The sequence below is a fragment of the Cupressus sempervirens genome, chromosome 4, assembly GCF_028749045.1.
Source record: "Cupressus sempervirens isolate cs-2001-9-10 chromosome 4, ASM2874904v1, whole genome shotgun sequence".
Classification (NCBI taxonomy): Eukaryota; Viridiplantae; Streptophyta; class Pinopsida; order Cupressales; family Cupressaceae; genus Cupressus; species Cupressus sempervirens.
This window is the reverse complement of record NC_143121.1, coordinates 399,393,480-399,465,568: the sequence shown is the minus strand read 5'-3', so window position 1 is coordinate 399,465,568 and position 72,089 is coordinate 399,393,480. Positions and strand designations below refer to the sequence as shown.

The 72,089-nt window shown below is 32.5% G+C and overlaps 2 pseudogenes; both read right to left on the bottom strand.

The window, feature by feature from the left end:
* Nucleotides 1–28,129: 28,129 nt before the first annotated feature.
* On the bottom strand, nucleotides 28,130–29,818 carry LOC149561734 (cytochrome P450 720B2 pseudogene; annotated as a pseudogene).
* Nucleotides 29,819–37,839: 8,021 nt separating this feature from the next.
* LOC149561733 (glutamate--tRNA ligase, cytoplasmic-like) lies at nucleotides 37,840–66,076 on the bottom strand (annotated as a pseudogene).
* Nucleotides 66,077–72,089: the final 6,013 nt, after the last annotated feature.

The following is a 72,089-nucleotide window of genomic DNA, read 5'->3' as shown; positions in this document are numbered from 1 at the left end:
ACACCTATCATTTTTCTCTTAGCTTGTAGCTTGTTGCATCTCACATTATATAAGTGAGATTCTAGGGCTAGGTAATGGTTTGGTTTTCTAATGCTTAAGTGATATACTTAGTTTTTTTTTTGGTCCAATATTTGAGCAAGTTTATGATGTATTTTCTCTATTAGTTCCTGAGAATACATGAATAGAATGATCTCTGCATTTTTCTTAAGGTCATTCTGAGTTTACTACAAATGTATACAATTTTCAAAGAAAATGAATACAAGTTATGAGTTGTCCCCATATTAGTTCTTTTTGAATTTTGTCTCCTTTTAGCTACTTAGTTATCTTGATATTGTATGTGTAAAGGCTTGTGCAATTGAATGCAATCCATTTAGGTTGTATATCTATTCACCACTACTATTAGTTCAATGGACTAAGTAAAAGCTTTGGTGAATTTGATAAGGTTTCTACAGTAGTAGCAATGATTTTTTGAATGATGAATTCTAATAAGAATTGTTGATAATATTTGTTGTAAGGCAACAAATTAGATCTATGGATTTGTAGTAGACTATAAACCCTAATAGATTAGGCACTAGTCAAATTGATTTAGCTAGAAGAGAAATATGTCATAAATGGTTTTCAAATGTAGAATTATAATCAATTTTACTTTTATTTCCTAAAGATCTTCAAATTTGGTCGGTACTTGTTTGCATGGAAAGTTTTAGCTTCAGTTAGCCACTATTGCTAAGAACATGTGCAGATCTATAGAAGATTTTTTCTCAGATCTATTATATGGGATGTGTTTATCAAATTGTCAAGAATTATGCATGTATTTGAGGATTTGAGATGAGAATTAGAATGAAATTAAAATAATTCTCATACAATATTTTCCAATTTTGAGCCATCCCTGGGTATAACCACCCTAGTTTTATAGAGCCTAAAGAGTAGAAAATCACCCTTGGTTTCGTTGAAGTTGGGTCCAAATGGTTTGCACATATAATTGTTAATAGGAATTAGCTAATGCTTAGATTGTGTGAGTGATATGATTTTGGTATTGAGCATTTTTTTGATTCAATAGTTTTAAAACACCAACGTAGAGTAAGTTTTAGGATTGAAGTAAGGCTTTTAGATCGAAGCAAGGATTTCAAATTATGCATTAGTAGGGTTCAATTAGGATGTACATATTAAGGTCATTGATACTATGACTCTAGTTAAGATTGAGTTAAGTTTAGCATTCAAATTAGGATATAGCTATATAGTTCAATTTCTCTTATGGTTGAAGCATAATTTTTACTAGACTTAAGGATAGAATAGGGTTATTGTTCAAGTAGAGAGAAATATGAATTATTTATAGTTTAGGTCAAAAAGTGAATTATAGTTATGGTTCAAGATTATGGTTAGAATTTAATTATTAAATTTAAGGTCTAATACATATCTAAGATTTGGTTTATAGTTGAATTAGGGATACAAATGGGATAATAAGTTAATTTATTAGAGTTAGAAAAATATTTCATAAACATGTATTTAAGTGTAAAGTGTAGGTTTAAGTATAGGATTTATAAAAATCCTAAACATAAAGTTTGGTTAATATTAAATATGTACAACAAAATAATTTACAATTACTATTTAGTTGAAATAAATCTAAAACATCAATATATTAAATACATGCAACTTAAACAATCTAAACATCTAATGCATCTAGATTCATCCATCACTTCAATTTCAATTATCTATTATATAAATTAAATACATCCAAACATCTAAAATGCTAATTTTTAAATGAACATCTACAAAAAATAATTTAAATGAACATCAAACTATCAAACAAAGGAAGAGAGAAAAAATAATCTAAAGATATTAAATATGAATAATAATCCACACAAAACAATAATTTACAATAAAAATATAAAATTTTACATATATAAAATTATTAATTGTGAATAAATAAAGAAATAAGTTGACAAAATTGTAAAGAAAAAATAGTAAAAATAATGAAATAAAATGATGTAAAAGAAATTAAAATACCTGGAAGAGTGAAAAATCAGATGGGGTTAGTAGAGAGCCGAAAATGGGCTCTCATTTCCAAGGAAAAATTGGTTTCATGTCTCCAAATAGTTATTAGTAGTGTAAATGACAAAAAAAATCCACAAAAAAGGGTTCTATACTTTTAAAAATCATGCACCCAATTTTACACAAATCAAGAACCTAATTTTAATAAAACTGGGTGCTTGGTTTCTTTAAAATTGGGTACCTAATGTTTGAATATAGATCAGGCACCTGAACCATAATGGGTACCCAATTCCTAAAAATCAGGTGGCCATTTCAAAAGAAGTCTCATTTTACAAAATGGATTTCCATAGAATTGAGACTTAACTTCTTGCACTTACCAAATATATTGTTCATGGGAGATGTGGCATTTCATTAGCTACTGGAATTATTGTAATTTTTTTTCTAATCCTAAGGAGAGCCACTTGATGATTGTGAAAAAGATATTCAGATATCTTAAAGGAACAAAATTCTATGATTTATGGAAAAAAAGGAATGACAAGTTTGAGTTGAAAGTTTACACAGATGCTAACTAGGATGGAAACATTGATGATAGAAAGAGTCCAAGTGGAGGATCTTGGACTCCTAGGAAAGAAATTAATTTCATAGACAAGGAAGAAGCAAAATTGTATTTCAAAATCCACAACAAAAGATGAATATGTTGTAGCAATGGTTAATTGCTCAAACATAGCTTGTGGATGAAGAAATTATTGAAAGGTATGAAGGAAGAGGCTAGTGAACTTGTAGTGATATAATGTGATAACATAAGTTTTATAAAATTATTCAAGAATCTTGTGATGCACATAAAGACAAATTACATTGCAATCAAGTATCATTACTTAAAGGAGCTAGTGCAAGATGGATAAGTAGGACTAGAATATGTGAATACAAAGGAGAAGATAACTGATATATTCACCAAGGAATTATGAAAGGATTCATTTGTGTATCTAACTAGTAAGTTAGGGGTCATTGCCATTTTTGAAAAAAACTAAGAAGGCATGCAATAATGCAGCAATTTTTATGATCAGAATATCTTACAAATTGATGCAGGAGGTCATGCTTTAGGAGTTGCCTAAAGATGTAGAAAGAAGGACAATAGCATGAGTTGATAAAGTTATAAGTAGGTACATGGTGATATAGTCAAGGACAAAGATAAAAAAGTAGGTGATGAAAGAGGGAGAGATAATTCAGAGATTAGTCGTATAGATGATAAAGAATTTTACATGATTTCTTTGGCATTGTTGTCAAATACAAAGATGTGTACCAAGTTACCATTCCATATCTAAAGAGGATTAGAAGCTACAAGTGAAATGAGAGATATGTCAAAGTGGGAGCCAATATAATTGGTATTAGAATTGGAATTAGAATGAAACTAGGGATATTGAATGGATGAGAATCAAAATGAAGTTAAGGATATTAATGAAGATTTTATATAGACCATAGAGGGAATTGATAGTGAAAATATAGAGTACACACTTTCACTATTACATGGTAACTAAAGGTGTTGCCATCAATGCCAAAGAGGGAGGTTATTGCAACTACAATTGGAAAAATTGCTATATTGTCATTGATGTCAAACCTTACTTGCAAGACATTACCTAATAGTGTAGAGTGCCATATAATTTGATTGGTGAGGAGGATTTCAAAAGAGAGATAACAAGATTAACTAATAAAGTGGTTGAGTAAAGAGGAGTAAGTATGATTGAACTAGAAAGGGAACTTGATATGTTAGTATTTGATAAGATAATATGTTGTTTGATCATTTTATTAAGTGAGGGAAAAATATGAGTTGAAGTGTAGAAGAGATGATTGATAGAAGTCAAGAAGTTAAGTAAAATACTAGTTTTACTATGTATGTGTAGGATCATGGTTTGCTAAAAAGTGGCAATATCAAAAATATGCAGTTCTAAAATACCTCAAGTATTTCAAAATATATTCCACCTTTTCTCCCACCCATCTTGATACCAAACCAAAACCTTAATACCTTTGTAAGGCCTAGTATATAATTGGATACCAACTGTACATGGTCAACTTTAAAAATGTGCCAAAAAATGTGGTTTTGGCATGTTCTTGTTTGTGTTTTACTTCAAACATGTATTTGGTCCAACTTTTTTTCCAACCAAATTTAATGAAATGAAAAGGGCTTCATAAGAATTTTCATATCTTTCCATAAATGTAATGTATGTCAAATTATGAGTTTAAAAAGTTATTATTACTTATTTCTTAATGGAGTTATGTATAAAGTGTTGATTGACACATTGATTGAAAATAAACTATAACTTTCAAATAACACAACATTTTTCAAATTGAAAAGATGCATCACATTCTATACTTCTAGTATAAGGAAAAAAAGAATAAATAAATTTTACAGAGTTTTGAATTAGTTAAGATGCTCAGACATGAGAGTTTTTTAATTCTAAAAATACTATAGTAAAAAATTCATAATTAATTATTTATTTTGAATAAAATATCCAAAAATATGCATCACCTTCGGGAATGAGTCTACTTCTTATATCTAGAATATTATTTAAAAATGTTATCATTAAGTTTTGGTTAAGGTGGTTAGACATATGTCTACTTCTTATTTTTATCATAAATGTTATGTACTACTGCATTAAAATTAAAAAAATTTGACAAATCAATTTTAATTTTTTTAAGATAAGACCTAGTAGTTTAGAAAATAAATTGAATTTCCCATAGTATTGTATGGTTCATAAATCACCCTCAAAGAGCAATGTGATAAAGCATAAGAATTATCCTAATTATTTCTATTCAGTTTATTAAAAAGTGCTTCGTATCAATGGAAACTCAGAAAATTGATTCTTCTAATAAATATAAATAAGAACTCCATTGTAGAGGGCATACCTGAGCAACCATTTAAAAGCTATGGGAATGATGGAACCTATGACTACATAAGATCATATAGAAATCTTGATCATTCATAGGAGAGGATGGCAAAATAAACCAATAAAGAATAAATTTCATTGGAGTCCAAAAGTCTTTTGTCTAAAATTATTGATAGAAAGTTCATGACAAGTTAAAAATTGCACGTCAAGTTGACATAACCCTAATTTTCTAATTTTTCATTTCCACTAAAGTGTATAGTCTCATTGACCATGATCTTGCACACATCCTACTGAGAAATAGGTAATTGGGTCAATCAACAAGTTAAATATTATTGATTATAAGATCAAGAAACTTAAGTATTAGTTGAGTAATGGTAATGACCAAGAAAGATGAAGGAACACTAAAGTACTAACAAAGAACATTGATGGCTGAGGAAGCTAGTTTATGCTCAGTGAGACAAATTTGTAGTACCCAATTTACCTAGTGATAATGAAGATGAAGAACATAATGATTATTGGAAATCAACACATTAACAGTTTGTGAAATAATCAAGATTTGAGGCCATCAAAATTGAATTTATGGAATATCCAAAACATGCTAAAGATGAGGATTGATGAGTTGGCATATTAAATATATTTAAATTAAGTTTGATAAAAAATCTAAGGTGAATATTGAATGTGAAGTTTCTAGAAGTTTCAAGGAAAGAAGAAGAAAGAAATAATGATGAATAAATTCAATGAATCTCATCAAACCCTAAGATTTATGGGTATGTTTAAGTGGAAACATATTAAAACTTTCTTTTTAAGGAGGCATATGAGATGATTAACAAGTTGGGATGCAAATTTTTGAAGAACAAGTGGAAGAGCAAGAGTTACTGAGGAAAAGTGAGAAGTTGGTGAAAGTGAGTTTACTTGAGGTGTTGAAAAGAAGATCAGAGCTAGAGAATCTAATGAAGACCAATCAATAAACAAGGATTAAGCTAAATGAAGATTTGGACATGAAAAGTGAGTTGTAATTTATCAAATCAACCTAGCTATTATGTTCTAACCATTATGACAATAAAAGTTCTTTAATCAAGGTTTACCTAAAAATCATGGTGTAAACCCTTCAATCAAGGTGATATTCTGATGGGATATTTTTCAAGACCTCTAACAAGGTCACTCCTAACTAGGTGATTAAATCATTTAATAGGGTCACACCTAATAGTTCATTTTGTAACCTTTAATAAGGTTGGCTCTTGATTGAGTTCACTTAAGAAGAGTGATAAAGTGGCAGCATATTACTTGGTGGTTTTTCCCAAATCTGATTTCCATGTTAAATCCTAGTGTTATACTAGTGTGAATGTTGTTTTCACATTTTTTTTTTGTTTACTATTATATATTGTTTCAATTTAGTTAACACTAAAATAAAGATCTAGGTGTTGATATGAATAAACTAAATTACAAATGATTTGATATATTGACCAAGTGAATTTATGAGTTTGATTAAGCTATTTGAAGTTGTTAAAAGTTGAATTGGTACATCCAAAATTAAAGATAATTGATTCACCCCCCTCCCTCATAATTATTCTAATTAGTCTAACACTTTACAAGCTTCATCAACATTTTTAGGCCCAACTTGAGAAATAAAATAAAATTCCTCACTAACCTTGTTTCTTTTCATAGCTCCTTTCTTCACACTTATAATGATCTATTCAGTAGGGTGAATCTTTTCTAGATTTATGAGGCATCACTTGTTCAATCTAGATTTATGCTCTAGGTTAATATCTTGGCTCTTCTTCACCCCTTTGTAGTTTAGTCTGCAAATTATTGTTAGATTAATCAAACAATTCAGTTCCAACATTCTTATGGTTAGTCCATTGATTAGATTCTCCATCAGAATCATAGCAAAGTATTCTTTCTTGTATTCTAAACTTTATATTAACTTTCAAATTAACACTTTCAATAATAGTCCTCAATCTTTCATTAAAATATATGTTTTCTTTACTTTTCAATGCATATCTAAGAAACATTCATTCATCACTTCTATAATAAAACTTTCCAATATCACATCATCTATCTTAATGTAGTATTTACTTTTAAATAATCAAAATTATATCACAATTGGGGTATGTACAAACCAAAGTTTATAATGTGTCTTATCAGTGCCTTGCCTAATCTACACTTTGTTTGTATAGTGTATATTATTGTGTTCACTACTTCTCTCCAAATGACATGTGATACATTATTCTCAATCATAATTACTCTAGTAGATTCTATTACTAATTCTTTCCTTATTTCTATTATTCCATTTTTTTGTAGAATTTTAAAGGTTGAAAATTACCTCTTTATAACATTATCCTCACAAAAATTATTAAATTCATATGAAATAAATTATCCTCCTATATCAGATACAAAGCATTTAATCTTTGAACCAAATTCATTCTCAACTCTATTCTTAAATATATTGAAATTCTCAAAATCTTCATATTTATCTCAAAGAAATGCAACCCACATAATTACACTAAAATCATCAATAAGAAGCATGAAATACATTTCACCATATAAATCTCTTGTTATTGTAAGATAACTCAAATCTGTACATAAAATCTCCAAATTTGCTAAAGTAGTAAATTTCTTGCTTGAAAATGAACTCTCTTTTTTTAAAATTATAATTCTTTGCAAATTATGTTAGTAGGTTTCACAATATTAGGAAAATCTCTAATGGAAAATGTAGTACTAACCTTCACAATGTTATCAAATTTGATATGTCAACATCTCTTATGCCATAACCAATTATCATCCACTTTATCAACTTAGCATGTCAATTTAGTAGGGGTCAACTAAAATACATTACCTCTTTTCCATATACTAGTACCTACCAATGTACCATTTTTATACTTAATAATACAAGTATTTTATATAAATTGCACCTAATATCCCTTGTCAACAAGTTTTCCAACACTCGAAAATTATGTTTCAAACCATCCACAAAGTAAAAATTCTTAGTGTTAGTCTTTCCATAATGATTAATATATCATTTTCCTTTAACATGACATGTTGCATTATTTCCAACTATAACTAATCCTCCATCATAACTATTGAATTGAATAGTTTTTTTGATATCTCTAATCATATAATGACAACAACTAGTATTTATAATTCAATCAAACTTTTTATTCTCAATTTGTGATACTAATACTTTTTCTTCTTTTATTTCTTCTTTCTTAGGGATTTATTCCTTAATAGAAAAAAATTAAATTTCACCATTCTCATTATCACTATCATCTAATAAATTTACTAACTTAAAATTGACTTCACCATCCTCATTAACATAGGAGAAACTCTTAGGTATTCTTTACTTGTAGTGCTTACTAGGTTCAAGCTTAGTTTTTCTTTTAGAATAATTAGAATATTAATCACCAAGTTCTTTAAATGTTTAATAAACAAGAATTTTCTTACCTTTAGGTTCTCTCTTTACAAGTAGGGAAATTACTTCTACAATATTTTTATCTTCTACTTATTTTTCTTAGTTTCTGCTAGCATAATCTCCACTTGTACTTGCACTTCTTATGATACAGGTCTATCCTTCTATATGCTAAAATATATTTTCACTCTATGTATCTCTTTTCATTCATTTTCATCCACAATGCAAATGACTACAATATTTCAATAATTCTTTATACATTTAGGTATTTAGTGAATAACATGGTCAATCTTGTGTGCCTTCTTATGAAAATATGGTGTCAAAGTATTGATATTTCTCCATATAATCTCTTCTTCTATCTTAGATCCACCACAACTTCATATTCAAACAACAGTCTCTAATATTCAACAAAAATATCCTCTTCTAGTTTAATCTTCATGCATCTCAACTTCTTGAAACATACATATCCAAGCTTGTAATATATCCTATTAGATAGCTAAGAGTGGGAGGGGCAAGGGGGGTTGAATTAGTTATGTCCAATTATCCTACAAGCCTTTGAAATAGTTTAGTACCAATTCAATTTCATCAACTTCAATAGAATTAACTAGGTGATCTCATTCAACTTCACAACTCAATCTTATAATCAATCTACTTCAAACTATTATCACACTATTTTTGTTATTACTAACTATTAGAAATATAACTTAGCTTTTATTTTACTGTTACCTATCATTTAGCTAGTTGCAATATTAAGTCAATACCATAAAAATCAACTTGCAACACAAAAGCATTCACTAATTTGACACCATGATTTAATGTGGAAAATGTATAAAGGGAAAACCTACATGGGACCTACAACCCAAATAATTTCACTCTTCTAAAGTGAGATATCCTAGGAGAAAACCTTCTTAAAGGTTTACATGCACATTTTTAGTGCGACTTGGTTAGAAGGTTGTAACATAAAGATCATCTTGACCTTGTCACTCTTTGATCTTGTATAAAGAGTAGCCTACTCCAAAAGACATACAAACATCATTAATTGATGTTTCCATGTAGGATTTCATAAACTTTTTAGGCCACATTATTAAGATATTTTTTTATATACAATTGTAAGAAAGATACAGTCAAATAATCTATAAGATTTAGCACTACCATACTTGTCCGAATCTTTGTTTTGCTCTATCTTCTTCTTACTCTTCTCTTTGTTTGTCTAATTCACTTCTTCACACTTTCACTTTTCTCCAAATATGCCTGATCTTCCTTCTTTTTAGCATGATTTGCCTTACTCCTTTTCTTTCTCTTGCTTCACACAAATATACAATTTAACAATATCAATCAACACCAACTAGGAGCTAACAACTTGCTTCAAAATTTTCTTATAAAATAATAAACTCTCTCCTTCTAGATTCCTCCAACTTTTGCTACTTAATTACATCTATTGATCTTATGTTCATGCCAAATACATTGAGTCTAGTCAATTAAAAAATAGAACTTGCATTAAGCTTTGTGCTCATCCTTACCTCTCTTGAATATCTATCATAAGATATTCATTGTATTTTTCTTGTCATGCATCTTGTAAATAAATTTGAATTTAGCCTTTGAACTTCTCGTAAATTCATTCTTTTCACCATTAGTTGATGTTAGATTCCACCTTTATAAACTTGTTCTTCCATCTCATACTTGGTGAACATTGCATTTTTCTCACTCAATACAACACTTGGTTAAAACTGAACTTCAACTTTTCTTTTCCAAATGATGGATTAATACTATACTTCTTATTCACCTTGTCACTCAATGTAGCTTGTATAGCTCAGTGAATACATAAAATTTGTCATTACATTATACAATTACATGATTGTAAAATAATCAAACCAATATTACATTATCACTATCAAACTTATTCAAGGGCCCTTTGAAAACCATAGTTATCAACTCTATCATCATCATACTTTATTCAAATCCTCTACATCAATTGAATGTTCTTCCTTAATCAAATGATATGGCACTCTACTAAATTAGCATAATGTTTATCCAACTAAGAATTTGACATCAATAACAACATAAAAAATGATATGACTCTTTCACAAATATTCATAGCATTCTTAGTTACATCATCATTTGTGGTTAACAATCTTTCCCTTTGGCATTGATGGAAACACATAAGTAATTTTACATTAAATAAGATAATCAAATGTATGCATTGACAACAATACAATTTTGAAATTTTTGAATTCATTCAAGTTCTCTAAAATAAATCTTAGGCTTAGGTTTACTCGGTTTATATCTTCATTGTCAACAATCTTCAACATTTGTCCCCCATAGAATATGTCTCTTTATGTTCACTCTTCAACAATATCATCATTGCTCAATTCAGATTCTCTTCACCTTTCCTTAATCTTCATCTTTTCCTTTTTTCTAGCTATCTTTCATCTCCTAATTTAACATCAATTCCAAAGGTAACTATAAGTTCTAATGTGAAACTTATAAAACATTGTAGTTATTGTTAGAGTAGGGTTAGCATTGCACCAAAAGACCGATCACCAATGTTGGTATAACAACTCAAATTAGAGTACACATGAGGCAGTTAATTGCTTATCACAAATCTTAAGGGGAGTGCTTAATAAATTTCCAATGATCTCCCCCTCAGCATTACACAAAGGTCTGAGGATTCAAACCTGTGACCAAGCTCTGATACTACTTGTTAGAGTGGGGTTGTCATTGAACAAAAAGATCTCGATATATCAATGCCCACTACAACCAGTCAAATTATATTACATAGAAGGAAGTTAAGTTGTTGTTACAAATCCCAAGGGGAGTGCATGTTCTACTTACATCTATTTCACTCCAATCATTATCACAACTTCAAAATTGATCCTAAAGTGTGAACTCTTGCATCAACTAATCGATAAAAATATTTTTGTTCATCCATGTATTGATACAATATGCATCTTGACTTAGTAAATTTTGGATAGGAGAAGGACCCCAGTTTACCTCTTAGATACCCAAAAGCATTTTTAGACAATGGATCACTATATGTTACTTCAATTTTCTCCCTTGACTTTACCTATTCAAGCCTAACTTGTTTATCTTGTTCTTTCTCCCCCAAGTAGTGATACTTGATTGATATATGTTTTTTCTTTGCATGCATCACAAAATTAATTGATATTGATATTTCAATAAAATCCAATTTTAATCAAATAAGAATGTAACCTTTCATACCATTCTCCTAGTTCTTTCTTCAATTCGTACAATGTCTTGTTCAACTTGCAAACTAGGTTCTTCTAATAATTTTCAACAAATCCTTCTAGTTGTTCTATGTAGACTTCTTCTTCATGTATTCCATCAAAGAATTTGATTTTGACATCCATTTCATAAAATTTGAATTTATGGTCAGTAGTAAAGGACAACAATGTTCTTACTCCTTACAATTTTGCTACTGCTGTGAAATTCTCACCATGTTTTATTCCTTCTTTACTTCTCACCACTTTTCCATTTTTAGTCAACTTATTCCTAAAAAATGTACTTTATTCGTATCACACTCTTGTCTACAAGTCTTGATACTAGTGTTTGTTTGAAATATAAGAGGAGTAACTGAGAGGAGAGGGGTGAATTGATTACCACTAAAATAAATCCTAGATCCCTAGATGTCAATAAAAATCAAAATATAAACTTAGACTAAACTGTATTATGGTGTTACTCAAAAAACACATATGCACTCAGTTTACACTAGCAAATTTTGTAACTTAGCAAACACTAAAATAGCAATAGTAACTCAGTAGATGCAAATCATAAGATAGTTTTTGTGATTAGCCTTATTTAACTTAGTTGCATACACATAAAATAAATAACATGAACACAATTGATACCAAGATTTAATGTGTAAACCTAATATGGGAAAAACCACAAATTGCAACTAGTTACTATTTTTCACTCTTCTAAAGTGAGCCATGTTAGGAGCCAACCATGTTAAAGCTAAAAAAACACATTGTTAGGTGTGAACCTATTAGAAGATTTAATCACCCTATTAGGAGTGGTCTTTTTACAGGTCTTTAGACACTTTAATCTAGAAATGTCACCTTGTTAGAGGATTTACAAATAGTTGTTAAGCTAACTCTATTAAGAGATTTAGATCACTGCTACAATGGTTTAGAGAGTAACAAAGAGATCACCTAATTTTTGATGCAACTAAATGGCTGATTATAGATCTCAAATCTAGATTGTATACTTGATCCTTCCTAATCAAGTGTATATTTGTAGCTTAACAGGGATATTATACTTATCCTTCTAATTTTCTTCCTCTAAGCATCTTTAAATCTTCTATTATGTTCCACACATTAAATCCTCAACTTGAGCTTATATTTATATCTTACACATCATCAAATTGGCTTGAACACAACTTAGAATACTTAATATTTGTCTCCTTAGTTTGCTAGAACCAAGAAACTAATCAATTAAAGTCAATATGCCAAAACAAAAAAATTCTTTGTTAGCCGACCCTACTCAGTAGATACTAACTCAGCAACATGTTTTCTATGTTAACCAAGTGAACTTGGTTAATACTACATCTTCACAAAGTTCCTTTGCTAAGTGATTGAGCTTAGTTAACATTGGTTTCATCAAACATTTTCTTCATTTCCTTCATTTATTGAGTGATCCTTGTTAACACTCATCTTCTATAAACTTTCCTTTAACGACCAAGCGAACTTGATAGACACTATCTTTTAAAGTTGGAAAACTATAGAATGCTAAGTAGAAACAAAAAAATGTCTTCATTGCCCAAGTAAGCTTGGCATATACTAACTGGCAATGATATGAAATTTTGTGTAACATCAATGAAAATACACAATTAATCAATTGTTTTCAATAGTCTCCCTCATTAGCATTCATGGCAACACAACATGTCATAATACAATGAAATCCATAAGAACTCCCTGTATTAGTGTGAACTCCTTCTACCTGTAGTTTCTCACTCTGACTACAAAACTCTTCCTTCAACATCTTTTTTTGATAGAAAACTTTCCTTCTTTGATATTAGATCATGTTCTCCCTCTTTGACATTTTTGGAAGTAATAAAATTTCTATAAAATATATACTCTCCCTCTTTATAAAATTTCTATGAGATATGACAACAACCTTCTCCCTCTTTGAAATTTCATGTCAAAGACAATAGTTAGATAATATTAATGAACCTTATGTACTAATTCATATGCAACATTTCCTTTTCAATACTGTATCAATTGACTAATCTTCAACATGCTCTTGTTGATGCATCGGTAAACTTCATTTAGTGAGGTTTAGATAGGGGAATGACCCCTAACTTACTCCTTAGATAGAAAAATGAATCCTTAGGTAATGTGTTAATGAATATGTCTACAATTTGTTCTTTAATATTCATTTATTCCAATCTTACCTCTTTATCTTTTACCAATTCTCTCAAAAAACTATATTTTATAGAAATGTGCTTGGTTTTGGTATGCATCACATGATTCTTTGATATATAAATTGCAATGGTGTTATCATCGAATATAACCATTGGATCCTTAATTTCTATCTTCACACCTACCAATAGTTTCTTGAACCAAATAATATTGGAACAATTAACTATTGCTACCACATATTCTGCCTCTGCTATGTACTAAGAAATAGAATTCCACTTCTTGATTTTCCAAGACACTAGTCTTTTACGAAGAAAGAATGCTCCACCACTGGTCCTCTTTTTGTCATCAACAATTCCTTCCAAATTAGCATCTATGAATGCTTTCAAATCCTAATTGCCTCCCTTTGTGTACCATATGCTTATAAATACCTCATAATTGTCTTGATTTCCATCATGTGATTTTCTTTAGGATTTGTTGAGAATCTTGCCACCATACCAACTGCTAATACAATATCAAGCCTTGTGTGCACTACATATTGCAATTTTTGAATCATTGATTTGTATGTGGTCTGATCTACCTCTTTCAAATCATCATTTTTGGAAATATTATGTCTAGTAGACATAAGTGTTCCAACTGGTCTTGAATCTTTCGTTCCAAACTTCTTTATTATCTCCTTGAAATATTTGGATTGAGTAATGTAGATACCATCTTTCTTCTATTGGATTTGCAATCCAATAAATTTTTTTATCTCTCCAAACATGGACATCTTAAATTCTTTACTCATCTCTTCTGAAAATGCCTTGTATAAGTCATCATTTCCTTTAAAAAAAGTGCCATCCACAAAGATTTCAGCCAACACAATTTTCTTGTCTAGTCCTTCTTTGATGTATAGTCCGTTGTTATTATTTGTTCTTTGAAGACTAATCTTTAGCAAATAGTTATGAAGTATTTCATACCAAGCTTTAGGATCTTTCTTGAGACCATACAATGCATTGTGTAATTTATAGACCATATCCTTTTTGCTACGATCCACAAAACCTTCATGTTGTTCAATGTAAACTTCCTCTTCAAGAATTTCATTCAAGAATGAAGATTTTATATATATTTGGTAAAATTTAAATCCTTTAAAAATGCAACATAAGTAGGAAAAGTGATAACACCTTATAATCTTGCAACAAGAGTAAAATTTTCACCATAGCCAATACCTTCTATTTGAGAATAACCTTTACAAACTAACCTTGCTTTGTTTTTGAAAACTTATCCATCTTCATTCAACTTATTTCTGAAAACCCATTTTGTGCCAAATACATTTTATCCTTGGGTCTAGAAACAAGAGTCCAAGTCATATTCCTCTCTATTTCTTCTATTTCTTCTTTCATAGCTTCAATCCAACTTTTATTATCCAAATCATCTTTCACTGATCTAGGTTCAAATTCAATAAGAAAGCATGTACCTTTTAATTTGTTTCATGTCATTGTTCCATCTTATTTATTTCCAATGATTTGAATAGGTGCATGGTGCCTTCTGAAGTATCTTGCTAACAAGGATACTTTGGATTTAGAATTTGTTTCACTAACCCCACCATGATCTTTTTTATCAAGCTCAGGTCCCATTGTATGTGACTCAGGTCCATTGAACTCAATTTTTTTCTAGCAACAAATTGATAGCTTTTGAATGTGACCTAAGTCCTTCAGACTATGACCCAAGTTACACTAGTTCCAACTTGGTAGCTTTTGGAGATTTTGGAGACTCAAGAGGTGAATTCTTCTAACTTCTAATTTTATTTGGCAAGGTATTGGGTTCATAGTAGAAAAACCTTCTGTAAGGTAGTTTCTTTGTTACTTTCTTCTTCACTCTTTTCTGCAAACTCAACAATTCTCAAATGTGTACTTTCTATGATCTTATGAGTTGATAAATTCAAACATTTGTATGCTTAACTTCTGCAGGAGTATCCTAGCAATATGCATTCATCATCTTTGACATCAAATTTTTCTTTCCAAGATTCCTTCAAGATATAACATTTTCTACCAAATACTTTCAAGTAACTTAAATTAGGTTTGTAGCCATACCATAGTTCATAAAGAGTTTGGTTTGATTCTTTTTTCAATTGTACTCTATTCAAGGTATGCACTATACTACTGATTTATTCCTTCAAGTATTTGAGTGCAAAACTCATTTCTATCATTAAATTTCTTGCATAATCCATGATGGATATGTTCCTTCTTTCAGCTGTAACATTCTACTATGGTATACCAAGGGTTGATACTTGTCATTTAATTCCTCTTTCAATGCACAATTCATTGAAATCATTAGAAATGAATTCACCACCTCTGTCTGAGCTCAAACACTTCAGCTTCTTTCTAGTTTCTTTCTCTACTCTTGCTAGATACCATTTAAATTTTTGAAATGCTTCAGACTTTTCTTTCAGATATATTACAGTCATCACTCTAGCATAATCATCAACAAAAAGAGTAAAGTAGTTATCTCCACTATAACTCTTGATTCCAATAGGTCCAAATAAGTCTGTATGAACTAGCTCCAAGACTTCTTTGGAATTATATTCCTTTCTTTTGAAACTTATCTTTCCCATCTTACCAATTTGACAATTTTTACATAGGCCCATATCAGGTTTCCTTAGGCTAGGAATACCTCTTACTCTTTTCTTCTTTCTTAGCTTGATTAGGTTATCAAAGTTCACATGCCATAACCTTTTAATGCCTTAATGAGCTTTATTCTACTTGAGCAATAAACCATTAACTTTCACTAAGATCTAGCTAGAATAGGTTACCATTTGGTTTTTTGCCCAACCCAAGAAGATTTCCTTTTCCATCCAGTAGTTTGGCCCTCCCATTCATGAATTCTACCTTGAATCCAATGTTATTCAATTGTGCCACACTTAATAGATTATGCTTTAGTCCTTCAACCCAATAAGAATTATAACATCTAAGTTCATTACTTAGTATGATACAACATTTTCCCTTTATGCAACATGGTTCATTGTTTCCAAATCTCACACTACCACCATCATACTATTTCATATGTTCAAACTTTGTATAGTCACTAGTCATATGATTTGAGAAAACACTATCAATAATCCATGTATCATTTTTGGTAACATGAGAGATAAGTGCCATTTTATCTCCTTCATCATCAAATTCATCTTTTATAGCAATGTATACCATTTCATCATCTTCACTACTATCTAAATCTTTTGCTCCATAAAACAAGATTTCTTACCTTTGTCCTTGTAGTCTTTGTAGTTTTTGAAATCCTTCTTGCCTTTTTATTTGTTGTGCTTATTTTCACCTTTGTCTTCTCTGTTTGGACATCTGACAACAATATGGCCAACTTCTTCACAAGAGAAACATATTAAAGGAATCTTTCCTTTGAACTTTCCTTTTCCTTTTGTATATCTTATTGCAAGCAATCCCTTAATAGTTTTAAGATCACTGTCAGAACTATCTTCCTCTTCACTTTTAAAGATTGTTTGGCTTTTGACCTTTTGGCTTTCTTCTTGAGTGAAAACTTGGCTTCAAATGAAAACTCAAGATAACTAGAACTAGGAACATAGTTATCATAGTTATCTAGCTCAAATGTTGTCAATCTGCCAACTATTGCATCCAATGTTATATCATTCTTTGGATTGTATCTCATTTCTTGTATTGTTGATACTCTAATTGCATATATAGGAAGAAGTGTTCTAAGAAATTTACTTACCACTTTTTCATATTCAATATTTCCTCCTAAAGCTTTGATATCATAAATACTAGGTTTAATTATTTCACTATATTTTGCAATCTTCTCATCTTTTCACATCTTTATTTGATCAAATTTTCCTCTGAGAATTTCAGCTTTAGATCTTCTTACATTATCATCTCTTCCATATATTTATTTTAGCTTGATCAAAATTTCATAAGTATTTTGTAGTCTTTGACCTCATCAAATTTGGCATAGTTGGGAAATGAAGCAATATCAATCATCATGATGTTATGACTCTTCTTCTCTACAATTTCTTTAGTAGTCATAATTCTAGCAGATGTCATGTATTTGGTGTCTAGATACTTTAGCCCTAAATCTCCAATGGGTTCATGTAGCCTCATGAGTTCTTTCCATGCCTTGAATATATCTCTATTCATATTTGGGATGTCCCTTTTGTAAGACATCCTGATCTTTAGCTTAGGTCTTGGAAACCTTTTTTGTAAGAACCAAGAAGCTCTAATACCAATTTTTGGAGATATAAGAGGAGTAACTAAGAGAGGAGGGGTGAATGAGTTAAAAAAAAAAGATCCCATATCCCTTATATGTCAACATAAATCAAAACATAAACTCTGACTAAATTGTATTCTGGTGTTACTCAACAAACACACATGTACTCTTTTTACACTAGCAAATTTTGTAGCTTCGAATACTCTAAAATAGCATTAGTAACTTGAAAAATGAAAATCATAAGATAGTTTATGTAATTATCCTTATTTAACTTAGTTTCAAACACATAAAATAAATAACATGAACACAAGTGACACCAAGATTTAACATAGAAACCCAATTTGGGAAAACCACCAATTGCAACTAGTTACTATTTTACACTCTTTTGAAGTGAGCCCTATTAAGAGCTAACCCTATCAAAGGTTAAAAGAAAAACTATTAGGTGTGACCCTATTAGAGGATTTGATCATCCTATTAGGAGTGGCCTCGTTAGATTTATTTAGACACTTAAATCTAGAAATGACACCTTGTTAGAGGATTTACAAATAGCTATTAAGCCAACTCTATTAAGAGATCTATATCACTACTACAATGGTTCAAAGATTAACAATGAGATGACCTAATTTTTCATGCAACTAAATTAGTGATTACAATTCTTAATTCTAGCTTGTATACTTGATCCTTCTTGATCAACTGTATCTTTGTAACTCAACAAGGATATTCTACATATCCTTATAATTCACTTCCTCTAAGCATCATTAAATCTTCTATTATGTTCCATGCATTCAATCCTCAATTTGACCTCTGATTTATATGTTACACATGGTCAAGTTGTTTTGAATACAACTTAGAATACGTAATATTCATCTCCTCAAATAGCTAGAACTAACAAACAAATCAATTGAACTCAATATGCTAAAAACAAGAAAATCCTTCATTAGTCAACTCTTCTTGGTAGATGCTAACTCATAAATGATTTTCTTGTGTTAACCATGTGAACTTGGTTAACACTGCATCTTCACAAAGTTCCTTTGGCAATCAAGTGATCTCGACTAACGCTAGTTCCATCCAACATTTCCTTTATTAACTAAGTGAGCTTGGTTAACTCTCATCTTTTGTAAACTTTCCTTTGACAACTGGGTAAACTCAGTAGACACTATCTTCTAAACTTGAAACTTTGAAATTCTTGGCAAACACAAAATACTGTCTCCACTGCCTAAGTGAGTTCAACATATACTAACTAGCAATGATATGAAATTTTGTGTAACATCAATGACAATACACAATGAATCAATTTATTTCAATAGTTTCCATGTGTTTCTCTTCTCTATCTGATCAATCTCTTCATTCATAGAATTTATCCAATATTCATTGTCATGTGCAACCTTCACTATTGTAGCCTCAAAATCACCTATTAAAAATGTATCATCTCTTAATTTACTTCTTGTCATCACTCTAGAACTTATTTCTCCATTAACTTTTTAGGTGAATAAATCTTTCAGTTATATTTTTCCAATAAAGGTTCAGGTCTTTGATTCTCAACTTTATTCACAATTCGTTGGGTTTCATCTTCCTACTTGGCTTGTACAATATTCTTCTCTAGTAATGAATACTTTTTCTTGATATATCTCTTCTATAACTCATGTAGATTTTTAGATACATCTTCATAAAAAATACAGATATGTTGTAATCTTAATATTTCTTCTTGCTTTCCACATTGTTCTTATCTATGAACTCATCAATCCTTACATTTATACTTTCAATCATTATGCTAGTAACTTTGTTCAAACATTTATATTCTCTTCTCCAAGATGAATATCCAAGAAAAATACCTGCATCTCCTTTTGAATCAAATTTACCATTCCTTGCATCATTATGAATATAACATTTACTCCTAAATATCTTGAAATAACTCACATTAGGTGTATGATCATACCCAAGTTCATAAGGTGTCTTGTTTGTTCCTTTTTTCAACCAAGCTCAATTGAGAGTATGTATTGTAATGCTCATGGTCTATACCTTGAATGTATATGTAAAATATTTTTCAATCAACAATGTCCTTGCATAATCCATAATAGATCTATTTCATATCTCAACAATCCCATTTTTTGTGGTTTCATCAATGTATACAAGTATATTTTGATACCATTATCACTAGAAAATTTAATGAATTTAGTAGACATAAATTCACCAACTCTATAAGATCTTAGATATTTCAATTGTCTATTAGTTTCTTACTCAACTCTAGCCTTATACTATTTGAACATATCAAAAGCATATGATCTTTCCTTCATGAACATGAACATCATCATCCTAGTATAATCATCAAAAAACAATATGAAGTATATATTATCATAATAAATATAAAATCTCATAGGTCCACACAAATCAATATGACCTAATTCAAAAATATTAGTAGAAGTGTGTGAATTTCTTGAAAATCTTGTCTTTTTCATCTCACTGAGTTGGCATTCTTGGGTTTATGTAGACTAGGCAAGCCTCTAAGGATTACAAAAGGATTACCAATCACTTTGAGTTGAATAAAGTTCCAAAGAATTATAGGGTAAGGATTACAAAAGGAAATTTGAGAGGATCTACTCTCTCTTGGTCGAATTATGTTTTAGGTGAAAGGATATCAAAACAAACCCCTAATTTCTTCATGGGAAATCATGAAGACAAAAGTCAAGGAACAATTTCTACCTACAGATCATGAGCTAAAAGTGTTTAAGAAGCTACAAATCTTGAAAAAATGAGAAATAGACATGAATACATATACAAAGGAGTTCTATAGGTGAACTCTTAGGGAAAAGAAACAAGAGGAGGAACCAGAAAGAGTGGCTAGGAACTTTAATTACCTATGGATGAAAATACACTAGGAAATTAGCCTTCTTACCCTAGATAGAGTTAGAAAGTATCTTCAACATGCTCTTAAAGTTGAAGACAAGTTGAAAAGAAACGGTGATCAACAACAAGGAGGGAGAAGTGGAAGGAATGATCAAGGTAGGGGAAACTTCAACAATAGAGGAAAAGCCCAGAGGTCCCAAGGTGAGTCTAACCCTAGGGAACAAATGGGTGACTCAAGTAACAAAGGAGGCTATGGTGGAAGGGGATCTAATGGAGGAAGTTCTAGTGGATCAAGCAAAGGATCTAAGTTCTCGAGAATGAAGTGCTACAATTTTTCCCAATTGAGACACCCAAAGTATAAGTTTCCATAGAAGGTATCCACTTCTCAGAATGGTGAAAGGAGGATCACTTATGTGTAAGAAGATAATGTGAGTATGAACTCACTAGAAGTTTAGTTGATGATAAAAGTTGAAGGAGAAATTATCATGATAAGGAGGACACTTACTTAAGGAACTGGTAAAAGAAGATACCACTCCAAGGAGGGCTCTTTTTTGAGTTCAATGCAAGGTGATAATTGATTTTGGTTCCACAGATAATATAATCTCACTTGAGGCTATAAAAAAATTGAACTTGGAGAGACTTCCACATTCCTCTCCACACAAGGTAAGTTGGTTGAATAAAGAGTGGCAGAAAGTTGTGAATGAGCAAGGTAGAGTTTAGTTTAAGGGGATATAAGGATAAAATATTGTGTGATATATTTCTCATGGACACTTTTCACCTTTTTTTGGGAAGACCTTGGAAATTCAATAGTAAGGTGTGCCATGATGGTGTGAAGAATTCTTATAGCTTCTAATAGGATGGAGTAACATACAAATTGGATTCTGAAGGAGAAGAGAAAGGGGCTGGTCAAGTTCAACCAAGTGTGTTGATGGTGAGTGAGAAAGAGTTCATTAATACTCTTGAAGAAGAAGATGAAATAGGCTTTGTATTGGTGTTAAAGCCTAAGGAACATAGGAAGGACCATAGAACAACAAGCTTGAGAGAAGTTGTAGAGATGTTGAACTAGCATAAGGGCATCATTATTGAGGTAATACCTGAGTCTCTACCACTGATAAGAGACATAAGTCACAAGATTTATCTTATTCCTAGAGTAGTGTTTCCCAACAAGATAGCATATTAGATGACACCACAACATAATGAAGATATTTCTAGGCAAATACATGAGTTTCTTGACAAGGGGTTGGTAAGGAAATGTCTTAGCCCATGTGCCATACCCTCAATTCTTTCTCCAAAGAAGGATGGTATGTGGTAATTGTGTAATAATTCTAGGGCCATTAATAGGATAATTATAAGATATGGATTTCTTATTCCTAGAATAGAAGATTTGTTGGATAGTTTAGAGGGAGCTTCATATTTTTCTAAAATAGATCTCAAAAGAGAGTATCATCAAATAAGGATATGAGAGGGGGATGAATGGAAGAAAAAACTAATGAGGGATTGTATGAATGGTTGGTTATGCCATTTGGTTTATCTAGTGCTCCTAGTACATTTATGTGACTAATGAATGAAGTTTTGTAGGACTTCATTGAGAAGTTTATTGTTGTCTACCTTGATGACATTTTGGTGTATAATAGGAATAAGGAAGAACATTTGCATTATTTGAAGATGGTTTTAAAAAGGCTACAAGAATAGAAGTTGAAGATAAACTTGGAGAAGTGTGACTTTTTGAAACAATAGATGGTGTATCTTTGATTTATGATATCTAAGGGGGATTTGAAAATGGATCCATCTAAAGTGGAGGCCATCATTAATTGGCCAACACCAAGGAGTGTTGGAGAGGTTGAAAGTTTCCATAGATTAGCCATATTATACAAGAAGTTCATAAGAAACTTCAGTGATATTTGTACACTCATTGTGGACACCCTCAAAACAGGAGGTAAGATGAAGTTTGAATGGAATAGTGCAAAAAATACAAGTTTTGAGGAAATCAAGCAAAAGGTAGCCAAGCATCCTATTCTAGTTTTACTAGATTTTAATAATGTTTCTACAATAGAATGTGATAATAGCGGCTTTGCAATAGGGGTTGTTCTTATTCAAGAAGGAAAAACTGATGAATTTTTAAGCAGGAAGCTAAATGAAGCAAAGAAGAAATATTCTTCTTATGATCTAAAATTGTATGCCATGGTTTAGGTATTGAGAGAACAGAGACACTATTTTCTACCTAAGGAGTTTATTGTGTGTATTGATAACCATGCTCTTAGTTTCTTGAATGGACATTAGAAACTCAAGCATAGGAAAATGAAATGGGTTGAGAGTTTGCAAACTTATACCTATACGATCAAGCATAAGAAAGGACAAGCCAACAAGGTGGTTGATGCACTTAGTAGGAGAGTTCTAACAGTGCAAGAAGTACAACTCCAAAGCATGGGTGTAGATGTACTGAAGGGAATGCATGCAAAAAATGGAGATTTTGGCAAAACATATGGGGTTTGCACTAAGTTGGAAGATAGTTTTCATTCTAATTTTCATGAATTCATTGTGCAAGATGGACTACTATTTAAGGGAAGCCAACTATGTATTCCTAAATGCTCTCTGTGGGACAATGTCATTAAAGAGAATACTTGTGGAGGTGTCCTTGGTCATTTTGGACTCAACAAGACATTGGAATTAGTAAAAGGGTTCTATTATTGGCCAAAGATGAAAATAGACATCATGAAGTTTGTGAAAGGTTGTCTTCAAAGGGCCAAGGGAGTCTCAAAAAATGCTCGACTTTATGAGCCCTTACCCATATCAAATAGACCTTGGGAGTGTTTGAGTATGGATTTTGTGATTGGTTGCCAAGGACAAAGATAGGTTATGAAAATGTATTTGTGGTTGTTGATAGATTCAAAAAAATGACTCACTTTATTCCATGTAAAACCACTAATGATGCTAGTTATATTGCAAGGTTGGTCTTTAAAGAAATAGTTCATATTCATGATTTTCCATTGAGAATTGTTTCTAATCAGGACAACAAGTTTGTGAGTCACTTTTGGAGGACCCCATGGAAGAAGTTGGGCACAAATTTATCTTTTAGTTTAGCCTATCATCCTCAAATAGATGGAAAAACTAAGGTGTTTGAAAGATCCTTCAAAAATCTTTTGAGATGTTTGACATGAGAAAATGAAGGTAGTTGGGATGCCATCATATGTCAAGAAGAGTTTGCATACATTGATACGATGAATCATAGAACATGCATGAGTCCTTTTGAAGTTGTTTATGGTAGACATCCAAGGGGAGTTTTTGAACTTAGAAATATGGATGGTTTGGAGGAAAAGTAGTGGACATGTAGAAGAGTTTTCTGAAGCAATGATGGAAGTGCATGAGCATGTGAGGGAAACACTGTAGAAAAATAGTCTTTAGGTGAAGGCTAAAGAAGATTTGAAAAGAAGAAACTTACAATTCCAAATTGAGAACTTGGTAATGGTACACTTGAACAAAAATGACTACCTCAGAGCTATCATACAAAGTTGATGAAGAAGAAGATTGGACCATGTAACATTATGGAAAGGTATAGACAAAATGCATAGAAGGTAGCATTACTTAGAGATGTAGCTATTTTACCTATATTTAACGTCTCAGATCTCACATTGTATAAGGGTTCAAATGAAGAAGTTGGTGTAGAAGCAACAACACTTGAATCTAATGAGTGGATTCAAAAATTTCCTTCTAAGGAGACACAAGAGATGGAAAGTATCATCAATAGTAGGGAAGCAATGAGGGAAGACATAAAGTGCACATGGAGCATTTGGTTAAGTGGAAGGGCCTTCTTGATTCTAAAGTGACTTGGTTATCAGAATAAAAAATTGTAAGGGAAGGTGAGGACCTACAATAGTTGGTCTCCAGGAGGACTTGAGATAAAGTTTACCCCTAGGAGTATGTTGCAAGAGAAGCTAGATATGTTTGGCATTGGGAAGACTTCCAATTTTCTATAGGGAATTTTTAAAACTTTTTGACAAGAATAATGTTTACGTATTGTTTTTTTTTTTTTTTTTTTTTTTTAGGGTGGGGGGGTGTATATCAATGTTTTGATATTGTTAGGTATAATAAGGGCATATTTTAGGCCCACAAATTTTTTTTAGTATAATTTAATCTCATGTTAGTAAAGGATTAAAAAAAAGCCTTTACGGGTCTAGTTGTTTCCAAAGATAGTTTTTAACTGTTTGACATTGTTTAAGTATGATTTTTTTCTTTTCTGTGGGAAGAAGGCCAAGAATATTTAGTGATATTGTGAATTTATTTGTACTCTGCCTTGAATAGATGAAATAAATAACACTGTGGTGGTTTCCTATTACTTTAGTTTATTTTCTATTCAGTTGCAACATGCCTCAATATTTTAACACTGCAAATTGTTTAGAGATGCATATGACATTTATTGGTTTCTTTTGAATAAAATATAAGTGAAATTTATTTTGTGTGTATAAGTCATTACTATAGGAAGCAAGACTCACACAATAACCTTCGGGAGTCAATTTGGGTAGAAATGCCTCTTGCTCTCATGAACACCTTGTGAAGTTGCCTAAGCATGGTGGAGAGTGCATAGGAGGAATGAACAGTATTTTCTCCATGGCCATTTGTAGGAATGGGTTATAAGTTGAATAAACACATGTTTTGTAAGTTAGCATCTCTATGTGTACGTCATGAATGGATGGATTCAAACTATAGGGTGTTTTTACCATTTGAAAATTTTGTCATTCATCTCATGACATTATTGTAGATTTCTCTAGTTTATTCCTCTTTCCATCTCATAGTGAGGCTATTACAGACCTTCTTCTAGTTACTTCTCATCACTGTGCCACAATTCATAGCAACGACACTAATTGCTTCATTTTGTTCATGCACAGATTCAGAGTCCAGAGTGGATGCTTGTCAGTTCATGGGTACATTTTAATTGAGCCAAACAAAATTACAAGTTTTTTAGTTTGAAAGGGAAATTCATATTCTAATATTCTCTTAACTATAAGTCAACTTCATACAACAGTATTAGGTTCAATAGGACAACAAAAAGAAAAATGCAGAGTATAAGTAGTGTGGCATAGAGAAAGCAATCACAAAGAAAAACACATTGCAAAACCCAGAGTTATAAGAATCTTGAATTTATGCATAAAGCTTACATTCACAAACCCGACCCCACCATCAACCAATTTTTTTTATATCTAACACAAAATTAAATTCAATAAAATCCATTGAAACTATGTAATGGAAAACCAAAGGGTATGATTGGTTAATTGAAACAATTTTAATCTCTAGTTAATAAAATGTCTTGGTATTTTGATTCACTACCATAGCATGATAGGAACTAATTATATATGTGTGTGTGTGTGTGTGTGTGTGTGTGTGTGTGTGTGTGTGTGTGTGTGTGTGTGTGTGTGTGTGTGTGTGTGTGTGTGTGTGTGTGTGTGTGTGTGTGTGTGTGTGTGTGTGTGTGTGTGTGTGTGTGTGTGTGTTTGTGTGTGTGTCTGTATGAACCTTTTTATTTAACACAAAGTGGTAGTGCCACATGATGTGTTATATTAATATTTTCATTTTTACATTTTTTTGGTTCTAAAATAAGGGGCTCCTAGTGAAAATTCATTCTTGAGCCCATCTTGTAATGAAAACCCAAAAAGAGATAGATCACTGTGAGGAAGACTCCATCAACAGTGCATCCATGTTACAACAAGGAATAGATATAGAGAGCTAGATGTAGACATTACATGTTTTACATATCCATAGTACTACACCGCATAATTACAAAGATACCACATTTTATAATATAAAATAGTATTCATATCACATATGTGATAATAATAAACTTCTTATTTGATATTCATATAAGCGCTAAATACCTTAATATTTTATATGTTTAAACAAAACTGAAATCAAAATTTTATAATTTAGGGATACAATTTCCTAATGTCATTTGTGAGAAAGTAGGTGTATTGGGAAAACCTTTACAAGAGTAGGGATAGGAAAGAAACATATCTGGCCATCTTCAATTGGTTCCCACTTGTATGCACATACCATCAATCATTAAAATTAGCCATATCTTACCTTCTTATTAAAATATTATTATTTCATTCCCTAATGATATTGTGATGCCTACACATTCAAAGAGGAGAGATAAACTCACCTAAATTTAGTAATAAAGTTGTACAGGAGGAGAGCAATTTGAAATCTTGCCAAATGGTTTCCTGAACATAGTCTAGCACCTCTCCCAAATGGCATAAACCATGGATTTTTAGATAAAGCCTACAAGTTAAATGAATAAATTGAATCAAATTATCATTGTGTTCTACATAATACCATTTTAAGTTTATATTTAAACAAATGAAGTTACATGCAAGGGAAGACTCATTTTTCCAATACCATGGGTTGAAAGTGAAGGGATCAGCATAGTATTTTTCATCTAAATGCATGAAAATTATGATTATGTACACTATCCATCCTTTGGGAATAACAAAATCTGCATTTGTGCTTAGTTAGTTTAAAATGGTGTAACATTAGACATGTTCATTTCCTTACACAATATTAAATTAAAGATTTCACAAAGTAGAACCTTCAAATTTAATACTTTGTGTTGCATCTCTATAAAGCCCTTGGCCTGCACTACCCTATTCAAGAGCTTCTTTTATCACCTAGTTAAAATCAAACAAAAAAAGGTAGTGTGAATTTGTATTTAATGATAATGGACCAAGTTGTGATTTAAAAAAGATATATTAATACTTATCTAATATTGGGAAAAGATATAGACCTTTATAATTATATTGTGTGCTCACACAATAACTAAATTTCATAACTTGACAGTTGTCCCATGTTAGCTTTCTATTTCCATTATAGATCTTTAAAATAAAAATTTGAACTCACACAATGAGTGAATTTCATATCTTGATAGTTTTCCCATGTTAGCTTTCTATTTCCATTCTCCTTCAATAGAGAATCATGCTCACCTTGCTTAATCAAAATGTAAGTTAGGTATCTTAAAAAAATGTCCACAATAAATTTATTATATAAACCCATAACATTCAAGAGAACCTAAAAGGAAGAGATATTAAATGTCAAACATATTCTAATAATTATACTATAATATCTATTATAGTACATAAATATTATGGCACATTTATTAGAGAACTTCAATATTAACAATTTTTTTGATTTCTTGAGACTTATTCCTTCCACATACTTAAAATTTTTATATAGATATTATAGCTATAATTAATCTCACTTTTTTTTCTTTAAATATTTTTGGTTCTCTATTACTATTAAATAAAAAGAAAAGTGAAAGGAAATATTTCAATAAGTTGGGGAGTTAAATTGAAATACACTTTGACTTAGATAATTATAAACTACCATGTGCAAATCAAAATATAGATATTTATATATTCTAATTTATTTTTCTAATTTTTTTAAAAAATTAAGTAGAGACATGAAACATAAACCTTATGACATTCCTTCAAAAGAAGAATGACTCCCTTATTTCCCCATTTCTCCATTGCTGAGGTGAAGACATTTTGTAAATCATCCATGAACCCTAACATAAGATTCTTAGTCCTAAGCCAATTGGAAGAAGTTCAAGATTTCCATGGACATTGAGTATACCATATTTCCCAACAAGATGTTTAAAATACTATGGGTAATTGGCTCAAAAAAGCCTATGCCCATTTTACAAAACATATTTACTAATCTTTGGATCTACTATACAATCATGTGTTTTCTTCCAAACAAATTTTTGTAGAAAATTGGTCCATATCTGTGTTATAAATCATCTCAATTCTTTTATTGCCAACTAACATAGGAATTTAGAGAATCCATTTTAATAATGTAATTCTCAAGTAATATCCATTGATGTATGTTTTGTTAATAGTGGTTTAGAAGAACTTGATTTTTATGAGAATGAGAATGAACAATATACATAACACCTATTGTAACTAGGTCATGTTCCTATAGGTGAAACATTGAGGATTAGGCCCTTAAACATCAAATTTTAAGGGAGAAATTAATCTTGGAAAAAGTAAGTGAAATTTTATAGTTTAAGATTTTTAGCCTAGCAAGCCTTGATGTGTGATGTTTAAGCCATCAAAACATTAAACCTTCTCTCAACATCCCTACTTTAGTACTACTTCAACTCAAATAAAATTAACCATAGAATTTCTCTACAATTAATCCCATTTAGCTTATTTCACAAAAAAATCTTTCAAAGACTAGGGGCAATTGACTTGGACCAACTTGCCTTCATTTGACAAAACATATTTATTGAACTCTAGATCGACTGCTATAACCATATGTGTTCTTCCAAACAAAATTGTTTGAAAAAGTGATCCATACCTGCATCATAAATCATCTTCATTTTCATATCCCCAACTAACATAGAGGTCTATAGAATCCATTTTAAATGGTAACAAGAAAACATAATGGTAAGAAGAAGATCTCACATTTCAGTAATATAGTTTTCGAGTAAAATTTATTTATTTATGTTTTGTGAATAGTGGTCGCACTAACACATTTCATAGAAGAAGGAAAATGAAACTAAGAATGAGAATGAATGATACACATGGTATTAGGTCACATTTCTTAGAAGAATGGAAATGAAATTAAGAATGAGAATGAATGATACACATGGTATTAGGTGATGTTTATAGAGATAAAGAATTGAGCCTTAGACAACATGGCCATCTTAATGCAAGATGGCCATCTAAATGCTACTCCAGTTCCATCACACCTAATAGTACTTCTATCATAAGATTAATCCCACTTAAGGAAAATGAAATTAAATTTATAACCAACATTCCTAACAGAGTAAGAAAAGAGTTTTACTGCCCACAGTTATGGAAATCAACACTGAGATAGAATTAAAATAGCAAGAGGGATATAATAAAAGGAATCATATATAATTAACTATTTTGATGATCTTGAATGAATTGGCTTGGTTGAAGAGATCTGATACCATGATAGAAACTAATGGATTCTCCATTGAGTGGCCATCCAGTGGATCCATGTGGCAGTGATATTTCTTGGCCATTATTGTCTCTTGATAATAATTTCCATACAAACAATGTCATCCAAAATGCTAATCCCCATACAATCCAATACAACATTTCTTGAATTCTTTAAATCTTTCAAGAATAGACTGAAAATCTAATGAAGTGCAAATTCAACTCTGCCCCCACAGATCTCTTTGAATATATTGTTGAAATATTAAATATAGATAGTCATTTTCCCTTAGAGCCAAATGCCCACCTACCACCCTAACCGCATGAGAAATATTAATGCTCGGGGTGAGTTTCAAATTTGAAAAAGAGGGGGAAAACATTTTTGAAGAAAGACAAAAGGAATGAATCTAATTCATTCAGTTAGTTGAAAAGTTATAGAGAAGTGAAGTGCAAGAATATAGAGCAAAGAAGGAAATTGATTAGTAGATCTAGTCATTCAGAAGATAGAAGGAAGTTTGTTCTCATGTCTATAGTTGAATGTGTTTCCTCTTGTCATTCTATAGTTTTGTTGTTTATTTGATTTTTCCTACAAAATAATGATTGCTCCAGGTATTTTTGTATGCAGCCATTAGAGCTACAAGTTTAAAGTTTGAGGTTTTACTAGTTTGAAGTCTTTAGGGTTTTTTTGGTTGACGCCAAATGATCCAAGATTGAGTAATAGTTTATCATGTTTGAATAGAAAGCAAGAAAGAAGGCATACATATCTTTTTTTTTCTTCTCTTATTCATTATTGCGTGTTTTACATTTGATAAGTTCTTTGTTGAAAGTGTCACACTTTGGCTCTCTATGTTTTAATGGTAGTCTATCATATTGTCACTCAGTTTGGTCTTTGATTGGGTTATAGCTTTGTAGTTATTATCAAGCTCAGTTGACATTCTCTTCTATTGAACACCACTTTGCAGTGGCTACCGAGCTCATTCAACATTCCTTGCTGCCAAGCTCACTCAACATAATCTTGTGCTGAGTTGCAGTTTCTTTGTCGAGTCACTTGGCTTCCTCTTGTGCTAAGCTTACTTAGCACCCTCTTGTCAGTTGGCATCCATTGGTGCCAAGAAAAATTGGCACTTGGCACATTCATATGCCAAGAAAATTTTTATGTGTTGTGAGTACATTTCTCACGTGGTATCAGATCTTTGAGGTCCGACATCCACAGTGAGTTAGTGCATTTGTTTTTTTGGGATATTTGACATGGTAGGAGATGCAAGAAAGATATGGTAGTAGCCACCATCCTTTAATGGAAAAAATTATGATACATGGACAAAGAAGATAAAACCCATAATGGTTGAAAATGATTTATGGAAGTTTGTGATAAATGGGTTTAATGATGTGACAGACCTAGCTTAGTATGCTACTCTCACAAATGCACGAAAGATTTAGTTGAAAGAGTCAAGGAGAAAGGATGCTAAGGCATTAAGTCTAATTGAGGCAGCAATGACAAAGATAGGTTTTCCCAAGATTGCAGTAGCAAATTATGCAAAGTAAGTATGGGATATCCTTGAGACTAACTTCAAGGGGACTAATAAGGTCAGAGTATTAAAGCTATAAATGATAAAAAGAGAGTTTGAGAACCTTCAAATGAGGTATAATGAACCAATTGCAGAGTTTAGCTCATGAATCTCCACTTTGATAAACCAACTCAAGTCAAATGGAGAAGACTATGATGAGCAGAGAATTGTAGAGAAGATACTTAGAATTTTACCATAGAAATATGACAATCTTGTCATGACCATAGAGGAAGCAAAGGACCTCACCACATTGACCATGGATGAGTTTATGGGAACTCTTCAAACCCATGAGCACCAGATAAACAGGTCAGCTACTACTTCCCAAGAGCATTCTTTCAAGGTTGAAGAGAATACAAGAGCTAGGGGGAGAGGAAGAAATGGCTCTAGTAGAGGCACAAGAAGCAGAGGTTATGGAAGGAATTGTCAAAGGAATGCTGGTGCAAAAAGCTTAGGATGAGCAAGAAACCAAAAAGGAGCAAGTAGCTCTCAAAATAACTCTAGAGGAGGTAAGAAGAATTACAACTCCAATAAGAGTAATGTTGAATGCTACTACTGTCATAAGTATGGGCATCATGCAAGTGAATATTGGAAGAAATAGGGTGATCAATCAAAGAAAAATGCTAATGTGGTTGATGTGAACATGGGAAATGCAAACAATCTCATAGCCTTCATCATGTGTAACATCGATGAAGAAGGAAGCCCTAAGGTATGGTACCTAGACAATAGTTGTAGTAACCACATGAGTGGTATTGATAGTTTATTTTATTTCATTGATAAGACTTTTAAGTATAAAATTACGATGGGAAATAATGGAACTATTCCCATAGTAGGAAAAGGATCTATTATGGTCGACATCAAGCAAGGTGAGAAGAAGGAAATACAAAATGGGTATTTTCCCCCTGATATGAAGTACAACTTAATGAGTGTTGGAAAACTCATTCAAAATGGATATAAAGTGTTGATGGAAAATGAAAAGTGTGTCATTCATGAGAAGGATGTGAGTAATAGATTACTTGCATCAGTCCAAATGATAAAGAACTGGATGTTTCCATTGAGGACAGAGGCATGTTTCTCTTCCCAAGTCAATGTTGCATCTCTAAAGCATGCATGTATCATAGTACATCAGAAATTAGCTCTTAAGAGCATGATTGAAGATCCCTCCAAGCTTTGGAATCTCAGGTATGGACATCTTGGCTTTGTTGATTTAAATTTGTTGTCCAAGGAAAGAATGGTAGATGGTTTGCCAAGCATTGTAGATTCATATCAAAAGTGTGAGGCTTGCATATTGTGTAAGTACCATAGGCTTCCCTTTAATTCTAAAAATTCTAGAAGGGCTAGGGCACCATTAGAATTGGTGCATTCTAATTTGGTAGGCCCTATGCAAACTACTTCTATTTGGGGGAGTACTCATTTATGACATTCATAGATGATTTTAGTTGTAGGACATGGGTGTATTTTTTGAAGAACAAATCTGAAGCATTTGAAAAATACATAGAATTCAAAGCCCTAGCTAAAAAGGAATGTGGAAACTATGTAAAAGTCCTTAGATCAGATAGAGCAGGGGAGTATACCTCCAATATGTTTGTAATTTTTTGTAGGTAGAATGGCATCAAGAAAGAGCTGACAACCAACTATACTCCATAGCAAAATGGAGTGGCTGAGAGAAGGAACAAGATCATTGTTGAAATGGCTAGAAGCATGATGAAAGAAAAAGGGATCTCAACTAAATATTGGGGAGAAGTTGTAGCAACAACATTATATTTGATCAACAAGTGTCCTATTAAATCAGTTTGTGACAAGATACCTCTTGAGGCTTGGTCAAGAAATAGATGGACAATTGAGCACTTGAGAGTGTTCAAATGTGTAGCATATGCACATGTGCCTAAGGAACAAAGGTAAAAGCTAGATGAAAAAGGTGTGAAGTGCATCTTCATAGGGTACAACTCAGAATCAAAGGCCTATATATTGTATTATCCAATTAATAAGAAGATCATCATTTCAAGAGATGTGGAGTTTCTTGAAAATCAATCATGGGAAGGCTTGATAGATAAATCCTTGCGCACTTCAAGTAAAGTGCCTACTATTGAAGAGAACGAAGATGACATTAGTGATCAACAAGAAGATCGAGTAAAGAACATAGATTGCAGACAAAGGAAAAAAGGTAAGCAACCCTTAACATGCTAAGCAATAGCTCCAAGCTCTTCAAGATAGCCCCAAGCTAGTATGCAAAATAGTAGGAGCAACAATACTAAAAATTTAGACCCCACTCTCACCTCCCTATTGCAAAGAAATACTAAAATTCTAAGGGAGATATACAAAGAAGAAATGTATGATGAAAATTATGATGAGAGTGTAATTTTTGCATTATTTTCTCATAGTGATTCAATTTATTTTGAGGAAGCTATGAATGAAGAGAAATGGGGTAATGCCATGGATAAGGAAATAGGTGCTATTGAAAGAAATGAGACATAGGAGTTAACTACATTGTCTCCCAAGAAATAAGTAATTGGAGTGAAATGGGTATACAAGACAAAGTGCAATGCTGAACGAACAATAGATAGGCATAAGGCACATTTAGTGGTCAAGGGGTACAAGCAGCAGTGTGACAACGATTATGATGAAATATATGCCCCAGTTGCAAGAATAGAAACCATGTGTGCTATCATAGAAATTGCATCCCAGCACAAATGGAAGGTATATCGAATAAATGTGAAGTCCTCCTTCATGAATGGTGTATTGAAAGAAGTATATGTGGAGCAGCCACCTGGTTATGAAATTGTAGTTGAAGAACACAAATTTTATAGATTGAAGAGAGATCTTTATGGGCTCAAGCAAGCTCTAAGGGTGTGGTACAATAGGATTGACTCATATTTGATGAGAAATAGCTTTAGCAAAAGTGATGGTGAGCCCACATTTTACATCAAGGCAGCAAATGGTAATGTGTTGATTATTGTCTTGTATGTAGATGATTTAATCTTCACTAGAAATGATAATTTCCTAATTGGTGAGTTCAAAGATGCCATGAAAAATAAATTTGAAATGACAGACCTAGGTCTCTTGAAGTACTTTCTAGGCATAGAAGTAAAACAAATGCATGATGGCATCTTCATCACTCAAGAAAAATATGCAAGGAAGATCTTGGAGAGATTCAAAATGCAAAATATTAAGGAATCCCCAACACCAATAGCAGTAGGTCTAAAGTTGAGCAAGGAAGATTGTAGCAAAAGTGTAAATTCAACACTATACAAGAGTATGGTTGAAAGTTTAATGTATTTGACTACAACTCGGCTAGACATAATGCATGCAGTATGTTTGATTTCTAGATTTATGGAAACACCAAAGGATTCCCATTGGCAAGCAGGAAAGAGGATCCTAAGGTATGTGAATGGTACCAAGGGATTTGGAATTTTGTATCCTACAAATAATGATTTCAAGTTGGTGGGTTATATAGATAGTGATTGGGCTAGAAGTTTAGATGATAGGAAGAGCACTTTTGGATACATTTTCCATATGGGATTGGGTGCTATTTTGTAGGCATAAAAGAAGAAACCTATTGTTACTCAATCTATAGAAGAGCCTGAATATATAGCAACACATGTAGCAGCATGTCAAGCTATCTGGTTAAGGAGGATCTTAACAGATTTGAATGAAAGGAAAGAGGATAGAACTATACTTTATTGTGACAAAATCTCCTGAATTGCATTGTCCAAGAATCTACTCTTCCATGGGAGAAGCAAGCATATAGAGATTAGATATCACTTCATCTGAGAGTTGGTGGAGAATGGAGATATCAAAATGGAATTTTGTAAGTTTGAGCAGCTAGCAGATATTTTCACAAAGCCATTGGGCATTGGAACTTTTTTGCACCTAAGAGAGAGCCTTGGTGTAGTTAATTTGGATTAGAAGTTATCCTTGTTTTTTTGGCTCAAGATAAAGGGGGAGTGTTAGAATATTAAATATAGATAGTCATTTGCTCCTAGAGCCAAACAACCACCTACCACCCTGACCGCATTAGAAATATTAATGCTTAGTAGGTGAGTTTAAAATTTGGAAAAGAGGGGGAAAAAATTTTTGATGAAAGACAAAAGGAATGAATATGATTCATTTAGTTAGTTGAAGAGTTGCAGAGAAGAAAGCACAAAAATATAGAGCAAAGAAGGAAATCGATCAGTAGATACAATCATTCAGAAGATAGAAGGAAGTTTGTTCTTGTGTCTATAGTTGCACATGTTTCCTATTGTCATTCTATAAGTTCATTGTTTATTGGATATGTCATATGAAGTAGTGATTACTCTAAGCATTGTTGTATGTAGCAATTAGAGCTATAGATTTAAAGTTTGAAGTTTTTAGGGTTTTTCTAGTTGAAGCTAAATGCTCCCAAATTTTGTAATAGTTTATCATATTTGAATAGCAAGCAAGCAAACATACATATCTTTGTTGTTCTTCTCTTATTCATTATTGCATGTTTTGCATTTGCGAAGTTCTTTGTTGAAAGCTTTAGTCTTCAGCTCTCTATGTTTTAATGGTAGTCTGTCATATTATCACTCAGTTTGGTTTTTGACTAGGTTGTAACTTTGTTGTTATTATGGAGCTCACTCAACATTCTCTTCTACTGAAGACAACTTTTTAGTGGCTACCAATCTCACTCAACATTCCTTGCTACCGAGCCCACTCAACATACTCTTGTGTCGAGTTGCCCTTTGTTTGTCGAGTCACTTGGCTTCCTCTTATGCCGAGATTACTTGGAAGCCTCCTATCACTTGGCATCCATTGGTGCTAAGAAAAACTAGCACTTGACACCTTCATGTGCTGAGTGAAATTTTATGTGTTGTGAGCACATTTCTCACATATACATCCCAACTCTCAATGAATTAATTCACTCACTAGTACATTTGACCCCATTTTTAGACCAAAATTTTTGACCATCCATTAAAATGGGGTCAAATTGGTCAAAATATGCAAGAAAAAATGTGTTTTCTTAAAAATTCATGCCCATGTTGGTCAAAATTTTGACCAACACTAAGAGTTGGTTGAAATTTTGACCAACATGGGCTTCATATTGTTTTGAAAATGTAAAAGACTACACACTATTTCATTATTATGCACACTCTCCATCGTTATGCTAAACACGAGCTTCATATCTAGTTTGTCGAATGCTTAATCTCAAGGCAATAGTTGGAAAGTTGGGCATGTCAGAGATCAGAGGATTGATCCGACTTGAACAATATTGATAACGCTTTTATGAGTATCTAACTAGGCCTGGCCTTTTAATATTTTTCTTCAATCATAACCATGTTTGAATGTCTTTGGCAACCTGAGTGGAACCCATCTAGACAACAAGATGCCACTTCAAATAGAGAGACTTATTTAGATTTTGGTCATGACTTAATAAAAGAGCTATGGTAGAACAGTGATAAAAAATATGTTTTGCGGATACCTTCCCATCTTACAATATATAAAATGTAACATATATATTTTTTTGAATCATTTTGTATTTGCATTTTTAGCATTGAATTTTTGTATCATATTTTAAGATTCAATAGAAGTTTCAAATCATACTCATGATTCATCTTCAAATTTAATGAGAATGAGAACTTATAATGAAGTATTGATTCCAACCGTCGATGTTTTAATTATGTCTTGATGTTTTTAATTGATCAGAATAGGGTTTTGTTTAGGGTTTTTTTTTTATGAATAAACACTTGAATTGATCTCCTATGCAGGGAAGTCTTCAAACAAAGTAGGTATAGTTTTGGGTATTCTTGGGAGCTTCTTGTTGATGTTATTGCTATGCTTATTTGGATTCAGAAGAAGATTGAAGATTGTAGCATTAAGGAAAGGTACTTCTGAGGTGATTGTTTTTCGGTAAATCGTTCTTTCAAATGTCAATGAAATTTTTGGCTAGTTGATTATATAAGAGCTACTCACTTGAAAAGGAAATAAGGAGGAAAAAATTCCATTTATTTTTTCTTGTAAAATAAAATCTTCTCTATACAAAATGTGTAATATTTTTCCCATGCATCAATCAGCAGAGAATCCTGATACAAAGGTGTACTTTGCTATTGGGAAGGAGCATGGAATTTTGCCCAACTTTGAAAATATAAAGGCTGCAACTCAAAATTTTCATGATGATAACAAGCTTGGAGAAGGGGGATTTGGCTCTGTTTACAAGGTAATATAACTCTAACCGACCACATTAAATATGCTATTAAGTTGAACCAGGTTACTTCTTCATTCTCCACTGAACAACAATCTATAGACTATTTCATAGAGAATGAAAGGGTGGGAAGATGTCCTGGAGTCACCCAAAGCAGGCATTTTAATTTTGAATTTAAGGACTTTCATATATTATTAGAATACACTCTTGTACAATTTCTTGAAGTATAAATTCTCAAATGTTCACGGTATATGTTCCGTGGATACCTTCCCATACAAAATATTTTAGAACATTGATAGTTATGAGAGCTCCCCTACCAATGTGTATGTGACACAGAGCCAAATTGAACATCTTTGCTTAAATAGACTACAGAAAGCTATATCAATAGCTTGCAATGAGAGTCATATTTGGACATCAATGTAAAATACCAACACAATGTATAAAAACATACGTAAATTCATCCATTATTGACCATAAAGGTTTTGAGTCAGTGAAAAATATACCTTCTTTTTAATAATCAAATGCTCAACTTCAACAAGTGACAAGTTGACAAGCTTTGAAATCTCTAGTAGCCAAGTCAGGTTTAACTTTGTTGTTTTGACTGATCCTTCAAGATGGAGCATGCCATGAAACTGTACAATAATACACTTTGAGTCCTTCTCAATATTTTTTTATTATGGCATTGCCAAAATCCATTAGTGTTACCTCTTCACCTTCTGAGACAAGAGCAACATTAACACTCTCCAACCAAATGTGTTTTGTGTAAGTAGTTGCTTTCTTCCTAGCACCTTCATATTTTTTATGCCTAGCAAGAATTTTGACAAAAGGTTCTTTAGGCCCATTTGTTAAGCATGGAAGAACATGATTTTCTAAAAGAGTAGTATGTCTAGGATAGACAGGGTCAATGATTTTTTATTCATTGTCCAAAGTCTATCCCACTCCATTAGATTTAGATTTTTTGATTTTTTGATGCTCCTTGAAACAAAAGTGCCAAAGAAAACTTAGATTTATAATTTTAATTGGTATAGGTTATAAGAATCTGTATGGAAACTATAGAAAATTAAGTGAAAAAAAAAAAGATTTTTCTGTTGGAAATATAGATGAAGTAATTGAGAGAGGAGTGAATCAGTTACCACAAAATTCAATTACAAAATCCCTTAGATGTCTTTACATATTGTTGATACTCAGTAAATAGTGCAAGAAAACTATAACTCGGTAGATTAATTAATTACTATTTATTTATCATTCATAATCATTGATATGCTTGCAAAGATTAAAATAAATGAACACAAGAGACACCAAATTTAATGCGGAAACCCAATATGGGAAAAACCACCAAGTAACTAGTCACCAATTTTCACTCTTCTAAAGTGAGCCCTATTAGGAGCCAACCCTGTTAAAGGTTACAAAACACACTCTTAGGTGTGACCTTGTTAGAGGATTTAATCACCCTATTAAGAGTGGCCTGGTTAGAGGTCTTGAGAACAATTCAAATGAATTGTCACCTTGTTAGAGGATTTATAAAATGGCTATTAAACCAACTCTGTTAAGAGATTCTAGATTCACTGTTACAATGATTAGAAAGCAAAAATGAGGTGGCCTGAATGATATTCAACTTATCATTTTCTGATTATAGATCTTTGTTCTGCTTTTACTAGATCCTAACTGATCGAATACAACTTTGCATTTCCTCCAAGATATCTAATCCTTTATCAGAGTTCGCTCAATTCACTTATTCCATCCTTATCCATATGCTCATTTTTTCACTCACACACTAAGTCACAACTTGAACATCTATATATATACCTTTCAGATTATCAAGTCAGCTTAAATATAAGTTCTAATAACAAAAGAATCATTACATCAGTCGGCTGCATGAAGCAATTTAAACTTAATACCAAAATAGTAAAATCCTTTGCTGGCTGACCAAGCTTGGTAACCACTACTCGAGAATGGTTTTCTAGTGTTAACCAAATGAAGCTTGGTAAACACTACAAACCCTACAAAAATTCTTTGGAGACCGAGTGAGCTCGGTTAGCACTGACCTTCCTTTGCTGACCATGTGAGCTCAGTAAACATTAACTTTCCTTTGTTAAACTTGGTAGCTCAGTAGACATTAGTTTTCCTTCATTAACCTTGGGAGCTCGATAGACATTAACTTTCCTTCATTAACCTTGGGAGCTCGGTAGACATTAAATTTCCTTTTTTAACCTTGGGAGCTCAGTAGACATTAGCTTTCTTTCATTAACCTTGGGAGCTCGGTAGACATTAACTTTCCTTCGTTAACCTTTTGAGCTTAGTAGATATTAACTTTCCTTCGTTAACCTTGCGAGCTCGGTAAACACTAACTTTTGCTACAAAATCCTTTGATGCCCAAGTGAGCTCGGTAAACATTAACTTTTCTTTGTTAACCTTGGGAGCTCAATTAATACTAACTTTTGCTACAAAATTCTTTGATGCCCGAGTGAGCTTGGTAAACATTAACTCTTCTTTGTTAAGTTCAAGAATGTTCGGTAAACACTATAAATTGCTTTTTAGATCATTTGAGCTCGGTAGACTTTGTTTGATGACTGCAATGACATTTGTGTAACATCAAAGACAATACACAATTAACAATTGTATCTAACAATCTCCCTCTTTGGAATTGATGGCAACACAATATGTCATAGCAAAATGAAATTTGAAAACAAGTCTAACAAGCCTTTTTCTATTCAAACAACTTTCTCTATTAGATAGAAAACTCTCCCTCTTTCAGTAATCTCCTTCTACTAGGGATATCATAGCAAACTTCTTCCTTACAATTTATTTTTAGAAAGATATGATAGTAAAACTCTCCCTCTTTGACAATACATGCCAAAGACAACACTATTCAGATGATTTTAATGTAGCTTTAGTACTGGTTCATATGCAATATTTCCTAATTATGTTGCATCAATTGATAGATTTTCAACTTGGTATGTGTTGATGCATCACTAAAACTTTGTTTTAGTGAACTTCAGATAGGGGAGTGACCCCTAACTTACTTCTTAGATACAAGAATGCATCCTTAGGTAATGGCTTTGTGAATATGTCAGCAATTTGTCACTTTGTATGAACATATTCCAATCTGATCTCCTTGTCTTGCACCAATTCTTTGAAAAAATGATATTTTATTGCAATATGCTTGGTTTTGGAATACATCATTGGATTCTTAGATATGTTTATTACACTTGTATTATCACAGAACATAACAACTGGTTCTTTGATTTCCACCTTCATGCCTTCCAACATCTATTTAAACCAACAAAATTAGAATAGTTTATGTAGCAGCAACATACTCTGCCTCTATTGTAGATTGGGATGTACAATTCTAGTTTTTGCTTGTCCAAGAAACCAACCTTTTTTCAAGAAAGAATGCTCCTCCGCTTGTACTTTTTCTATCATCAAGGTTTCTTGCCTAATCAGCATCAGTAAACACTTTCAAATCCAAATTACCTCCAAATTTGTACCATAAACCATAATCTTCAGTTCCTTTCAAATATCTCATTATTCTTTTGATTGCCATCATGTGATTTTCTCTTAGTTTTGCTAAAAATCTTGCTACAATACCAACTGCAAGGGCAATATCTGGCCTAGTATGAACTACATACTACAACTTTCCAATCATAGATCTATATAGTGTTTGATCTACTTCTTTTGATTCATCTTCCTTGGTAAGTTTTAATTCAGTACACATAGAAGTCCCAACTAGTTTACAATCTTCCATACCAAAAATTTTCAATCTCCTTGATGTATTTTGATTGAGTGATGTAGATACCATTTTTATTCTACTAAATTTGAAGACCAACAAAGAATTTGATTTTGCCAAACATAGACATTTCAAATTCCTTGTTCATTTTTTTTGAAAATTCTTTGCAAAGATCATCATTTCCTATGAAAATAGTATGATCTACAAATATTTTTGCCAAAACAATCTTATTATCTGGTCCTTCCTTTATATACAAACTACTGTTATCATTAGTTCTTTGAAAACCAATATGAATAAGATAGTTATGCAATCTTTCGTACCATGCTCTAGGGGCTTATTTCAGACCATACAATGCCTTGTGTAATTTGTAGACCATGTTCCTTTTATCTGGATCAACAAAACTTTCAGGTTGTTCAATGTAGACCTCTTCATCCAGTATACCATTGAGGAATGCTGACTTGACATCCATTTGATAAACTTTGAATCCTTTGTGAGAAGCATATGCAAGTAAGGTTCTCACTCCTTCCAATCTTGCAACAGGAGCAAAATTCTCTCCATAGTCTATTCCTTCTTCTTGAGCATATCCTTTTCATACTAGTCTAGCTTTGTTTCTTGATACCTTACCATCTTCATCCAACTTGTTTCTAAATACCCACTTAGTTCCAATCACATTTTTATCTTTAGGCCTGGATACAAGAGTCCATGTCATTTTTTCTCTATCTGTTCTATTTCTTCATTCATAGCCTCAATCCAACTATCATTTTTCAATACATCATTGATATTTTTAGGTTCAAAATCAGCAAGTAAACAAGTACCTTTCAACTTACTTCTTGTCATGGTTCCTTCAGATTTGTTTCCAATGATCTGATCTGTTGAATGATGTCTCCTGACATATTTTGCTAATATAGGTTCCTTGCCTTTTGAAATAATTTCATTGTTATCTTCTTGCATTTCAACTTCAGGTTTTGGATCGGTAGATATTGGCTAGGGTCCTTCAGACTCGCTAGACACTTGCTTGATAGTATCTGAATGTAACTCGGGTTATTGTAGCTCGGTTTGAACTACCTATAACTCGGTTACTGATGACTTGGGAGTAGAGGATTCCTGATTGACTGGTATTGTATTAGGTTTAGTGAAAACAAACCTTCTATAGTCTTTTGGTTCCTTTTTGCTTTCTTCTTTAGTCCTTTCTGCAAACTCATCAACTTTCACATGTGCACTTTCTATGACTTTGTAAGTAGACAGGTTGAAACATCTATATGCTTTACTTTTGCAAGAGTATCCCAAAAATATTCCTTCATCACCTTTTACATCAAATTTGGCTTTTCTAGATTCTTTCAAAATGTACAATTTACTTCCAAATACTTTTAGATAACTTACATTAGGTTTGTAGCCATACCATAGCTCATAGGGAGTTTTGAATGAGTCTTTCTTAAGCTGTACCTGATTCAAGGTATGAATTACAATGTTGATAGCTTCCTTCCAGTATTTGATAGCAATTTTCTTTTCAATCATTAGGGTTCTTGCACAATCCATGATAAATCTGTTCCTCCTTTCAACTATTACATTTTGTTCAGGAGTTCCAGGGGCCGATACCTATCTTTTGATTCCTCTTTCAATGCAAAAGTTATTAAACTCATGTGAAATTATTTCTCCTCCTCTGTCTGACCTCAAGCATTTCAATCTTTTTCCTATTTCCTTTTCTACTCTGGCCAAGTACCATTTGAATTTCTCAAATGCTTCTAATTTGTTCCTTAGATACATAACAGTAATCATTCTTGAGTAATCATCAACAAAAAGAATGAAGAACTTTTCTCTAGTATAGCTTTCAATTCCAATGGGTCCACATAAATCAGTATGCACAATTTCTAATATATCTTCAGACTGATAGTTTTTACTTTTAAAACTAGTCTTTTCCATTTTACCAATTTGACAATTCTTTCATAGACCAACCTCAGGTTTCTTTATGTTAGGAATGCCTCTTACTTTCTTGAATTTTCTTATCTTTACCAAGTTATCAAAATTGACATGACACAACCTTTTATGCCATAACCAACTTTCTTAAATTGAGCAATAAAACATGAGCATTCACCAAGTTCAAGATAAAATAAGTTACCTTTTGTTTGAGTGTCTGATCCAATCAGTTTTCCTTTGCCATCCATCAGTCTTGCTTTTCTATGCATGAATTCTACTTTGAATCCATTATTGAGTAGTTGTACCACACTCAACAAGTTATGCTTTAGTCCTTCTATCCAATAGGCATTATCACATATAATTTCTTTGGTTAGAGAGATTCTTCCTCTTCTTTTTATACAACAAGGTTCATTTTTACCAAATCTTACACTGCCAACATCATAGTTTTTAGAGTATTCAAACTTAGTTTTATCACTAGTCATGTGATGAGAACAACCACTATCTATGATCCATGTATCATTTTTTCTCATACGAGAAATGAGTGCCATTTTCTCATCATTATCAGATTCATCTTTCATAGCAATGTAGACAATTTCATCTTCTTCTTCATCATTGGAATCATTAGAATCTTTAGCCATAAAACATGTTTTCTTACCTTTATCTTTGAATAATTTGAAGTCTTTCTTGGCATTGTACTTGTAACCTTTCTTGTCATCTTTGTTCTACTTTTTTGGGCACCTAGCAGCAATATGACCAACTTCTTCACATGAAAAGTAGATTAGAGGAACTTTACCTTTACATTTACCTCTGCCTCTAGAATATTTCCTTGCTAGTAGAGCTTCAATCACTTCAAGATCACTATCTGAACTTTGTTCTAATTCATCTTCACTTTTTAACTGAGATTCTTTTTTCTTTTTTCTTTTTTCCTTAAGTGAAAGCTTGTCTTCAAACGCTGATTCAATGTTCTTGGAAGCTGGAACATAGTTGTCAAAGTTGTCTAGTTCAAATGTAGTCAATCTTCCAACTATGGCCTCTAGATTTATCTTGTGATTTGCTTCACATCTTCTTTCTTGAATTGCAAAAACTCTGATTGCATAAATGGGAAGTAGAGTTCTAAGAACTTTACTTATTACTATCTCCTCCAGATGCTTTGATTGCACTGACACATGCTTTGACTCTTTCAACATATTTTGTTATGTTTTCATCCTCCCTCATCCTCATTTGATCAAATTGTCCTCTCAGACTTTTTTCTTTGGCTCTTCTTACATTATTATCTCCTCCATAGATCTCTTTTAGCTTTTTCCACATTTCAAAGGCACATTTGTAGTCTTTAATGTCATCAAATTCTTCATAACTCAAACCAGATGCTATATCTATCATCATAACGTTGTGGGTCTTCTTTTCAACAATATCATTGACAGATAATGTACCAGATGGTTCTGCATATTTTTCATCAAGGTATTTTAGTCATGTATCTCCAATAAAAGCTAGATGAAGTCTCATCAACCCTTGCCATGTAGAGAAGTTGTCCTTGTTAAGTCTTGGAATTTCTCTCTTATAAGACATCTTGATCTTTGGCTTAGATACTTGAAATCTTGTCCTGCAAGCACCAAAAGCTCTGATACCAATTGTTGGAAATATAGATGAAGTAACTGAGAGGGGAGGGGTGAATTAGTTACCACAAAAATCAATTCCAAAATCCCTTAGATGTCTTTACATACTTTTGATACTCATTAAATAGTGCAGGAAAATTGTAACTTGGTAGATTAATTAATTATTGTTTATCTAGCATTCATAGTCATTAATATTCTTGCAAAGATTAAAATAAATGAACACAAGGGACACCAAATTTAACGTGGAAATCTAATATGGGAAAAACCACCAAGTAACTAGTCACCAATTTTCACTCTTCTGAAGTGAGCCATGTTAGGAGCCAACCCTGTTAAAGGTTACAAAACACACTGTTAGGTGTGACCTTGTTAGAGGATTTAATCACCCTATTAGAGGTCTTGAGAACAATTCAACTAGATTGTCACCTTGTTAGAGGATTTATAAAATGGCTGTTAAACCAACTCTATTAAGAGATTCTAGATTCACTGTTACAATGATTAGAAAGAAAAAATGAGGTGACCTGAATGATATGCAACTTATCTTTTGCTGATTATAGATCTTTGTTCTACTTTTGCTAGATCCTAGCTGATCGAATACAACTTTGCATTTCCTCCAGAATATCTAATCTTTCATCAGAGTTTTCTCAATTCGCTTATTCCATCCTTATCCATATGCTCATTTTTTCACTCACACACTAATTCACAACTTGAACATCTATATATACCTTTCAGATTATCAAGTAAGCTTAAATATAGGTTCCAATAACAAAAGAATCATTACATTAGTCAGCCGCATGAAGAAATTTAAACTTAATACCAAAATAGTAAAATCCTTTGCTGGCCAACTAAGCTCGGTAACCACTTCTCCAGAATGGTTTTCTAGTGTTAACCAAGTGAAGCTACGTAAACACTGCAAACCCTGCAAAAATCCTTTTGAGATCGAGTGAGCTTGGTTAGCACTAACCTTGCTTTTCTGACCATGTGAGCTTGGTAGACATTAAATTTCCTTTTTTAACCTTGGGAGCTCGGTAGACATTAGCTTTCCTTTGTTAACCTTGGGAGCTCAGTAGACATTAACTTTCCTTCGTTAACCTTGGGAGCTCAGTAGACATTAACTTTCCTTTGTTAACCTTGGGAGCTTAGTAGACATTAACTTTCCTTCGTTAACCTTGGGAGGTTGGTAGATATTAACTTTCCTTTGTTAACCTTGCGAGCTCGGTAAACACTAACTTTTGCTACAAAATCCTTTGATGCCCGAGTGAGCTTGGTAACATTAACTTTTCTTTGTTAACCTTGGGAGCTGAGTTAATACTAACTTTTGCTACAAAATCCTTTGATGCCCGAGTGAGCTTGGTAAACATTAACTTTTCTTTGTTAAGTTTAGGAATGTTTAGTAGACGCTGTAAATTGCTTTGCAGATCATCTAAGCTTGGTAGACTCTGTCTGATGACTGATATGACATTTGTGTAACATCAAAGACAATACACAATTAACAATTGTATCCAATAGTTTCAAAGAAAAAGTCCAACATTTAAACTTGTGACAAAAAAAATTGCTTTAAGGCCTCTACTATCAATCCCCTTCGCAACGTTCCTTGCACTGTTGGGAAGGGAGGATCATCCCAACCCTCCACTTTTTCATTATCTATGTACCACTCTAGTTTTTGCTTGCTCAGGAGAGTATAAACAAAATAAAAATAGGTAAAATCCCACACATGCAATTTTTGCAAATCTATGTCTTCTAAGACCCTATAATATTGTTCATTACGATAATGGTACTCGCTTGATTGGAGAGCATGTGTCACACCTTCAATGCTATCCACATATGGGCAAGCAAAATCATATGTTGGATATATCTTGTATTTAGATCTAACATGGTGATGGCGAACATGATTGCATCTATAATAAATAGGATCTCACAATGTTTTGTTAACATCTTGCATATCTAGCTTACCTCTTAGACAACATTGCATCCTCCTCTCAGTAGCAGCAATCATTTCTTTCCATAGACACATATTTTGCTCCATAGAATTATTCCTATTTATGGACTCAATTCCATCCATTCTCTCTTTCTGCATATGCTCTCAAGGTGTGTCATCCACATATGCCTTCCCCTTAGATATCTTAGATATCAATTTCTTAGCTATTTCTACTAACTACGTAAAATAATCTGAAGTGTATGTAGGTCCTTCTCCTTTAATGTCTAGCGTATCAAGGTCATTCAATATATTCTCTACAAACTCATTGCTTTCTTTAGCAAGGTTTTTGTCATCAAAGTGTATAATCAAGCACCCTTTATACCTTTGAGCAAAGTATTGGTTTAAAAAATGAGCTTTTGCATGTCCAATATGAATATATCCACTTGACTCAAGAGGAAATTGAGTACAAACTTTCCCAATTTCTACATCCGGTAGATCAATATCAAAAGAACCTTCCACCTTTGCTTTTTCATTGCTTTCACTTTTGATACCATTGGGCTCACTTTTTTTCAGACTTACTTGCTTTGTCTTACCAATTCCTCTTCTACCAACATATTTATCAACTACTTGACCAATTATTGGATACTCTAACAATATTGAGTTAAACCATCCAGCTAAACTTTGATATTTCTTTGATTTGCGGACACCTTCCCATCTTTTCCCCTTCCTATTTGATGACTTCTTCCATATATGTGTGCAAAGGGATAAGGAAGTTGAGCCTTTCTTATCTGTTATTTACTGATTTAGTTTAATAAATATTTAATATTGGTATTTTGTAATGACTAGCACATGCACCTATAAGGTGCAACGATGACGCTGATAGTTAGATATGTTTTGTGGTATATATATTGCTCAAGTTAGATATGTTGTGTACTACGTATCTTTCAACAATGGAGTGAAGTTTGGAGTTTTGGTTGTTGCTTTTGTTTCATTCAATTATTTTAATTATAGATGATGCAAAAGTAAATTAAATATGTATGGGTACAAGTTGCAATTTACACCTATAAATTTAAATGTAATGTACTCACAATAAATATTGCTTATAGATAGTGTACAACACACTTGTTATTCTCATTCAAATTTATCACTCTGTGTTGTATAGTATGTCATCAAACATTTGTAATTTGTAAGGTTGAAAATCTATTTTGTGCCAAGGAAAATACAAAAGCTAAATTTGAATATTTATGGATGCAAGTTGTAATTTATGTTGGCGATGTCCCTTCAAGATATATTTCTTACAAAATATTTATAGTAGACTTTCTGTTTTAGTTGAATTTGTCACTCTATCTTGTATGGTAGAGTCTTAAAAAAATGTGTGACATGAGTATGAAAATTATGTCATGCTTAGATTATTTGTAATCACCAAATGTTTTGGTTCCCCATGCAACACTCTTACATAGCATGGAACAACCACAAAAACTTCAATTTTTCCAAGTCTAGGTTCTCAATATTTTGCAATACTCTCAGTATCTTTAGAAAAATGAATAGGCCACTACTGGGCCATTCTTGATCGGTCAATTGATTATAGTATCTTTAGGAAAAATGAGTAGACTGCTACAGGGGCCATTCTTAATCGATCAACTAAATATAGTATGTTTAGGAAAAATGAGTAGGCCACTACAAGAGCCACTTAATTGGTCCACTTCAACAATGGTCCTAGGTAAGGATTGCCTCTTAATGGAGAGTGAATTACATATGGAAAAAGTTAATCTAGACAAAAGTTGATGTTCTTGGTTTATATCTATTTTGTGATTTTCTATTTTTGAGCTGGAATAAAATTATAGTTGCAGGTCAAGAATAATATGCCCAACAAATGATATTGCTGAAACATATCATAATCTAGCTGGAAAGGTTTGTTACATTTTCTTGATTGAGAAGCAAAGAGATGATGCATTCCTGGATCTGATATTTTGAAAGTTTTTTTTTTTCCTTTTTCCTATTTTCTTGATTATGTGCATGTGCAATGCTTCACATGCGTCAACTATTTAAAAGCTAGATGTTTAAGTCTTTTGGAGAAAAAAACCTTAAGTATAGTTTTGAGAACTAGAGTTTACAAGTTTAGTATATATACTTTTAAAAAATTTAATGAAATTGGAAATGCTCATCTTATTGCCCCTTTTTTTAAGGATTTTTTTAAAAAAATGAAGTTGTCTTCTTGTACTTTTATGATATACTTGAGCTCATAAATATTTAATGTTTATGGAAGCCAATAATTTTGATCAACAGCTACCTATTTGAATGCCTTTGCATATTGTTGTTAGATATCATAGCATTTGCCAGGGAGCTTTGCAAAATGTACATCATACAACTAGGGAAGCTACATTTCTATTGTAGATATAGTGACAATTATACTTCCAACATGGCATCACTCCCATAGATGTTTTTCCTTATTGAACTCATATTTTCATGCAAAGTCTCTTCTTCTATCTTAGGATTGCTGGTTTAAACTTCAGTTCTTCTCTAATATTGACTTTGAATGATACATTGTGGTGCTTTACATAGAACTGGCCAACACTCTAATTTTCAGGTGTCAAATTCCCTTCTTGTTGGGGTGATCCCACAATAATGGGTTCCACTTTTTGACCAATTTTGACACTGAAATCAATATTTTTGCAACAAACGTCACGTTCAAGTGACTGTATCTCCAAAATTATAAGTAATTTCAATATGACATAAACTAGTGATTTTGAGTACTTTGTTCCTACTTTGTAACCATATTTTTTAATCTAAAAAAAAAAAATTATGTCAATTTTTTTATCTCCTCCGAAAAGTGGTACATAATAAAATTCAATATTTTAAAAAGTGATAGTCTGTTTGGCACCCATAACTTTATTTCTATAAATGATAATGAAGTAATTCTTTCGATGTTAGATTTCTAACATCAATATCTAGAGGATGCATTTGGTTTGATTTATTTTGGTTGAATATTGTATACTATATGAAGTTTTGAAGTGACATGAACTATAATTCAAACACACATTCTGTTTGACACAGATAATTTGAAGTCAATTTATTATAAACCATTTTTTATTTTTTTTTAATAGAAAGGTATCTCAATAAGCCAGTTCCTCCATATTTAAAAAAAAAAAAATTGACATAATTTACTAATTTTCCTGAGGTGTCAAAGTTGGTTGATGTTCAATCGGTAATGGACCTATAATGAGTTAAACTCATATTTGAAAGTCTTAATGATTAAAATATGTATTAAAATTATAGTCATTGGAAAGCTTGCTCCGAGCAACACATTTTGACATTTTTAATTTTACAATAGGAGATCATTCTCCTGCAATTATGGAAGTCAAAAGAGGGAAAAAAAAAAAGAGTGCAAAATTTTTCTAATATTGCATGTTCGGGCGAACATATGTTCGCGTGAACATACCCTCAAAATATTTCGACCACCAAAAAAAAATAGGCCCATGTTTGGGGAAACACGTGTGATGTCAACATGTTCATGCGAACAGCCTAACTTTTTTGAAAAAGTTGCCATTTGTAAAGCTATTTTCCATTTGTAATGCTATTTGCCATCAACTAAACAAGTAGTGCATTATCCGTCTTTGTCATGAATTTTGTTCGCAAAATCAAATGCATCAATTTGGTCAAAAAATTGTACATCTAAATTATTTATTTATTTCTTTCATTAGTGAAGTTGTTTAACAAATGCATTGAAGTTAAATTAAAAATTAGTAACACATTAATGGTGTTAAGAAATGTATATTTTTATTGTGTTACTTATGGTCTCCTTGTAGCATGTGGCAATCGTGGGATGAAGACATGATCATAACAAACTACTAATGCTTGCTTTGCAGGACATTGTCGAAGACCATTTTGTGTTTGTCAAAATCATGTGTGTGGATTTATTAGATTAAATAACACTTTGTTTGGTGCTTAAAATGAACTTTTTATTTTCTGTCTGGTGTGTCTACAGTGTTTAAATCCCTAAGAGTTGCATTGGACATATCCTCTCCCCTCACCATTCATGGATATTGGGTGTAAGATAAATCCATGTAACTTCTATAGGAGTCCTTCCTTGGACCAAGATACTCGATATTGGGTATGCCAGCGGACGACCTCAGAGTAGTAATGGGCCAAAAGCCAGTTCAACATTCCAGCCACTATATAAAACTCAATTACAGTGAAAGTTGTGTCGACGATATTGCTGAGTGATAGCTCTCCTCTAATACCGTTATGGTGCATCAAACCCCGATTCTCAGGGCTGGGAGACCTTCTAAGGAAGTTTATCACTCACTTGCTGAACATAATGCTATTACTAAAAACCATGTTTTAGTGGCCAAAATCCTTTCTATCCACTAGCTCAAGGGGTCACCCATGCTTGTGAAGAAATCCTACATTCTCACGATCCTTAGTAGAGACAAAAATCCCATGGGAAGTCATGCCCCTTGAGATGCAAATCTTGGTAGCCCCGAGAATTGTCCATCAACCAACTTGTCTTCTTGATCACCTATCCTAATGTCATTATCAACCCTAGGAAACCCATCCCTTGCATAGTCCACTTTGTGTAAACCTACCTTTAGCATCCTTACCAAGTCCAAAACATAACCCTAACTTTCATTTTGCATATCGTAATCTTCATCTTGCATACCTTCAAAACAACACCTTGCATTTGCACTTGCATAACATCTCTATGAAATTTGCACTTTTCATATCAAAACCCTATGTCATTTAGCATTTCCTCACATTGCATAACATCTCTAAACACTTAAAAATCTCAAAAACACTCATATCTTGCATACCCACATCTTAATTATCCAGTTTTGACCTCTTTTACCAACTGCAACCTTGTTTTACCAACTGCACACTTCATGGGTGTAGTTGGTAGTTTCATGGCATAGTTGGTAGTTTTAGGGTGCACTTGGTAATTAGGTGTTTCATTCTAGGTTCTAGAACCCTAATCTACACTTCCACACCTTGCATTGCATCCCAAGACCTTAGGAAACACTCTAAATCACTCAAAACAATCAAAATTCGCATTTTAGGCACCCTACAACCCTGTTTTAACAACTGCAACCCTTTTTTATCAACTACACACTTCAAGTGTGCAATTGGTAGTCTAGGTGTGCACTTGGGAGGCATAAAGTTCATTTAAGTTTCCCTCCACTACATCTGTATTTTGAGGTATCATGCTAGCACTCATTAGGACACAACCATTGGAGTTGTCAAATGCAATAATGGCACCTATAAGGTCTCATTAGGAATCAACCATCAAAATCCTCCAAGGTACATTTGAACACATCAATGTTAATCCCTTGTTTGATGAGATACTGCCAATTCCTAAATATCCCAAAAGGATGTTAAGACTTGATTTTAGGACTCACATCATGTGGAGCTACAACATTTGGAGAAGAAAGAAGGACATGAGAGCTATAAATGAAAGAGAGGATTTATAACATTATGTTTTCTTCTTTTGATAGCCAATGCCATTGGATTTTATGCAACAATTTATTCTTGAAACAATAGACAGATATTTTTTCATAAAATGAAAAGGAATTTATTTTTTAGGAGAAACATTCTAGTATTCATACCATGTTATTTGTTTGTGATTCAATGATGGCTTGAGAAGGATTTGGTGCTTTCTCACTTGTAAAGAATGTGACTCATAGATTTTAGTCATATAATGAAGAATATTTATGCTTTGTTGCAGATGACTGCATTCTATTGATTTCTGTCAAACAATTTAAAACTACCAACAACGACAGACAAATCTGTAGAGTGATTTTTTTATCTGGTTATTGCGTGAAATTTATCTTGACGCAAGGGATAAATTAATATTATTATTTTATAATGGGAAACAAGAAAGGAAGGAAAAATAAATATGCAAGGAAAAGATCTGATGAAGCAGAACAAAGAAATATTCAGAAGACTGCAGCACGTTATCATCAAATTAAACAAGGTGAAGGAAATGTTGAAGAAGGCTCAATAGAAGTATAATTAGTGCATATGGAAGAGAGGTCAAGAACACTCCCTACGGAATCTCAAACAATGAATGTTGAAGAAGGTTCAAGATCAGTCCCTACAGAGGTTCAAATAACAAAAGTCAGAGAAGGGTTAGAATCTTTTCTAGTTGAATCTCAAACAATGGATGTTGGAGAAGGCTCAAGATCGGTCCCTGTAGAAATTCCAATAACAAAAATTAGAGAAGGGTCGAGATCAGGTGTAGGAACTAGTATGGATGAACTCTTAAATATTGTCCAATTTGTAAAGCATGGTATTTCTCATAAGAATTTAGATCATTTACTTAAAATGGATGTAGAGAAATTGAGAAAACTTGTAGCTAATGTTCAACCATTAAGTTTTTCTAAGAGAAGGTCAATGAAGAAGAAGATAAGAGAAATTATGACTCAATTTGATAACACTAAAAAACTTGAACAAGCTCAGTTGCTTTCACTTTTGGTTACACAAGCAAAGTTGCAAGAGGCATTGAAATTGTTAGGTGTAAACACAACATCAAAGAAGAGAAGATTTTCTAGCATGCAAACTGATTTGATTGAAAATGTTAAACAAGGTTTGAGAAACATAGGAAAACACTCTAGAACTAAAGATAAGTCTTTGGCAAGAAAAGTGATGTAGATGTCTGTTGTAAGTAAAAATATGTCTTAAAATAGATAAATATCTTAAATTTCATCTGAAATGGGTTTTAGTAGGAAAACAATGAGATAATATGTTAAGAGAAGATTAATTGTGGACGATAGTACTATGCAGGCAAACTAGGCAATCATGTGTAGAGCACCTCATTTTGATACAATTGAAGAGTTATTAAAAAATTTAGTCATATCATTTTGGATTGATAACACTCTTCCTTCATCAAATAGTGGAGATGTTATTAGGCATAAGATTGCACCTAGTCAATATAAACATCATACAAAACATTGGTTGGACACAACACAACATGAGTTATATGTGTCATTTTGTAATGAACATCCTAATGTAAAAGTTGCGCAAACATTGTTTGAAAAATTGAAGCCATACATTGTGAGGTCAAACAAAGTGTTTGAAACTTGTTACATTGTCATCATCATATTGAGTTTGATCTCCACTATCAAGGATTTCAAAAGTTTATAGAAGACACATATGGTTTTCATGTTGCTCCTCCTAGTAGGAGAAGTGAGTTTATATCATCCATTTTGTGTGACAGTATAGATGATCCAACTGGTAAAATAAATTTCATCAAAGGATTATATGAAACATGTGGTGAATTGGTTCTATTTCCTTTGAAAACTGAAAATATTGATGTAACAAAAATATTGAATTGCAAAAGTTACAAGTATGTCAAGAATGAAACAAAGTTGGGGAAAGAAACAAAAAGGTTGGAATATGTTGAAGAGGAGTTGCTTGTTCTAACATTTATGGATAGATTTAAGAAATTGATTCAACCTTATATTTGTCATGCATTTTTTGAAAAGTGGCAAGCACAATAGTTTCAAACTCTGAGAGATAATTTTCCACTTGGAACAATTGTATCAGTAGTTGATTTTGCAGAGAACTATTCATTTGTTCATCAGAAAGCAATTCAATCAGATTATTACTTTAATAAGTAGGTCACTATTGTGGTACATGTTTTTTATAGATATGCATAGTTAGATTTGGATGGTTTTTAGAGTACAGTTCAAGCACGAGTAATTATAAAGGAATGTCATTTTTATATAAGTGATGATAAAGAACATGACATTCACTATGTAGAACATTGCTTCAATACATTCTTTTCTTATTTGAAAGAAAGAAACATTAATGTTGATAAACATTATGTTTGGTCTGATGGATGTGCTGCACAATTTAAATCATCTAGACCATTTTATGCATTGTGTAGATATCATCGCAATGAGAATATAAAACACATATGGAATCTCTTTAAGAGTGGCCATGGAAAAGGTGAACATGATGGTGTTGGAGCTTGCATCAAATGCGCTTTGTGAAAGTATCAAATAAATTATTAGGGAGTTCATGTAAATGATGCACATGATGTTGTTGAATGGTGTAAGACTCATTTTGCATTAGATGAGGTAGGGACATCATCAACAATGAGTCGACAGACACCATATAGAGTCTTCTGGGAGATAATAGGTATGGATGTGTACGTTTGTTTAACTTTTATGCAATTAAATTATAAAATTTTATTGTTAAGTTTTATTTTTGAATTTTTTGAAGTTTAAATTTAATTATTCTATATTTTCAATTTAATGAACTTTCATGTGTCAATAGAAAAAACATGCATGGTTGCAAGATGATAGAAAAGACACGTTCCTTACATTTAGTCATGAGTACAAATAATTGTAATTGGACATTGAAGAAAAGAGAATACTCATGTTTTTGTGATAGTTGCATTGATGAAAACTATGAAGAATGCATCAATCAGACACATGGATGTACAAGTGCATGGATCTCGGTACCACTTGATGTTACCGATACATTTGATAAAGAAGATGAAAGTTTTGATGATATTCCATTGATTTCTGATGATTATAATCATATCTCTGGATTGGTAAAAGTGGGTGAGTATTATAAAAATTAATCTCAACTTTTTATTTAATTATCAATTTCAAATATCTTATGTATATTGTACACATGCATGCCTGCATGCTTGTTATGTAGGAGATGTCTTTGCAGTGATTGCTGAGCCTGGAAATCATGAAGGTGTTAGTTATTATTTATTGCGATGTACTACAGAGAGGAAAAAGTTATATGACCCTGAAGAAAGTGATGGAATGTTGTTCCCTATAGGTAAATTATACATATACATGTACATGAACATATATATTTAAATAAATAATATATCTAGGTAACTTCATATCTGTCAAATTTTAAAACACTTAAACTTGTGGTACAGGTTCTGTTGTGATAGAGGGGACATATTTGAAGCAAGAAAAAATAGTCCAACATGGAATACACTTTGTTGATTATCAACTTGGCAACAAAGTTTTACAATACAACCACCTAGTCATTGCTACAGGGCTTTGTCTGCATCTAGTCAAACTTAATCATATACGTCGCAAGTGGAGACTAGACAGTGAAGATCATGAAAAAATATTGCATTTTATAAGTGTACATCATGGTTGATTAGACCTTTGAGATTTATTTTATAATAATCTGAATATCAACTTTGGTGAAATGTGTTTTCAATTGTACTATGGTGAAATTATGAATATCAACTTTGGTGAAATTGTGTTTTTAATCTGAATATATGAGTTTTAGTTATCATTAGTTTATTTAAAAACTATAATATTAATTGTACTATGGATGAATTTAATAATTTAAAAACTTGATATAAATAGGCTACAAGTTAGTTCAAACTTACACAATTTCATTATCTATTTTACAATTCTTAAATATCAACTTCTTTTCAAACCATTGAATTTCATCTTGAATTCAGTTTAAAGAAATTCATTGGACAACTGAAAATTGAATTCTTGTTAAAAAAAAAAGTATTTTTTGATTGTAGACCTTTATAAAATTAATTTGAAAATGAAAAAAAATACTATTCTTAATTAGGGTATGTAATCCCTTGATTTGACAATTTAAAATAAGTAGAGAACATTTTGTTCTGGTTAAAATCCTTTTCCATTTTTCAAGTAGTCTATTAGCGTTGAGTTATTTACAAAAAAAATGATCCTAAACATTGATCAGGAAAAATTATTAGCTGAAGCTTTTGAGTGCATTATTTCTCTCACTTCCATCACAATGCAAGGAAACTCATAATTTAAAATAGATACAACACAAATTAAATGTATCCCAAATTGATGAAGAACAACTTCTACTCCACCAATACTAGAAAATACAGAAAGTACTCTGACACCATCAAGATATAATGCTTTCAAGACTGATAAATTATATGCAATTGTATCTGTTTGGAATGAATTACCCAAACAACACAAGTGCTCAGTCAGACAAGAAGTTCCACAAGTGTGATCTCTATCAAATCCTAATATAGGCTCTATCTCATGGAGCTCTAGAGGGACGACATCACCGAGCCCCACCCATACCAAATTCCACTCTTCACACTTTTGCAGTATATATTTTTGTGCACTATCTTGTAGTTGCCCTCATGAATTCTAAATCATAAATTTAAGTTGATCAATAAGGACAGTGTCACATCGTCTTGAGTCTATGGAATTCAATTTTGTCATCTGATCCCATGAAGGCCAATACTTTTTTATTTGCGGAAGTTCTTCCTGAATAGTCATGGGGGGAGAGGTATTGCTTGAAATCGCTCTTCTACTGGAAGGTTATGCACATACCCTCTTGCTCTTCTAAAAGCTGAAAAGAACATTGAGTCCACCAAATCTGGTTCAACACTATTAAATTGTTCAGATATTGTCTTCCAAATATCCTTCGATGCAAAAGCATCATTCTCATAGTAGAAGAAAGGTGGCCCTTGCATGAACACATTGATTTCTTTTGAATGCTGGCCAATAGGTTTCCCAGGAACTCCAAAACCAATAAGTTCCTTGGGACACAAATTAGGGACTGCATCACATACTTCAAACATTGCTTTCTTGTCTTGCATACCCTCTATGTATTTTTCATACTTCAACACTTTCATTATCTATGTTACAATTTCAAACTTACACAGTTTCATTATCTATGTTAAAATTCTTAAATATCAACTTTTTTTCAAACTAGTAGCTTTCATCTTGAATTAAATGTGTTTTTAATTGTGCGATCATAAGTTCTTAATTATCAAATTTAGTTTATTAAAAAACTATATAATTTAATAATTTAAATTAATTGTACCATGCATGAATTTAATAATTTAAATTCATTTATCAACTTTTTTTTAAACTAGATTGAATTTCATAAGTGAAAATTAAAGTATGTGCTTTTAAAATTGTAAGATTATAAGTTCATAATTATCATTTAGGTTAGTTTATTAAAAAATTATATATTTTAAAGTTACTTTATTACACCTACGGTCATGTACTCTTAAAGTTTAAATTAGTTTAAATTAATATATATTTTTAATATTATATTTTGTAAAAGTTCTCTAAAATAATGTATTGGCTTACCTAATTAACATATTTTTATCCACATAAAACTAATATTTATCTTTAGCAGGTTAGTAATTGATAATTTAAGAAATATGTATCTTTCTAACTTCCTACTAATTGATAATTGATATACATGTACACACGTGTCTCAAGATCATGTTCTATAGCTATAACACAAAAAAATACACATATGTACACATATAAACGTCTCAAGAATAAACATCTATAGATCTAATATATCTCTATGTATCTAAAATGCAAACTGTAAATCTCGAATAAATATACGTATGTAGAAAAATATAAAAAGTCATATATATGTACATGTGATGGTATCTAACTATTGAGATACTCAATAATCAAATAAATAGTGAAAGTACATGCATGTCATCAAGGAACTGAAATACACATGTGTACTTGTAAATTGGACCTCAAATATATATGCATCAAAAAATATATAAATTTGATCTACTACTAGAGGGACCCCTCAAGACACATACAAATAGAACGACCCTCTAATCGAGTCTCTTGTACATCCTCTCGCCAAGGTGCATCAACCAAGCCCTACAAATATATATACATACATACATACATACATATATATATATATATATATATATATATATATATATATATATATATATATATATATATATATATATATATATATACATACATGTGTTAGAGTTATATCTTCAAAACATATATATACATACGTGCATCATGTACATGTACATTCAAATTAAATACAAATTTTCATATATATATATATATATAGTTTTCAAAATATTTAAATAACTTTAAACAAACTATTTAAAACTCAAGTACCTGAGCACTACTAGGTGCCTCAATAGAATCATCTCTCTGATGTACATGATGACCTGACCCAACAGTATGTGTAACCATGTGCTCAGCGACCTGTGCCTACATGATTTATTACGAGTTAAAGATTAAATTAAATATCTACATATATATATATATATATCTGAACGAAATTTTTCAATAAATGAACATATTTTTTAATTTCATATATATTTAAAATTGAAAAATAAATTATATATGTACCTGGGTCTCTAGAGGTGGAGGATGATCATCAGAGTCCATCGTATCATCTATTGATGCACCTGAGCTTGAAATTCCATGTCCAACTGCTAGTAAATCTGAGTGAAGTGAACTGTGTAACTGGCTAGGTACATTTGGTATAGAATCAGTGCTACCAGGTCCGAACAACAGGTCCATGTACAATGAAATACCTAGGCTCGAACTAGTATCAATCTTAGATAGGCCTCGCAACTGCTCACCAAAATCATCAAGGACCTCAGCTATGATATGGACATCTCTAGCTTGTATGCTCGAGTCATTTGTAGAGTGTCATGAGTCTAGTGTCGAATGCTATGAGTTACGCACAGGTGTATCATCTGTCACTGGTGTGGCGGCCTGTGTCTACGAAACTATGTTGGGGTTCTAATGTTGTCTAACAACATCCATCACCACATGTACTGGAATCCTCTATGTATCATAAATATAGCTAATAAAGTGCAACATATCCTCCAAAAAATATAGTGCCATATCCATATGTGTCTGCTATCCTCAAAGACCACGAATATCACCTGGCAGTGGTAGCACAACAGCTCTATATGCATCATCAGAGGAGGCACCTGAAGTGCTACTAGATGCCTATGAAGATGGTCGACCAAGTGGACGAGGATGTCAACTATGAAGATAATGACCAATAGAATCTGATGTGATACTAGCCACTGCAGATGCAATGTGCCCAATAGTGTCAATTGCTTCCCTCTAGGAAGCAATAACAACTTGATGGGGACACAACCCAAGAACAGAATGGAACCAATAGAAAGGAAAAATTATATTAACTGAGAAAATAAGCTAGTACAAACAGTGCAAAGAAAATAAACTTCAAAACATGCCCTAAGGCTTACAATAGCATAAATCTGGAGAATATTTCTCCTTTTAGCACCCCCTCTCAAACTCCACTCCGAACTACCTTTTACAATGCTAGAAATCTCCTTAAATAGACCCCGGAGGGTTAAGGACTAGGAGTACATTCTAGAAAGTGCTAATAGGCATCCACCGATGAAATAGAAGGTTCCGAAAGCTACGTTAGAAGTTGGTGCAAATCTAAAAGAATCCAGAAATGGTAACCGAACTTTCGGGAGGCATAACTTTTGAACCATAGCTCTGATTGACGAACCGTTTACATTTTTGGAAAGCTCTCGAAGCACTCTATAGCCCTATGGACAAGCTTTTCTCATCCCCCATTTTTTGACCCTTTTCAAGGTCATTTAATGCCCCAAACCTGACTTTGAAGCATTCTTAGGAGGTCTCCAAAACCTGAAAAATTGCAATAACTTTCGAACCGTGGGGCCTATTGACCTGATTATTTTTTTTGGAATGCTCTAAATCATGATTACATTCATCTAGCCAATTCACACCTTCTAGTTTACCAAAATGATGGCCCAAATACATGCTCCTATTTTTTCAAGATTTTCAAACGCACTGATAGTTGAACTATGAGAGTTGGAACCTTTATTTAAGCCAAATGGGTATCCAAAAATGTAAAGACATGAAACAGAAACTAAGTATAAGTACATTTTTTTGGGTGACACAGGATTGCCCTTATACCTCTGGATGCTCCTGCATCAGACACCCAGGGTAGATTGAAAAGTGACCCTGTCACTTTATGGATGGTAGAGGAAATCCCGAATGGAAAACCTCAGCTGCTAAAATCCAAGTTGAGTCCTCGATCGACCGTCCTTTCCATTTGACCAAATACTCTTCATACTGCCTGTTTCTGGTACTCCTACCCACACGATGATCTAGAATGTCTTCTATCTCCTCCTTCTTAGAAGCAGGAATTGGACATGGCTCTAAAACTAGCTCCTCATCTACACCATCATCATGATACTCTGTTAAATCTACAATGTTGAAAATGGGAGAAATGTGAATACCATCTGGCAGCTCCACCTCATATGCATTTCCTAAGTTATGTTTCTTCAAAACTTTGCAGGGGCCAAATTTCTTCATTTTCAGCTTGTTGTAAGTACCAACTAGAAATCTTTCTTTTCGTAAGTGCACCATGACTAGATCTCCTAGTTGGAATTCCTTGTGTCTTCTCCTTTGATCAGCCCTAGCTTAATACTCTTGATTCATCTTGATAATGTGTGCTTGAACCTCCTCATGTAGACGCTTGATGTGTTCAGCAAATTTCTCAGCTTCAACACTTGTCCTCTCCCCTTGTTCTATCTTCCTCAATTCTGGTGCAGTCCTTGGGCTATTCCCATATACAATTTGAAATGGTGATTTTCTAGTACTCCTATTTACAGAGTTATTATAAGCAAACTCTACCTATGGTAGAATCAAATCCCATCCCTTGGGTTTATCTCAACTAAACATCTCAGCAAATTGCCCAGACTTCTATTTACCACTTCTGTTTGGTCATCAATCTGTGGGTGATGCGTGGAACTGAATTTCAAGTCTGTTCTCAACTTCTTCCACAATGTCCTCCAGAAATACCCCACAAATTTAGTATCTTTGTCAGAAACTATACTCCTTGGAAGACCATGTAGTCTTACCACCTCTTTGAAAAAACAAGTATGCAATATGGACAACATCATGAGTTTTGTGGCATGGAATGAAATGTGCCATTTTGGAGAACCTATCAACCACCACGAATACAAAGTCATTACCCCTTTGTGTCCTTGGAAATCCAAGAACAAAATCCATACTTATGTCCTCCCATGGCCTTGATGGAATAGGTAATGGCTAATATAGTCTAGTATTTTGACTAAACCCCTTGGCAACTTGACAAACCTGGCAACTCTGTACAAACTTCTTCACATCCTGTGTAATTTGAGGCCAAAAATAATGTTCTCTAAGAATGGAAATGGTCTTATCCTGACCAAAATGTCCTGCCATCCCTCCATTGTGTTTCTCCTTAATCAGATTTTCCCTCATGGAACTCCTTGGAATGCACAATTGACTACCTTTGAACAACATGCCATCCTAAATCAAATAATCTAACCACTTGGTTCTATCTACAGCAACAGGTTCTTTACAAGCTTTCCATGCTTCGGAAAAATTAGGATGCTCGGGGTACAAATTCTTGAGTTCATCAAACCCAACTACTTCAACCTACATTACTGTAAGGAGTGACTGTCTCCTACTTAGTGCATCTGCAACCCTATTAGATTTTCCACTTCTATGCTTCAACACAAATGTATAACTCTACAAGAATTCTACCCACTTCATATGCCTCTGATTCAATTTACCTTGGCTATTTAGGTACTGTAATGCTTGATGATCAGTATACAAAAAAAATTCCTTTGGCAATAAATAATGCCTCCATTTCTTTAAGGCCTGAACTATTGCATAGAACTCTTGATCATAAACATAATACTTCTTCTTTGCATCATTCAATTTTTCACTAAAATATGCAATAGGCTTACCTTCTTGGCTTAATACAGCCCCAATAGCGCTACCACTAGCATCACAATCCACCTGAAATACTTTTCTAAAATTTGGAAGTGCCAACATAGCCTGTTCTGTCACCTTCTTCTTCAGCAATTCAAAACTTCTCGCAGCTGCTGCAGTCCATTTGAACTCTTTTCTATCCCCTCTTATTGTATCAGTTAGGGGTGCACATATGCCACTAAAATTCTTAATAAACTTCCTGTAAAAACTAACCAGACCATGAAATGATCTTACCTCAGTAGCAGAACTTGGAGTAGGCCATTCCAAGATGGCTTTTACCTTCTCTGGATCCATTTTTAGACCTTCAGGTGATATAACAAATCCCAAATAGACTAACTCCCTTTTTGCAAAGACACACTTCTTTAGATTAATTAACAGTTTCTCTTCCCTTAGCCTTTCAAGGACACTACGAATATGCAGTAAATGTTCTTCCAAAGTCTTGCTGAAAATTAAAATATCATCCAAATAGACAATAAATTTTTTTCCCAAGAACTTCTTAAGTACCTCATTCATGAGCCACATGAAGGTGCTTGGGGCATTCGTCAATCCAAAGGGCATGACTAACCACTCATAAAGACCATCCTTGGTCTTGAAGGCTATTTTCCACTCATCTCCTTCTTGAATCCGTATCTGATGATAGCCACTCTTTAGATCTATCTTTGTGAAGTACTGAGCTCCACTCAAACAGTCCATAAGATCATCCATCCTTGGCAAAGGAAACCCGTACTTGATGGTTATCCTATTTATAGCTTGAGAATCTGTACACATCCTCCACTCTCCATCTTTCTTTGGTGCAAGTACTGCAGGTACTGCACATGGAGTGAGGCTCTCTCGAATCAAGCCCTTCCTCAACAGCTCCTGAACCTATCTATTTAGCTCCTCTGTTTCAATAGGAGTCATCCTGTGAGCAGCCTTGTTAGGCAAACTAGCTCCTGGAATCAAATCTATCTGATGACTAATTTTCCTTACTGGTGGCAATCCATCTGGAACATTATCAGAGATAATATCTCCAAATTCCCCTAGTAAATCTGAAACTTCAAATGGTATTTCACTACTACCTTCTTTATCTTTCCTAAGAATCAAAGCATAGCACATATGCTAATGTTTCATGCCATCTAAAAACTTCCTTCCATCAACAAGACAAATCCTAGCACTGCTACATACCTTTTCACCTTCCTTGTCGTTGAGGGCATTCAAAGGCACAATGACCTTCTTCATTGAAATGGAAATAGGTACCACGGAAGCCTCCTCTTCCTCTTTGATTTCCAAAGTCTTGATCACGGGAGTGGTTGAAACCCTCATTCCTCTGGTTCCTGCTAGTACCCTCATCTTCATTTTTCTTTTGAGTTTCATTACGCCCTCCAGATGATCTACCGCTTCCCCTTCCTCCTTGATCGTGCCCTCTTTGTCTTCCTTCAAACCTTTTACTCAGCTTCTCTTCAACTCATAGGGCAAACTGGTATGCTTCTTCAACACTGGTCATTCTTATCAGACTTAATTCCTCCTGGATGCTAGGTCGCAACCCATTGATATAACGAGCAACCTTCTCCTTATTTGCTTCTGCATGCCCCGCCCTAATCAAGAGTTGGTAAAACTCCTCTGTATATTCTTGGACTGATCTTCTTGCTTGCTTTAACCCATGCATCTTCTTAAACATATCAAGCTCGTAGTCCATAGGAATGAACTGCTTCTTCAATTTGTCCACCATGCGATCCCATCTTGTGATCTTCTCCTTTCCTCTTCTAAGTCTTTCCAGTTGAACCTCTTGCCACTAGATTTTGGCATGGCCTTTCAGTTTTGCCTTTGCAAACTTAACCCTATCTGGGTCCCTTATATCCTCATACTCAAAGTATTCTTTTACCAAACTTAGTAATGGCCCTAAAAAGCCTTTCCTCTACAGGATTCAAAACTTCCCCGTCAACTTCCATTACTTCCTCTTCATTGTCATCCTCACTATTGTCATCTGCGGCAACATTTGCTCCTCTACGAAGCTCCTCTTGCAATTCTTGTACCTGTCTCTGGAGGGCTCTAACCTCCTCAGGATCAATAGCTCTAGCCCTTTCGCCATGCTCTCTTCATGGAGGCATCTTCTAACTCGAACCCACAACCACATAGTCCTGGTGCAAACTGCCTCACAGTCGGCACTCTGTCTACACACTCAGGAAAACCCGCTCTGATACCACTTGATGGGGACACAACCCAAGAATAGAATGAAACCAACAGAAAGGGAAAATTATATTAACTGAGAAAATAAGCTAGTACAAATAGTGCAGAGAAAATAAACTTCAAAACATGCCCTAAGGCTTACAATAGCATAAATTTGGAGAATATTTCTCCTTTTAGCACCCCCTCTCAAACTCCACTCCGAACTACCTTTTACAATGCCAGAAATCTCCTTAAATAGACCCCAGAGGGTTAAGGACTATGAGTACATTCTAGAAAGTGCTAGTAGGCATCCATCGATGAAATAGAAGGTTTTGAAAGCTGCGTTAGAAGTCGGTGCAAATCTAAAAGAATCCAGATATGGTAACCGAACTTTCGGGAGGCATAACTTTTGAACCGTAGCTCCGATTGATGAACCATTTATATTTTCAGAAAGCTCTCAAAGCACTCTATAGCCCTATGGACAAGCTTTGCTTGTCCCCCATTTTTTGACCCTTTTTGAGGTCATTTAATGCCCCAAACCTGACTTTGAAGCATTCTTAGGAGGTCTCCAAAACTCGAAAAATTGCAATAACTTTCAAATCATGTGGCCTATTGACCTGATTCTTTTTTCTGGAATACTCTAAATTATGATTACATTCATCTGGCCAATTCACACCTTCTAGTTTACCGAAATGATGGCCCAAATACATGCTCCTATTTTTTTCAAGATTTTCAAACGCACTGATAGTTGAACTATGACAGTTGGAACCTTTATTTGAGCCAAATGGGTATCCAAAAATGTAAAGACATGAAATAGAAACTAAGTCTAAGTACATTTTTTTGGGTGACACAGGATTGCCCTTATACCTCTAGATGCTCCTGCATCACAACTCTATCTACAATAGGCGCATGTGTAGGAATCATAGGATGCATCCTTGGTCCAACAAACTATCTAACATCTACAGGTGGCAGACGATCTACACTGTAGTATTGGTCATGATCTGCGATCTGACCACGCCCCTGTCTATAATAATCAAGAATATCCAAGTAGTTGACAATGAGCCCTATATGGAACTATTGTGCAAAATAAAGGGGTATCTAGTCGTTATTAGGATAACGACCATATGCAGCTAAAAATCATAGATAGATCATGCTAGCAATAATAGGGTCTTTGCATCGTGTGACTCTATAGCCTCTCACCCTACCCTGTGCCCCCTCATAAGCTGGAAAGAACTCTCTCTAGATGACGTCTTTAGGGGCTACCCTCTTGACTTCATCGAATGATGCATCTCCTAAAACCCCAGCCCTAAGCTCCCTAGATATGGAAGCTAATATGGCAGGAGTAAATGAATGGTGAGTTCTAAACCTAACTGTCAAATCTTGTAAACTCCTACATATCGTAGTACATATGTCTCTATAAAGAACATCATCAGAGGTCAATATAGAGTGTTGCAGTCTAGCAACCTCCTACTCTAAAAATGCAAATAAAGCATCTATATCGATGCATGGAGGTGGTGTAGTAGGACCTCCAACAAGAGCTGCAGGTGTAGCTTGACCTGGAACATGAGCCACACTAGGAGCCATGTCAGGACCTACATCACCAGCAGCCGCACCAAGAGTTGGAACATGAGCTGCACGATGACCCCTACGTCAAGGTGCATGATGAGCCCCACCAGAAGCTATAGCATGAGCCCCACCGCGAGCTGCACAAGGAGCCATATCGAGAACTGCATCAAGTGCTACAACAGGAACCGCATCAACCTATGCCACAGTAGGAGCCACAACAGGAACTACATTAGGTGTCACACTAGAAGCCGCATCAAGCATATCATGTGAAGCCATATCTGTAGAAATGTATGAAGAGCTAAATTGCCTGTTGTACACACAATTTTTTTTTTTTAACATTAAAAATTATACACATGTAATTAAACATACATCACACATCATGAACCTAAATAATTTGTAACACATCCAGACCTAGATTAATTTGCATATAAGTATAAGATAACTTTAAAGTTGAGAGTTTGGTTATGGTTAGAGTTAATTTGTTGTTCTAAGATTTTATTATACTTTGGGGGTTATTATTAGAGAATTCAATTAAAGGGCAATAAATTATTTATATTACTCTTAAATGATAATGTTTCGAGGTCTAGGTTTCAAGTTGGGTCACATATATATCATTTAAAACAAGGGTCATACTTCATGTATGTACATATGTTTGAATGTATGTGCATGTATCTCAAATGTAATTTTTAACAATTTAGGATTAGGGTCAACTTGTTTTAATTTTATGTAAGTTCAGCTTCAATTAGGTTTTGAAATAGGGTTTTAGTGTAATTAGGCTCAATTTTAGGGTAATATTTAAGACTTTATGACATTGTCAAAGTTTACATGAACTTTCATAATTTCTAGCATTAAATTTAGGGGTTAATATTAAGGTCTATGGTTAAGAATTTAGGATAAGGGAACTTAGCATATGAAGTTTATGATTTTGTTCAAGATTATGATTTAGGGTATTTATTATCATTTATAATCTTGGGTTTAGAAATTAAATTTTAAGATCAAGGTTAGGGTTAGGGTTTGGATAATGGTTAGGGTTAGGGTTTGGTTAGGTTAGGGTTAGGGTTTGGATGTACGTGTATGTTATATTCATACCTAGATATGCAAATTAATCTACATTCTTATATATGTATAATTTAGGATCTCCCCTTAAGACATGTCATTGAATTATATAGTTAATTATATACTTCTAATAATTAAGACATTAAAAATAATAACATATGTACATTTAAACATGAATATTGAAAACATATGTATGCATGTCTATATCTAACACATGAACATATTTACATGTACATTTATGAAATAAAATATACATTTTAATCTACATTCTCATGTATAATTTAGGATCTCCCCTTAAGACATGTGTTATTAAATATAGTTAATTAGACTTAGTTATAAGATAATTTAAGATCAATAGTTAACATATACATCAATTATACATATAAAAATGTAAATTTACTAAAACCATGTACATACATCAACTTTTAACCATGAACAAATATACATGTACATCTACGCTCAAAATAAAAATTTATACATTCTAATCTATATTTTTACATGTACAATTTAGGATCTAGACCCTTAAGATATTTTATTTAATTAAACTTCTAAACTTAAGACATTAAAGTGAATTTAACATATATATATATGTTTTTTTAAATTTATTTAAATTTGTTTTCTAAAATTTATATTATTATAAATTTTGTAATGTTTTTCTAATTTAAAAAAAAACAAAAATTCTAATGTTTTTCTAAATTTTATATTATTATGAATTTTATAATTTTTTTCTAATTTTTTAAAATTTTTTTTCCAAAATTTATATTATTATAAAATGTCTAACATTTTTCTCATTTTTTTCTCAATTTGTTTTCTAAAATTTATATTAAATTATAAATTTTCTAATATTTTGGTAATGTTTTTTCTAAATTTTATATTAAATTCTAAATTTTCTAATGTTTTTGCAAATTTTTTTTTTAAATTGTTTTCTAAATTTTATATTAAATTATAAATTTTCTAATATTTTTCTAATATTTTTCTAAATTTATTTTTTAACTTTTTAAAATATTATTTCTAAATTTTATATTAAATTATAAATTCTCTAATATTTTTGTAATTTTTTTCTAAATTTGTTTTCTAAATTTTATATTAAATTATAAATTTTCTAATTTTTTTTTTTTTCCAAAATTTTTTTTTCTAAATTTGATATTAAATAATAAATTCTCTAATGTTTTCGTAATATTTTTTCTAAATTTGTTTTCTAATGTTTTTCCTAAATTTAATATTATTTTTTCTAATGTTTTCTAAAAAAAATTCTAATGTTTTCTATATAATATTTTTCTGTTTTCTAAATTAATATAAATAAACAATTTAAATATTAAATTAACATTTAGACATGCTTTCAAAGCTATTAACAACATAAATAACATTCAAATATGCTTTAAAAACATTAAAAAAATGTATTAAAAACATTAAAATCTAATTCAATAACATAAAAAAATACTTTAAAAATGTTGAACAATATTAAATTAATAATCTTTTGACATACTTGATGATTAGGATCGGAATGAAGGTGACATGATGATGGTGATGGAGGTATCACAAATGACACATTCGCCCGAACACTTTGAATGAATAGTAGTCGCCGTGAAAATGAATTGGAAAAGTTGAAAAAGTTCGCTTACATATCAGCGGGGTTCGTGCGAACATGCAATGTTTGGAATTGTGAAAATTTTGCAACTTTTTAGAATTTGTTTGTCCCACTAAAGTGGAACCCATTATTGTGGGTTCACCCATTGATGGTATATTTCCTAATAGGGAAGGCTGCATTTCTTAGCTAATTTATCTTTGGTGTTCTCTTTTGTTAGCTTACCTCTACTAAAGTATAACCATATTGTATAATGATCAATTAATGTGCAGACTTAGAGTTCTTAGCTTACCACTATTAGAATATAATTATATTCTTTAATGATCAATTAATGTGCAACTTAGAATTTAACAAAGTCTTTTGGAGTTTAGATTAGTCTGAAATAAGTCTTTATGTTCTATTTACTTTTTAACTCTGTGTAAGTCTATATAAGAAAGTTTTTGTTTCTTAGTTTATCAATTGAATATCTTGATAATTATTTTATATTTTTTTTTCTTAATCTAGTATTGAAGCTTAAGTTGAGCTTCAGGATCTGAGAAAGCAAATCATTGTAGGGATTACGGTTGATTTTGATGTGTTGTCAAATTGGATGTGAAGACCAGTGAAGATTCAAGATCCAAAAGAGTTTGTATGCAATTTTATGAACTCGTTAAGGGTAGGAAAATTGTGAGATTTTTAAAAATGTTGTGGTGCCAGTATTTGTGAATTTGTGTGCCAATTTTTGTAGCAATTGCAGATTTTTAAATAGCTAAAAGTTGTGCCTAGGTTTTCATTAATTTTTCCCATGATATTTGAACCAAAATCACGGGTGTTCCTTTAGTGGCTAGGGTTGGTGATAGAGTTTTTGATGATTGTTAGTTTGCTAACCAAAATTTGACCAATTTTGTTTAGGAATCCCTCTTTTTTTTATTTTGCAACAAATCTCATATTTGCAAATTTAGGGTTTTACACAATTATCTAGGGTTTAAAGTGTGTATAAATTTCCTACACAAGGTGGTTCTACATATTTGAATTCCTACTTAAGAATAATTCTTCACTTTAATGAATTTGAAATTGAATGAATTCATATGATATCTATCTTTATCAAAGTAGTGGAATGAGTTAATATGATTGTATCTTAATGTCATCCTTTCAATTGTTTTTGTAATTCTTCTATTGCTATGGCTATTTTTTAAGTCTAGGTTGTGTTAAGCCATTAGCTGATAGAGGAAAGTTGGTATTCCAGAATCGAAATGATGTCTTCATGTCCACCCGACAATTAGTATTATTTGAAGTTGGACTATCTTGATATATGTTTCTGAAAGAAGTACTGATATTTTGTCATCCTTTGTCAGTTTAAATTTTTTGGGTTTCAATGACATCAATTTTTTAAGTTTTTTTGCTCATATATCTATTCATGTACACTTGGCATGCCAAAAACAATGTGTTCTAGTCGCATTCAATTGATGGATCAAGGGTTAGTGTGATTTTCCTGAAAACAAGATACACAATTTTGGTGATCATGTGGTTCTTTTGTAGGATTTAGTTAACTTGCAAGACAACTCACATGGTGTGAAGTGAGTTCCTCAATGTATTTTCATATGTGAGGATATCTCTTATTGTTCTCAGAATTCAGAATATCTAAAGGACTTTTGTAAGACTGAAGTGCAGCAATGCTTGTGATTTGATTAGAAACAATGGAGTTACGAAATTTAGTAGGGAAGCATAAGTGAATATTGTCTTGTTCCATGCTGCCCATCCATGATTGTGGTTTATTTATTATTTTGAAGTTCTTTCTCATCATTTCAGGGAATTTTCAATAATGAACTTGGCAGGAGGATGGAGAAGATTAATCCAAAAGCCAATTGATTATTTGAGGTATGAGAGGAATTCATTATTTTTATGATTTTTTTTTCATTTCATGTTTTCATTGATGGGATCACTTTGAATTGATGGTTGTACTTGTAAATGACTACTATATAAGTTTTGCTTTGATCCTTTCATCTGCTAGATGGTTATTTGTTTTCTAGTTTTATAAGTTAGCTTATGTATATAGGTCTTACTATCCTTTAAAATAAAATGAGTTATTTTCCTTTTGACATGATTTTCTCTCTTATTACTATTAGTGGTAATATTTTGCAGGAATATCACCAAGTATGAGGAACCTACACAGTAGTTGGTCACAATAGATCTTGATGAACTAGCTAAATGTAATAATATAAGTAATAATGTGTTGTAGGAAACATCAAATGAAAAATCAACTAAACATGAAAAATTGTTGGCTTTGGAAGGAGAGTAGAGCCCATAGAATAATTTAGTTGAAGGTTACAATGAAGAGAAATTGAAAACAAATGTGAAGGAAGTTAATCAGGATGGTGGCTCTGAACCTTCATCGCATACTACTCTTCAAATAAGCTTCACCCTTCCCACTTCATGCTACGCAACAATGGCTATCTGTGAACTACTGAAAACATCAACCTCAGTATCTATTAATAAAGTTATCATCCAGTGATATGTTATTGCTTTATTTTGGGAGATTTGTGTGCATAATGTTGATTTGGATGTCATTGGTTTCTAGAATTGACTAGTTGTCATGCTTTTTTTGCATTAATATGGGACTTTTCATGTTAGACGACTTTTCACAAGACCTTGAATGACTGAGTGGTTGATTGATATTTCAAACTAATACCATTTTCTATGGATATCAAGAGAAGAGAATTTGCAAACTATTCTGCTAGTGCGCATGTCTACAAAACATTATTTAGATAAATTGGAACATTTGTTAACATCATTCATATAAGTGAAGCATGGACCTAGATTGTTAGTTGTCACTCATGATTAGCATCTATGAAGAGAAAATAGTTAGGGGCAATTCTTTTTTGGGAATGCCTCTCATCTTTGAGCTGGTTATATACTCTCATTTTACTTGTACTTGTCAACATTAAAATGGTGTTGCAAGGAAAATATGTTCCAAACTCTAGCTTTTGGGCATGTCATTTACTTGACAATCTACAATTCAATTTGGGCATTATATCAAGACTCCCTCTGAGAAATTACCTCTTGCACAAAGGATTCTCAGTACTATATGTTGAGTAGATTATCAATTTAATTGAAATATGATGCTCATTACTTGCTTATATGTAACCTAGGTTTGTGTTGAATTTAGATGCAACATTTTGTTTGATTACATTAATTTCAACATGTTCATTTTTTGGCTGATCAAACTTATTTTACAATAACTAGAGTATTTTATTGAGCATGCACAACATAACCATTAAAGAGCCTTAAGCAAGTTTTTGCTAGGAAAAATTGTCATGAGCTTGGAGTTTGGATCTTGAGATTCGAACATTCTTTCATCAAACTATAGGCTTGTGGACCATGGTAAGTTTGATTTCTAGATCTTCAAAGATTTCTATTTAGCCCTTGCTAGACATTTAATGAAAAACATTGTTCCAACACTACTCAATGTAGGATATTATAGTGGAATTAGAGCTAGTTTCCAGCCTGTCGAGTCATGGACTCCTTTGCCATTATGAAATCAAAGTGATTGTGAAGCAAAACTTATCATAAATTATTAAAAATTAGATTTCGAAATTTGTAACAGGTTAATCTTATAGTTATGGGAAATATGTTCTATTCAGAGCTTTGCATATATAGGTGGTTCGACCT